This window comes from Mustelus asterias, chromosome 13 (assembly GCF_964213995.1).
Source record: "Mustelus asterias chromosome 13, sMusAst1.hap1.1, whole genome shotgun sequence".
Lineage (NCBI taxonomy): Eukaryota > Metazoa > Chordata > Chondrichthyes > Carcharhiniformes > Triakidae > Mustelus > Mustelus asterias.
In genome coordinates, this window is record NC_135813.1 from 64,496,649 (window position 1) to 64,567,679 (window position 71,031).

The 71,031-nt window shown below is 45.5% G+C and overlaps 2 protein-coding genes across 5 annotated transcripts; one reads left to right on the plus strand and one right to left on the minus strand.

The window, feature by feature from the left end:
- Positions 1–7,736: 7,736 nt before the first annotated feature.
- Positions 7,737–41,611, plus strand: rnf10 (ring finger protein 10). 4 transcript variants are annotated; one of them, XM_078226944.1, is made up of 17 exons: positions 7,737–8,185; positions 14,198–14,388; positions 17,662–17,870; positions 18,462–18,552; positions 19,784–19,968; positions 21,927–22,060; positions 24,928–25,091; positions 25,674–25,814; positions 26,412–26,646; positions 30,200–30,333; positions 32,686–32,803; positions 32,891–32,992; positions 33,093–33,263; positions 37,688–37,788; positions 39,343–39,400; positions 39,514–39,672; positions 40,746–41,611. In XM_078226944.1, the coding sequence occupies exons 1-17, from the start codon at positions 8,092–8,094 to the stop codon at positions 40,817–40,819; spliced, it is 2,361 nt and encodes a 786-aa protein (XP_078083070.1). In that variant the 5' UTR covers positions 7,737–8,091; the 3' UTR covers positions 40,820–41,611. The 4 variants fall into 4 exon arrangements, with proteins under 4 accessions (XP_078083070.1, XP_078083071.1, XP_078083072.1 ...); XM_078226945.1 differs by having other exon boundaries at positions 39,517–39,672; XM_078226946.1 differs by having other exon boundaries at positions 24,931–25,091.
- Positions 41,612–43,965: 2,354 nt separating this feature from the next.
- Positions 43,966–52,774, minus strand: pop5 (POP5 homolog, ribonuclease P/MRP subunit). The gene is made up of 5 exons (XM_078226948.1): positions 52,689–52,774; positions 48,908–49,050; positions 46,255–46,404; positions 45,967–46,050; positions 43,966–44,737 (listed from the first exon to the last, which is right to left on the minus strand). Exons 1-5 carry the CDS (start codon positions 52,706–52,708, stop codon positions 44,667–44,669), a joined length of 468 nt encoding a protein of 155 aa, XP_078083074.1. The 5' UTR covers positions 52,709–52,774; the 3' UTR covers positions 43,966–44,666.
- Between the last annotated feature and the right edge of the window lie 18,257 nt (positions 52,775–71,031).

The following is a 71,031-nucleotide window of genomic DNA, read 5'->3' on the forward strand; positions in this document are numbered from 1 at the left end:
TTGTCCCCATTGATGTAGACAGGGGCATGTTCTCCACTACGATTCCTGAAGTTGATGAAGAAGCTGTTCTTGAGTTGGTAAGTACATGACCTCAGAATTTTGTATCTTCTTCCGGATAGAAGAAGGTGGAAGAGAGAATATCCAGGGTGCGTGGATTCCTTGATTATGCTGGCTGCTTTTCCGAGACAGCGGGAAGTGTAGACAGCGTCAGTGGATGGGAGATTAGTGTGCGTGATGGACTGGGCTTTGTTCATGATCCTTTGTAGTTTCTTGCAGTTTTGGACAGAGCAGGAGCCATACCAAGCTGTGGTACAACTGGAAAGAATGCTTTCTGTGGTGCATCTGTAAAAGTAGGTGAGAGTTGTAGCGGACATGCCAAATTTCCTTAGCCTCCTGAGAAATTATATTTTTATTAGTGAGTGAAATACAGCAAAATGTATAACCCAGAGTGACTATGAGTGAACTCAAGAAGTCTTATTTACATTAGTTTGATGTTTCTTTTTTTCTGTTAGTTTCTGGCAGGCTAAAAGCAGAAAGTGCTATAAATACTTGCCAGGTCTGGCACAACAGTTTCTCCTGAGAGAAACAGAATTAATATTTCAGGTCAACAAAGCTTGAAAGGTGATAACCTATAATGTTAAATTTGTTTCTCCTATGACCCCAGACCTGCTGAGTGCATTTTCTGTTATCATTTCAGATTTAGCCATATTTAGCTCCCAGGCATTGGGTAGAGATGGTGTGGGAGTGTCAGGTTCTAACGTGTTGTTGCGCAGGTAACGGGCTACATACATTGCATGGTGCAGATTTCTGGGTCTGCTATTGGTGCCATATCAAAGCTCTGAAATGTTTCCACCAAAGACATCTGAGGTCATAGAAATCATAGAAACCCTACAGTGCAGAAGGAGGCCATTCGGCCCATCGAGTCTGCACCGACCACAATCCCACCCAGGCCCTACCCCCATATCCCGACATATTTTACCCGCTAATCCCTCTAATCTACACATCCCAGGACACTAAGGGGCAATTTTAGCATGGCCAATCAACCTAACCCGCACATCTTTGGACTGTGGGAGGAAACCGGAGCACCCGGAGGAAACGCACGCAGACACGAGGAGAATGTGCAAACTCCACACAGACAGCGACCCGAGCCGGGAATCGAACCCGGGACCCTGGAGCTGTGGAGCAGCAGAAGAATTTGATGGTAAGAGAAAATCACAGACAACATTATGCTGGGCTCAACTAGCATGGAGAGCACCTTCCAGAAATGTCAAATTTGATGGGCAGACCATATTAATTTGAGTTTGTTCATTTGGTTTGACCTTAAAAGAGGCCTGCATGGACTATGACAGAATCCTCAAGCAGATCTTTTATGGCACGGTGGCACAGTGGTTAGCACTGCTGCCTCACAGCGCCAGGGACCCAGGTTCGATTCCTGGCTTGGGTCACTGTCTGTGTGGAGTCCGCACATTCTCCCCATGTCTGCGTGGGTTTCCATCCTGGTGCTCCAGTTTCCTCCCACAGTCCAAAAGACGTGTTGGTTAGGTGCATTGGCCATGCTAAATTCTCCCTCAGTGTACCCAACAGGTGCTGGAGTGTGGCGACTAGGGGATTTTCACAGTAACTTCATTGCATTGTTGTGACTAATAAATTAACTTTAACTTTAACTTTTAAAGGTAACCGTCTAAGGGCAATTTTTTAAAAATTCATTTGTGGGACGTGGGTGTCGCTGGCTGACCAGCATTTATTGCCCATCCCTAGTTGCCCTTGATAAAGTGATGATGAGCTGCCTTCTTGAAACACTGCAGCCATGTGCTTTGGGTTGACCCACAATGCTGTTAGGGAGGGAATTCTTTGCAACTGCGAAGGAATGGCGACACGGTAGCACAGTGGTTAGCACTGCTGCTTCACAGCTCCAGGGTCCTGGGTTCGATTCCCAGCTTGGGTCACTGTGTGGAGTTTGCACATTCTCCTCGTCTCTGCGTGGGTTTCCTCCGGGTGCTCCGGTTTCCTCCCACAGTCCAAAGATGTGCGGGTTAGGTTGATTGGCCATGCTAAAATTGCCCCTTAGTGTCCTGGGATGTGTAGATTAAGGGATTAGCGGGTAAAATATGTCGGGATATGGGGGTAGGGCCTGGGTGGGATTGTGGTCGGTGCAGACTCGATGGGCCGAATGGCCTCTTTCTGTACTGTAGGGTTTCTATGATTCTATGATTTTAATATTTGCAAGTCAGGATAGTGAGTGGCTTGGAGGGGAACTTGCAGGGGAACTTCTCATGTATCTGCTGCCCTTGTCCTTCTAGATGGAAGTGGTCGTGGGTTTGGAAAGGTGCTGTCTAAGGATCTTTGGTGAATTGCTGCAGTGCATCTTGTGGATAGTACACACTGCTGCTACTGAGTGTCGGTGATGGAGGGAGTGGACTTTTGCAGATGTGATGCCAACCAAGCAGGCTGCTTTGTCTTGAATGGTGTCAAGCTTCTTGAGTGTTGTTGCAACTGCACCCATCCAGACAAGTGGGGAGTATTCCATCATACTCCTGACTTGTGCCTTGTAGATGGTGGATAGGCTTTGGGGAGTCAGGAGGTGAGTTACTTGCCTCAGTATTCCTAGCCTCTGACCTGCTTTGGTAGCCACTGTGTTTATGTGGCGAGTTCAGTTAAGTTTTTGAAATCAAGGCACTCTAAAAAAGAGTCTTACAAACTTCTGCATTGCAGACCACCTCCCGTGGGAAATCATTGCACCAACTAGCCCATATGGGGGCAAGCACTGAAACTTGTTTGTGCATGTTTCAAAGACCATCTATGCAAACTCATAACATCTGATGTGGATGGTCAGAGGTGGCGCACCTCTGAAGTTCCGTCAAGCACCAACAATGACAACACAAACTGCAAATTGTGGATGTCCATGCCGATCTTGCATCACACTGCCCCTGTCTACATCAATGGAGATGAAGTACAAATGGTTGAGAGCTTCAAGTTTTTAGGTGTCCAGGTCACCAACAACGTGTCCTGGTCCCTCCATGTGGACGCTGTAGTTAAGAAGGCCCACCAATGCCTCTACTTTCTCAGAAGGCTAAGGAAATTTGACATGTCCGCTACAACCCTCATCAACTTCTACAGATGCACCATAGAAAGCATTCTTTCCAATTGTGTCACAGGTTGATATGGCTCCTGCTCTGTCCAAGACCGCAAAAACTACAAAGGGTCGTGAACGAAGCCCAGTCCATTATTCAAACCATTGACACTGTCTACACTTCCCGCTGCCTCGGAAAAGCAGCCAGCATAATCAAGGACCTCACGTACCCTGGACATACTCTCTTCTACCTTCTTCCATTGGGAAAAAGATACAAAAATCTGAGGACACCTACCAACCAACTCAAGAACAACTTCTTCCCTGTTGCCATCAGACTTTTGACTGGACCGACCTCGCATTAAGTTGATCTTTCTCTACACCCTAGCTATGACTGTAACACTACATTCTTCATTCTATCCTTTCCTTCCCTATGATGTGGAGATGCCGGCATTGGACTGGGGTAGACACAGTAAGAAGTCTCACAACACCAGGTTAAAGTCCAACAGGTTAATTTGGAATCATGAGCTTTCGGAGCCCTGCTCCTTCACCTGATGAAGGAGCAGCGCTCTGACAGCTCGTGATTTCAAATAAACGTGTTGGGCTTTAACCTGGTGTTGTGAGACTTCTTACTGTTCCTTCCCAATGTGCGGTATGTTTTGTCTGTTTTGTGCACAGGAAACAATACTTTTCACTGTATACCAATACATGTGACAATAATAAATCAAATCAAATCACTCATTGGTTATGAGAGGACACACACAAGGCAGATAAATCACTTGCAGCCTGGACAAACTCAAACAACGAGGAGTCTACCACAACGGGACTACACCCCACACTTTCTGATGTAGATGTGAGAGTGCTACCAACTGGATTAATTTGGTAGAAAAATTGATCATCAAATCTAACAGTAGGAACTGAGTACTTGTTGGCCAGGGAACAAATTTCATAAAACGTTCCCAATTGGTTGGCTTTTATTGTTCAACATATCGGGATGAGCCAAATGGTAGGACTGAATGTTCTGTCCCTTGACCTTCTCTCTATCGTTTTTACAAACATAAAATGGGCCTTTGAGCACCCCATTCTGGAAGATTGTGTACCCGCGAGATAGAAGATCAGCTTTGTCTTTGCCAGTGGAAATCTGGAGATATTCAGGTGACCACTAAAATGTTGAGACTCATATTGGCAATGATGACCCACTTTTTCAGAGTCTTATGAACTACCAGTGGATCCAATGGTTCGATTTCTGCCTGTCATCTGATGGAGAAAGCAAACAATGGGCGGTGATGCCAGGAAGCTACTGTAGACTGCTACTAAACTAAATGTGTTAAGTAATTCTGCTTACCATTTATGCTGCAAAAAATCAGTAATGTGGCCTCATATTATTTCAATAAGTAAATCTAAAGACTTGCTCTTTTGAAGCCAAAGGGTTGCTATCCAAACTGAGATGAGAAGAATGATGCTGAGATACATTTTCTGGAGTAAATAGCTTTCAAACTAACTTTGATTTTTTGATATTGTGATCATTTAAGGATGTTATCAATAGATGATACATTAGAAAGAGAAAAAAAGACCTTCCACAGCACTTTACATCCAAAAGCATGACTTAATTTTAAAAACATTTGAAATTAAGTCATGGCTGTAATGAGAAATGCCGTAGATTATTTGTGCATAGTAATATGTGGCAAATTTATCAGATAAATGACCAGATAATTTGGTTTATTAAGGTCAGTTGAGGAATAATCTTTGGATAAACTCTAATGCAAAATCAAAATACTGCGGTTGTTGGAAATCTGAAATAAAAACAGACAATTTCTGAAATATTCAGCAGGTCAGACAGTACCTGTGAAGAGAGAAACAGAGTAAATGCGGTCAACAACCTATCATCAGGTTCTGAAGTCAGATTATTGACCTGAAACATTAGCTGTGTTTCTCTACTAAAACCTTCTCGATTTGTTTTCTTTAATTAGTGCCATGGGATCTTTTGCATCCACTGGTGAGGTCATATGGGGACTTGGTTTAATGTCTCATCTGAAAGATGGCCCCTCTGGCATTTTGACTCAGAGGTAACCAAGGCAGCATAGAAAAAAAAGTACCAGCTTTCTGGACAATTGGATTGCTAACATTGATAATATACTATTTCTTAAGGAAGGACTTGAGAACTATAAATGGCTTTGAAAGTTTTTTTTTGGAAACTCCTAAACGTAATAGTTTTAGCACCAGTGGGAATTCAGGGAAATTATGAATTAATTCCTGTGCATTATGCCCATGTTTTGGATAGGCGAGCTGAAAAGAAATTGATAAGGAGACTGCAGACTGTACTTTTAAAAATTACCTTATCAATGCCTGAAGGCTCCAATGCGTGGTAGATAACCACATGTGGAGCTGTTGATGGTGCATTACTGGGCTGAGACCATATGTTTACATGGAGATAGGAGTGTGCCAACATACAAAAGATGCAGAAAATATATGCTAGGTCATTCAGGGTGTGCAAAGAGAAAATACAAGCTAACTTTAAGGTCTTCAGAACTCCCGGACTTTTCACTTCGGCACAGTGGTTAGCACTGCTGCCTCACAGTGCCAGGGACCCAGGTTCGATTCCCGGCTTGGGTCACTGTCTGTGCGGGGTCTGCATGTTCTCCCTGTGTCTGGGTTAGCTATCAACAGGTCCAGGCAGCGGGCGATCGACGGGGTCATCCATCCTGGCTGTCTGCCCCTCTACCGCTGCTATATTCGCGGGCAGGTATCCCTGGAGAGGGAGCATGCAGTGTCCACGGGTGCAGTTGACGCCTTCCGCGCCCGCTGGGCACTGCAGGGGCTGGGGTGTATTATAAACCCCGAAAATCACATTATGATTTAATGTTTTAAGTTTCCTTTTGACTTTGTTTTTTGTTTGGGCTGTTCCCCCTCCTTTTGGGGAGCTGCCCCTTTTAATTTGTCCCCAAGTTAATTTTAGTTCGTTTTTTTGGTTGGTATTGAAAGATATCCCTGCGTCGGGGTTTCCTTTGGGTGCTCCGGTTTCCTCCCACAGTCCGAAAGAAGTGCTGGTTAGGTGCATTGGCTATGCTAAATTTTCCCTCAGTGTACCTGAACAGGCACCGGAGTGTGGTGACAAAGGGATTTTCACAGTAACTTCATTACAGTGTTAATGTAAACCTACTTGTGACAATAATAAATAAACTTTAAGGTGGCACAGTGGTTAGCACTGCTGCCTCACAGCGCCAGGGATCTGGGTTTGATTCCCGGCTTGGGTCACTATCTGTGGAGTCTGCACATTCTCCCCATGTCTGCGTGGGTTTCCTCCGGGTGCTCTGGTTTCCTCCCACAGTCCAAAGATGTGCAGGTTAGGTGGATTGGCTATGCTAAAGTGCTAAGTGTTAAGGGTACTAGCTAGGTTAAATGCATGGGATTATGAGGATAGGCCCTGGGTGGAGTAGTGGTTGGTGCAGACCCAGTGGGCCGATTGGCCTCCTTCTGCACTGTAGGGATTCTACGATTAGCTGACTGCTATGTAATTTGCTTATTATGATATATATATATCTATATTCCAATCCTTGGTATATTATTATTACTAAAAGTCACGGCACTGCATAGAGGCAACCCTCTGTGATATATCTATACATGATGTGGAGATGCCGGCGTTGGACTGGGGTGAACACAGTAAGAAGTCTCACAACACCAGGTTAAAGTCCAACAGGTTTATTTGGTAGCAAATACCATAAGCTTTCGGAGCGCTGCTCCTTCGTCAGATGGAGTGGAAATGTGCTCTCAAACAGTGCAGAGACACAAAATCAAGTTACAGAATACTGATTAGAATGCGAATCCCTACAACCAGCCAGGTCTTAAAGATACAGACAATGTGGGTGGAGGGAGCATTAAACACAGGTTAAAGAGATGTGTATTGTCTCCAGACAGAACAGCTAGTGAGATTCTGCAAGCCCAGGAGGCAAGCTGTGGGGGTTACTGATAATGTGACATAAATCCAACATCCCGGTTCAGGCCGTCCTCATGTGTGCGGAACTTGGCTATCAGTTTCTGCTCAGCGACTCTGCGCTGTCGTGTGTCGTGAAGGCCGCCTTGGAGAACGCTTACCTGGCTGGCTGTAGGGATTCGCATTCTAATCAGTATTCTGTAACTTGATTTTGTGTCTCTGCACTGTTTGAGAGCACATTTCCACTCCATCTGACGAAGGAGCAGTGCTCCGAAAGCTTATGGTATTTGCTACCAAATAAACCTGTTGGACTTTAACCTGGTGTTGTGAGACTTCTTACTATATATCTATACACCAGTCCTTGGTATATTGTTAATATTATGAAAAGTCACTGCAGTGCATCAAGGCAACCCTCTGTTATGTGTCTAATGGCATTTGCTACCAAATAAACCTGGTGTTGTTAAAACTCTTACTATGTGTCTATACTCCAGCCCTTGGTCCCACTCCCATAACTAGCAATGCTCTGTAAGGTTGATTCACCAGCGTAAGAGGGCTGGCTGTGACGGGTATCATCACGTGATCAGCGAAAGCGGCCTGCCCATTGGTTGCCTGGGGGAAGCTTCGCTTTGGGTTGCGGATGGGTGGAATAAAACTACATTTCCCGGCGTGCCGTGAGACAGGTGCGCATGCGCCGGCCCTATCGCCAGCGTCTATAAAAGCGGCTTCGATCCGGGTCTTGGGCTTACTCTCTGGCGACTCGTCGCCATTTCGGAGCGGCGTTAGGAACGGGCAGGCTCGGCCTTAACCAACCGTCAGGGGCGCGGCGCGGGGGTGGGGGCCAAGTGACAGAGCTGGACCCTCTCCAACTCCACCTCAACGGGCTTGTTTCAAGCCGGCTTCGTCCCCCACCCCTCCCCACACACACGCTCTCTCTCCCTCCTCCTCCTCCGTCTTCATTTTCGCCATCTTTAGATTGGTCACGATGCAGAGGTCGCCATGATGAAGATTAAAGTTAGGCCCAGTTACGCGATGCCCTGTGGAAAATCGGTTGGCCCAACCAGCCCCGTCGTTCCCATCGAGCCGCTGGAAGCTGATGCTGGAAGATCCAGACATGGAGAAGAAGTCTGCTCGCTCCGCTTCGGCCGGACCCGCCAAGGCGCCACCCTCCGACAGTAAAGCCAAGCAAGGTAAGGAAGGGCACTGTTTACATTGAGTGTTTGCATGGCGATTCAAAGATGCACCGAACTCTCTCCATTCCCCCCATGAACTGTCACTCTGGGTAGAACATTGGAGCTTTGTTGTACGCTGCCAGATGAATCACACGCTCATCTTGTTTCCGTAAGCTCTATTTTCAAAATATACCTACTTTGTTATGTCAACTCATTATAGTAGCAATTTGTCAGGGGCTGACAAATCGTTAAATTGTTATAATTTCACCAAGATTGAGCCAACCCAATCAGCTGTCTCTGCTTCTCTCTGCGTGTCCCCCTTCTACTAGCCCCCTTTACCAAATTTCCTTTAATGTTCCTCCCCTCCCTGCCCTAGCCCTGAACTTTCATCTTCCTCTTTTCTTTGTCCTCTTATCCGCTCAACTTGTCCAAGAGAGGGTGGCACACTGGTTAGCACTGCTGCCTCACAGCACCAGAGACCCGGGTTCGATTCCTGGCTTGGGTCACTGTGTGTGCGGAGTCTGCATGTTCTCCCCATGTCTGCATGGGTTTCCTCCCGGGTGCTCCGGTTTCCTCCCACAGTCCAAAAGACGGACTGGTTAGGTGCATTGGCCGGCCATACTAAATTCTCCCTCCGTGTACCCGAACAGGCATCAGAGTGTAGTGACTAAGGGATTTTCACAATAACTTCATTGCAGTGTTAATGTAAGCCTACTTGTGACTAATAAATAAACTTTACTTAAAACTTTAAAAAGCCACCTCTGCCCTTGGTCCTATTCCCACTGAACTGTTGATCATTTTTTCTTTGTCTAGTTTTGTAAATGATCTCTTCAGGTACTGTTGTAAAATCTGCCATTATTATCACTGTTGTCATCACTTACAGCCCCAACCCCCCCCCCCCCCCCCCCCAAAACCATGATTCCTCCATCTTTGCAAGCTACCGTCCCATCACCAACCTCCCTTTTGTCTCCAAAGTCCTTGAAAGTGTTGTTGCTTTCCAAATCTGTTCCAATCTTTATTGGAACTTGTGTCTGAATTCCTATGATCATGTTTCTACCTCTGCCAAAATGCAGAAGTGGAAAGTCACAAATGTCATCTTGTGTATTATAATTCGGGTCAGAAATTCCAAAGTGTATTTTGAAGTCCGCCTGGATAATAAATTTTGCAATTTGAATTTGGCTAGGATTAGCACGAGATGTTTCACTTCAGATATGATTCAAATGACCCACTTGGGAGCTTTAATCAAAGTTTATGTAAGAATACAGTTGACAGTTAGCAATGACTTTTATCAATTACAGACAAAAACCAACCATGATATTTTATAAACCTTAACAACTATTTGAAATGTTCCAAGCAAACCTCCTTAAAACATACTCCTGCCACAGGTTTAACACACAATCAGAATGCTCACGTGCTGCTGGAACTTAGTCCTTTGGTTGGAGAATTGAAACTCTGACATCCCAGCCTTGTAACTTCCAGCAGCCCGAGATAGAGATAATGCCGCTGCTGGCCCCTGGGTTTTAGCCAGCAAACCACTTCAAGAGACAGAATTCTTGCTCCAGGAAGGCAAGAAGACCTGCTTCCAGCTAGCCAACAGAATCTATAATACCAGGGAGAGCGAGAACCTGCCTGCAACTTGAAAGAAGTCTCACAACACCAGGTTAAAGTCCAACAGGTTTATTTGGTAGCAAATGCCATAAGCTTTCGGAGTGCTGCTCCTTCGTCCGATGGAGTGGAAATGTGCTCTCAAACAGGGCACAGACACACAATCAAGTTGCAGAATACTGATTAGCGAGCGAATCCCTAAAGCCAGCCAGGTCTTCAAGGTACAGACAATGTGGGGTGGAGGGAGCATTAAACACAGGTTAAAGAGATGTGTATTGTCTCCAGACAGAACAGCTAGTGAGATTCTGCAAGCCCAGGAGGCCAGCTGTGGGGGTTACTGTGGGGGTTCAGTAACCCCCACAGCTTGCCTCCTGGGCTTGCAGAATCTCACTAGCTGTTTTGTCTGGAGATAATACACATCTCTTTAACCTGTGTTTAATGTTCCCTCCACCCCACATTGTCTGTACCTTTAAGACCTGGCTGGTTTTAGGGATTCGCACTCTAATCAGTATTCTGCAACTTGATTTTGTGTCTCTGCACTGTTTGAGAGCACATTCCCACTCCATCTGACGAAGGAGCAGCGCTCCGAAAGTTTATGGTATTTGCTACCAAATAAACCCGTTGGACTTTAACCTGGTGTTGTGAGACTTCTTACTGTGTTCACCCCAGTCCAATGCCGGCATCTCCTCAACATTGCAACTTGAAAACCAGGCAGCTTCTGACTCTGAACCAAAACGGAAAGTGAATCCTTGGATTCTTTGACCTGTCAATCAATCTTCCCCCTAAAAAATCAAAAGGTTGTAAAACTCTGGACACTGCATGAAGCCCAGAGTAAGAAAAACAAAATCCCATTTAAACCATTTGAAGCAACAATAAAAGGACTGCTAAGTAGGCAGCTGGTGCCACAATGAAAAAGGCTTGCATTCTACAGAAAACATGGTTTTAAAAAACATTTCTTAAAGGCGCACTAGTGTCATGTGTGACAGTGATAAAGATAAACTTTCCCTTGTCCTTCTCAACCTGCCTGTAGCCTTCAACATGGCTGACCAGCATCCTTCACCAACATGGTGTCCACTGTTATCTAGCTGAGTAGGACTGCTCCCGTGTGATTGCAGTTTTATCTTAGCCAGAGAACCACTTGCAATTGCTTTTTTTTCCCAATCACCTGCACTGTTATCCTTGTCCCTCCAGGATCTATTCTCTGCCCTCTTTTTTTTTGTTTCTCTTTTACATGCTGACCCTTAGTGACATCAGTTGAAGGCAGTGTTAGTTTTCACATTTGTGCTGACCAACACACCCAGCTCTCTCTTGCCACCACTTCTCTCAACTTTATTGCTGCTAAATTATTAAGATGATTATTTAAAATAAGTAAATAATGAGCAGAAATGTCCTCCGATCAAATATTGGGAAGAGAGAAACCATTATTTTTGGCACCTGTTCCAAAGCCTGCTACCTAGCTACTGACAGTATCCCTCTCCCTGGCAGCAGTCTGAGATTAAGCCAATCTGTTCACTACCTTGGTGTCAAAATTAATCCTGCGTTGAACTTGTGATCTTTTATTTGTGCCATCGATAATACTTTTTCCTGTAAACTTGAGTATTCCAACACTCTTGGCTGATCTCTCAAATTCTGCCTCCATAAGCTTGTGATCACCAACTCTCTGCTCAAGACTTAGTTTGCAGCAAGCCATTCCCCCCTCGCCCCTGTGCTTGCTTAACCTGAATTGGCTCTGGGTGAAGAAGTATTTTGATTTTAAAGTTCTTCCCATTTTTGAATCCCTCATTAACCTTGTTGAATAATCCCCTACAATCCTCTGAGACATCTATCCTCTAATTCTGGTCTCTTGCGCATCCCAATTATAATTGCCCTTCCATCGGTGGCTGTGCCTTCAGTTGCCTTGGCCCCAAGCTCTGTAATTTCCCTCCCTGTACACCTCTGCCTCAACTTCAATTTCCTCCTTGAAACCTACCTCTTTGACCAAGATTTTGGTCATCTGACCTAATGTCTCCTGATGTGACTCAGTGTTTTGTTTATAATGCTGCTGCAAAGCATTTTGGGACATTGGATTACATTAATGGTGCTATGTAAATAAAGCTTTTTGTTTGAACTTGTTTGTGTGCTGCAGGTTGTGCATATAAATTTCTGCTTGCGTGTTCCAACACGCATTGAAATGATTTGAAAAGTGTTGGAGTGACGATAAGAATTAGTTACTTAAATGAGTGCTTTTGAGTGATCAGAGCAGGTGAATATCAATAATACATTGTCAGGTAGCTAAATATGTTGGTTAATGGCTTGTTTTCGAAATTTTCCTTGTTTGTTCTGTTCAGTTGGTTGAAGTTGGGTTTTGTTACCCTTGTTCATTTAGATTTATTTGTCAATACAAGGCTGTTATAGGTTTGTGAAACCTGCAGGGACTTCTCACTTGAGGAGACGCACCCTTCTTCAAGTGCAACACTGCAAAGGGGAAGGGAAAAAGCAGGTGGACTTGAATTTTTTTTAACCCAATCCTCAAATTTCAATACTACACCAACATTTTGCATGGACTCTTCTCCACTCTTTTCTGCTGGTGTTAAAATTAGCAACTTTTTGTTCAAGCTAACAGTTAAATTGCGTGATGCCGATTTCTTGTTCGCTTTTTATTCCCCACCCTGTTGCAACTCATTGATATTCATACTGATATTCTTGGGTTCGGGTGTGACCCACTTCTATTTCAGTACATGCTGTTGACCTGATAATTGGAGATGTAGGTGAAAGGATGTTGGATTAATCTGTCTGGTGCTTTCCAGATACTGGAAAAGAGTTGATGTGAGCTCCAGGTAATATTTTGACCAATTCTTTAGAGAGGTGAATATTTTTTAATTTTAAGCACTCAAATTACAAAGCAATCTGGTTCATGGAATCTTCAACACAGTAGCTGTCAGATCGTTGTCTACCAATACTGCTTCTCAATGCAGTACAAGGCATTGAATTTGTGAATATCATTGACACACACAACCTATTGATAACTTTTGGAGCCGTCCGTGTTAATGAGAATGACAGTAAGTGGAGTTTGAGAAGCTTATTTCTGAGTGCTGTAATCCTGGAGCTCCTCTTGGTGAAAATTTCATCTTGTGCTAAACTCATTTACATCTTTAATTCCATGACAATTTAAATGTATTCTATATTGCAACTGAAGGAGAGACTGGAGTATGCTATTTAAACCCCTTGAACTTGTTCTGCTATTCGATGAAATGATGGCTGATTTGCAACCCAACTCTACACTTGCATTTGCTCTATATCCCTTATACTTAGCCTACTGAAAGGCTGTCAATTTTTAAGATTAACAACTGATCTGTCATCATCTGCTAGTTGCCCTCGAGTTCTAAAAGCTTACTACCCTTTGTGTGTTGTGTTACAGAATTTCACTCAAGACATCTATCTCTAAATTTTGAATGTCTCCTAAACCTATACTCCCTAACTCGCACAAATAAGGTAGATTGGGACAGAATATCAGTTCTGCTAAATATCTTCAACTTCAATAAAATCACTGAAACGTCCAGTTTGCAGGGAATATAGCTCCACTTTGTGCAATCATTTGTTGTAGCTTGAGCATTGAGTCTAGGTATTATTCTACTAAATCTATGCTGTATGCCCGCTGAGGCCTACAGTTCAAAGTGTAGTGAACAACTACTTTCCTTTCTAATAAAGAACCTAAATTCATCATTAAAACCTTCAAATAGAATGATCTAATACTCCACTACTGTTCTGTAATTGTTTTAATGGTTACTTATTTCTAGTAGATGAGTCGAAAGAGGACAATGGCAAATGTCAAAACAAAAGCCAATGTGATGCATTACTGCTCCTTGTACTTTAATGGGCCATCTGCAAGCATTAATTAAAGAACATTTGCCCTTGATGTCTACCAGGTCACTGAAGGAATCTCTGCTTTACATTTGAATTTACACAGATACTGGAGTTGTTCTGGGTCAAATTTATTTTGATTATGGAAAGGAGTGTCTTGTTGAATCTAAATTGAGCATGATTAAAATGTAGAATTATTTGCAGATTGCGAAATTGCCTGCAAGAGCCCCCCCCGGGGCTAATCTATCCTAGACATCTTGGGACACTTTGGTGATAGTTTAGCATGTCCCGTCCACATAACCTGCACATCTCCAGACTGTGGGAGGAAACCGGAGCACTTGAGGGAACCCACGTAGATATGGGGAGAACATACAAACGCCACACAGTCACCCAAAGCCAGAATTGAACCCGGGTTCCTGGAGCTGAGGCAGCAGTGCTAACTACTCTGCTGTCTCTGGCAGTTGGTTGGCGACATTTGTTTGTTCTAATTCCTCTTGAGCAGCTTGCTTAGTATTATTCTTGGAAAGTTGAAGGTTCTGTTTGTGTGGACTAAAAATGAATATATTCTTAAACACATTTCTACAGATGGTAAAGGTGGAACTGGATCAAGACGCTACAACAGGAAAAGAGACCCAACTTTTCCCAAAAACGAAAATGTATCTAACCAGACCCGCCGCACCAATCCACAGAAAAGCAAAGCTTTTGACAAGAGACCCCCTGCACGTGGTGGCAACAAATCCTTTAGCACTTTTGGTAATGGTGGTAGACGGGAAGAGGTGAGATTGACTAGTTTTACAGTAATGTTTTAATGGATGTATGGTGCAGTTCTAGGACTTACTGATCGCTGATTTGAAGAGGAAAGATTAACGTGTGAAGTCTTAAATACATGGTGCAATTTGAGTTTGATTGGTGTCTTGGAATGTATACCATGCATGTTCAAACCTGAAGAGTTTGTCCCTCTTAACAGTTGAACTGACAGATGTCTGGCCATCAGTTGCTGTAGAGGTGGCACGGTTCTGGGCCTGATCTGTGTGCTGAAATAGCCATTTTCAATAAAAGTCTCATAATGCCTGAACTTGGGATCAGAAGAATTGATGCATTTATCTAGTGCTGTGACTTCAATTGTATGGTGGAAGGATGAAATTATTCAGGCTCTGCTGTGATAACCCAATGTCAAATAACCTGTTATACTGTGTATGAATAACTACTTTGTAGGCCACTTGGCCTACCTAGAATCTTCCACCATTCAATGAGATCATGGCTCATCTGAGACTCAACTCCATATACCTACCTATGCCCGATATATTACAATTGGTTTGGCCTCAGTTGCTGTTTGTGGAAGAGTGTTCTGTACTTATAATATTTTGGTGTGTGGAAGTATTTCCTTCCTGGAAGTATCTCCAAATGTTAGACTCCCCAGCCAGTGGATATAGGATAGATGGAGAAAAGCTATCTACCCTATCTGTTCCCATTAAATCGTGATAACATCTATCAAATCACCCCATTAAACCTCAATTCCAGCAAATACAGCCTGCGTTTGTGATTCTCATTGAATGGTACCTGGCCTCCAAGGGTTAAACTATCATTCTGGTAGGCTTTTGCTGCGTTCCCTCCAAGGCTGATTTATGCACCGTAAGATGTTATGCTCAGGACTGTTCTCAATACTCCAGGTATTTCTAGCTAAGACTTCTGCTCCTTGTGTTCTGGTCCCATAAAGACCAGCTTTCCATTAGCCTTGTTTGATTATTTTTTGTACCTGTATGTGACATTTATTTGCCACAGTTCTGTTAATTCAATTCGTCTAATGTAATTAGTCTGTCAATGTCTCCTTGATTTTATGCTTCTATCTGCACTGCTTACTGTGCCATATATAGTTGTCATTGGCAAATTTGAATATGCAGCTTTCTAAGCTATTAAAGAATATGGTGAATACTTAAGCTCCTAACATCAATTCTTGCAGGATACCACTAGTCACATTTCGCCAATTTCCCTGCCTTTTCCCCATATTTCTGCACATTGTTTCTATTCAAGTATTCATCTAATGCCCTCTTGATTTCTTTGATTTTAATCTGCCTCCTTCACATTTATAGGCAGCACATTCCAGATCTGAACCACTCATGTGAAAAAGTTTTTTCTCGTCACATTTTCTACTTTCGCAAATCACTTTAAATCTGTGCCCCCTCATTCTTGATCCTTTTACGAATGGGAACAGTTTCTCCCTATCTACTCTCTAGCCTCCATGATTTTGAACATCTCTTGATCAAAATTCATCTTAGCCACTTTCTGTCCGAGAAGAACAGTCCCAATCTCTTTCTTCTATCCTTTCAACTGAAGTTTCTCAACCCTGTCACCATTCTTGTAAACCTCTTCTGCATCCCCTTCAATGCATTCACACCCTTTCTATTGTGTGGTGCGCGAAACTGTGCACACTACTCCAGCTCAGCTGAGATCTAATTAGTGTCTTGTGTAAGTTCAGCATAACGTCCTTGTTTTGTACTCTATGCCCCTATTAATAAAGCCAGATATATATCATATGCTTAACTGCTCTTGTCACCTGTCCTGCCACCTTAAATGATCTATACACATGCACCCTGGCCTCAATATCCATGGACATTACCCTGTCTGCTACTTTTCAAAAAAGAATGCGATCACGTTTGTAAGCATGACTTATCCTTTACAGCAGGATATTTTGGTCTGCTGAACAATTTCTATTAAGTTATAGATTCTTATTAGATGTTAGATGTTATTTGAATTCCCTAAAAGTGACGTCACAGGTGGATAGGGTCGTAAAGAGTGCCTTTGGTACATTGGCCTTTATAAATCGGAGTATCGAGTATAAAAGTTGGAGTGTTATGGTAAGGTTATATAAGGCATTGGTGAGGCCGAATTTGGAGTATTGTGTACAGTTTTGGTCACCTAGTTACAGGAAGGATGTAAATAAGATTGAAAGAGTGCAGAGAAGGTTCACAAGGATGTTGCCGGGACTTGAGAAGCTGAGTTACAGAGAGAGATTGAATAGGTTGGGACTTTATTCCCTGGAGCGTAGAAGATTGAGGGGAGATTTGATAGAGGTGTATAAGATTTTGATGGGTATAGATAGAATGAATGCAAGCAGGCTTTTTCCGCTGAGGCTAGGGGAGAAAAAAACCAGAGGACATGGGTTAAGGGTGAAAGGAGAAAAGTTTAAAGGGAATATTAGGGGGGGCTTCTTCACGCAGAGAGTGGTGGTAGTGTGGAATGAGCTGCCGGATAAAGTGGTAAATGCGGGGTCACTTTTAACATTTAAGAAAAACTTGGACGGGTTCATGGATGAGAGGGGTGTGGAGGGATATGGTCCAAGTGCAGGTCAGTGGGACTAGGCATAAAATGGGTCCGCACAGACAAGAAGGGCCAAAAGGCCTGTTTCTGAGCTGTAATTTTCTATGGTTCTATGGTTAGTTGCAGCATAACTGGTCTATAATTCTCTGATGTAGAATTTTCCAATCCAAGAGAATGGTTGCAGAATTTGGAAAACCTTGACAGAATATGCATGTTCACACCTTCAAAACACAGATACAAGCTATCTGGCAATCCTGGGGTTTTGTTGCTCGAGTGTCGTAATTTTTTTCATTGTTACTTTGCTTACATTATTCTTTGAGCTTCTCTCATCAGTATTTGTTTCCTTGGCATTTTTGATGTGCTAAGCTCTTCCTCTACTGTAAATATTGATGCAAAGTAATTGTTCAACATGTGTACCATTTCCCTAGTTTGCATGGACCAGATTACAGTTATGTTAGCATTTCTCCTCATCAACTTTTTTCCTAATATATTTATAGAGCTTTTTAATATACTCAACAAATTTTTTTCTTGCACTTTTTCTGTAGCACTTACTATCTGTTTTGGTACTTTGAGATACTTGAAGGCGGTCTGTCATGCATGGAACTGATGTAGAAATGAGTCCGGATCTTTGTACGAAGGTGGGGAGGGAGATAGTGTGAAGACATTATACTGGGATGTCCTATTGAATAGTGAATTGCAACACAAAATAAGACTGTTTTGTCTGTTTACAGGTAGCAGAGGTGCAGAGGGCAGAGTTCAGTCCTGCCCAATTTGCTGGTCCTAAGAAGATAAGCCTAAACCACTTGTTAAACTTTACATTTGAACCTCGTGGACAGTCAGGCTCACATTATGATGGCAATTGCCATGGAGGCTGGGGAAGGAGAAACAAATGGGGACATAAACATAAACCTTTCAACAAGGAGCAGTTTTTGCAGGCCAAGTAAGTAAAAGAAACAACATGAATCCAATGACCTGGGTTCTTGTTGCTTAAGTGTCTGAATCACCCTAGGTCAAGTTTGGCAGGACATAATCAACAGTAAAACTCATTGCACTCTGCTAAATATCTGACACCAGTAAGATTTCTTTGCTGCACCAGCTGCTTTTCTTTTGAGTGAAAAGTGCTACTGAATATTATTCATTAGAAAGGTGCTTCCCACCTATTGAGGTGGGGGACGGAGGAGCGTCAAGTTCATATTTTCTAGATATAGTTTTCTCGAATTCCACTTCATGAGGGAGAATTTGAAATTGCTTAGTTTTTCCCCGATTTGCACAATGTGAAATTTGTTCCCAAGGGCCCAGCTGTTTGTTGCTTTCTGTAGATAGCTGCTGTAAAATGCATATGACTTATTTCACCGTCTTCTCAAAACAAATTTGTTACTGTATACTGCTAAAATTAGTGCTCCCGCACCTAATAGTTTTGAGGTGAGGACTAAAGTAATAGGAGTAGAATCAAAAACTCTTAAGGAGCTGTCTGTAAAGGCTGATTTAAGCTTCGAGTTTTAAGTGACTAATTTTACATGTTCTTTTCAAGCTGTCAATTTGTGGTCTCAGAAGAGCAAGACTACAGTGTTCACTTTGCTGACCCAGATACATTGGTGAACTGGGACTTTGTACAGCAGGTGGTGAGTATTGTATATGTGTAGTTAGGATGTAGTTTGGCTTCACTAGTGATAGTGAATTGGAGAGCAGAAAACACAACAGGCGTGGAAAAAAATAATTTTGCTATTAAATGGTTTCAGAGGGTTTAAGATACTTTTAGCAAGCTTTTCAATTTGCTGTTCTCTGCAGATATATTCCAGTGAACATGAGCCAGAAATTTCTGCCTCCATAAAGAACTTTAAGCCTTAGGATTCGGATCATATTTGCCATTGTAGCCAGCACTCTAGTTGCTGAAAATATCAATGCATCTTAGTTAATTAGATGCTTTTAATTGCGATTTGTATTAGTGGTTTAATCCTTAACCAACTGATACTTCACACTGCCTTGCATATCTGTTGCGCTCTCCCTTTACATTATCTGTCTCGTACTCCAATTTGAGTCAGTTGCTTGAGACTAGGTTAACACACAGGTTGTACACTGTTTCAAAGTGCATGTTTGAAGCTAGGAAATTGATTGAATTTCATGGACAACAGATTAGATTTATCAGATGGATTGGTTTCTCGCTTTGGAGGCAGTCAAGAGTTAATTGGATCTAGAACCTAACGTACAGAAGTTGAGCAGCCTTTGAGGTAGGTTAAGTAGCAACATCATTGATCTTAGGAAATAAACTGAATGGGGTAAATGAGCAAAGGGATTCTAGATAGTTAGAAACAATGAAAAATGATAACTGCTGATTATTTTTAGGGATTCAAAACAGTGAAATTATGTTAAACTTGTTGGAACCTGTGCAGAGTTCTAAACTCCATACTACAAAAAAAATCATAGCACTGAAGATGGTATAAACAGGATTAAGACAAAGGTACCAGAACTGAGCAAGCACAGCTATTGGAAAAGATTAAACAGGTTGGGGCTTTATAAACTGAAAATTCTGAATAGGTTAGACAGGGATAAATGCAAAGAGAATGTTTCCACTTGTGGAAGAATACAAGACCAGTGATCTTAAATAGTTAATAAACCAAATAGGGACGTGAGACATTTCTTTATTCGGTGGTTTGAATGTGATGTGGAACGTGCTACCACAGGAAGTGATTGAGGCAAATGGATGCTTCAAAGTAATATGTCAGAGAAAAGGGAGTAGAAGATGTACTGAAGAATACAAGATATGCTTTCTGATATTACCTGGTATTGTTTCTTTGTAGGGTCAAAATTGGTGTTTTCTGATTAAGATTACTAAAGTGTGTCTTTATTTTCTAGCGCATTTGTAGTCATGAAGTTCCTTCGTGTCCAATCTGCTTGTATCCTCCCTCTGCTGCAAAGATAACTCGCTGTGGACACATCTACTGTTGGGCTTGTATTCTCCACTATCTCTCTCTCAGTGAGAAAACATGGGGGAAATGCCCTATCTGTTATGAGGCTGTACATAAAAAAGACCTCAAGAGGTGAGAATGAGAACTGCTTTTAGACGATCTAATTGTCTTCTGTTTGCAAAAAGTAGTCTTGTATTTGGAAGATGAGTCTAGTGTAATCGTATTAATTTGTCAAAGTAATGTTTCTGTTAGAATTGTAATTTTTGTGTAATGTTAACGTGTAATTTTAAGTCTTGAGAATTTGCCTTTTCAGAATGGCTGTAGTTTAATATAATGTTAAATGAACTGTTCAACATACTTGGACGTGATGATTTTCTTCCCTCCAGCATTATGAAAAGGTAATATTGTGCTGAGATGCTAATTGAAAAATGTACTAAAGATCAGATGGGAATTTACTTTGTTAGAGCTATATAGATCTGAAATTTTAACTCCATTGCCCAATAGAATTGGTGGATAGTTTTAATAGTTTGCAGTAATCTTGTAAAATGTGGTGCAATTTGAAAAGGTTAATTGTATGCTTAGTGCGCATAAGTCATAGATCATTACAATGTGCTTTGATTAAACACCTTGAGCAAGCGAGGGCTTATTCATATCTGGAAATTGATATTGTTGGGTGGGGAAACAGTGAATAAGGACCATGCATGAAGCAATTTTTAGTGTAGCAGACTGCATTGAAACTGGTTGTAATCTCTAGTTCATCTCATGCTATTATGAATAACAATACTGAGTTGATGAATCATGCTGTTAGTAAGCACTGTGCTAATCTGTGGCCCATAGTGCCAGAGTCATACCATTGGATTGTAATCTCTCTTTACACCATGAGGTTGATTGTGTGGTGGTGGAAAGCTGCTTCTGTGCATCTTCCACATCTGCACTGTTAAAGTTGTGATTTTTCAATTATATTTTTATCATTGCCATACCTGTCCCAAGGGCCAGGTAGGTACAGCATTAATCACTGCAAGTTCGCAAACATTCAGAATGTAGTCTGTTTTGTTTGTTTCACCAAGTAGAATTTTAATTGATTTACTACTGCCTCTTGCTTTCAGTGTCCCAGTGGGGTTTTTTCTGTCTGTGATGGAGGATCTTGTATTCAGATTGTCTAATCCAAAAGTATGGGGTTGAGATGGATTTTATCTGCCACGGCAGTTTTGAAAGCATCCCTGTTTGGTGTCAAAGAAAGGACCAGTCTTCTGTGCTATTCAATACTTGTGTTACCTGACGAGCTGCTCAGATATTGTTTTTCTCTCAGTTGTCAGGATATGCAGGATGCCCTTCTTGTAGTTCCACTTCAGGACTTGGTCATGGAACATGTTCATAACATGGCCAAAAAGGTTGATTTATCAGCCTGTAAATCCTTCCAGTGTGCCCGATGGCAGGTGCTGAAAATGTTCCTGGTCAGCCAAATTGCAGAAGGGATGGAAAACCTACTGCAGTATTTTGCCCAGCATAATCATGGACCAATTCTGTTGAAGTTCATGGTCATCCTTATAGGACATGGAGTCTGAAGAGAGAGAATGTCTATACATAGAAGCTTTTAAGCAGCAGATGACCTTCTACCATACTGTTCATCTGAGATTCATTTGCTTTGCCTTTAACTTGTCTTTCCCAGTTTCACCAAAACATTGGTGTCTTATATATTTGTTATAAATTATTGGTCAGTGCTAGAATAAACAACAATTTCTTGAATATATTTTCCTTTTCAGAATTTCTTGTTCAGGGTGATTCTCATAATTAATTTTTACCCCCTTTGTCCTTTAGTTTTAGGTTTCATCACCAGTTCATTAAGGCAGTACTTGCAAATGTCTGGCTACCCAGTTAACCATGCAGCTGTAAAAGAGTGGCCAGAGCAGTTGTATTACTGAGGCCTGCCTTCTGCTCTGCATCTCATTTTGACGAGCTGACCTCAGTATGCTGTAATACTAAAATTGTGGATGTGAGCCTGTCTACTTGGTACTACAATAAGGTCCCTGTAAGTGGGAAAGTTGAAATCCTTCGTTAATCATGGAGTTTAACCAGTGTTGCTTTTTCAGTGTTGTTGCCATGGAAACCCATCAGTACAGCGTGGAGGATATGATCACCATGCAGTTGATGCGTAGGGAGAAGGGTGTCCTGATGGCTTTACCCAAATCCATGTGGACTAAAGTTGAACCAATTTACTTGGGAGGTGAGTGGAAACACTGCTTCACTTGGCTCATTGTTAAATCAGCACCCTCTTTGGAAAAGTGTATATATTGCACAGTAAGGTAGATAGTTCAGATTGCATACAGAATTGGTGTTTGGAAAGGAGCAAAAATGCTTTTAGTTTTGTGCATCCTTGACCTCAGACGTGTGACAAATACCATGTAGAGCTGTACAAATTACCATTTGACTAAATGTTGAAATAACTTTCATTCTAAAATATTACAATGCCTACATAATGATTTTGTAGTGTTTGGATGGTGATGAGGCAGAAATAAATGCCAGTATTTTTTTATTGCTGTTACCAGAACTGTTCTGTAGTTCCCAAGTGAATCCAAAGCGCAAAAACTTTGAAGTCTGGAGTATTTTCTGGGCAAGTTGGTCTATTTATGTACTAGAAAAGGATCTTTTAAATCAACGTTATACCATAGGTTTGTTTGTATGCTTTTGATGTACTTCATTAAGTATATCAGAAGCATACTAACTTGTTTGCGACCTACAGTGGAACCTCATTTATCTAGCATTTTGGTGATAGAGAGACTAGTGGAAGTTGTGACTGCTTTTGCAGGCTATTTCTATTCATGTGATTTGATGAGCTGGTTGCACTGTTGATATTAACCAACATTATTCCCGTAGAATTACAAAATGATATTGAATTCTCATGGCAACTTGGTTTTATAATAGAGGCCCTTTGGCCCATGTCTGCAGCAGCCATCAAACACCTATCCTAATCCCATTTTCCAGTGCTTGGTCTGTAACCTTGTATGATATGGCATTTCAAGTGCTTATCTTAAATGCTGCTTAAATGTTGAGGGTTCCTGCCTTGAGCAGCGTGTTCCAGATTTCTACCACCCTCTGCCATGTGATAATTTCAGTGCAGTAAGTCATGTGCACTTTAAAGTCTGATTCTTGCCTGTTTTGCCCTGTTGCCTTATGATGGGGAATGTCCTTTGCAGTTGAAAATAAATAGTGAAAAACGTTGCTGTCTTTACCAATGATCAAACCAATGGGCAGGCAGCTCCTAAGTTTCTACCATTTCTGAAACATGTTTGGATGCATTCATCCTCAATTTACTACTCTAAACTGAGGTGACTAACTTGATTGAATTGTTTAGGGAAGTAACAGGGAGGGAGGGTTGATGAGGCTGGTGCTTTTTTGTAGCCAGCAAGGATTTTAGCAAGGCTTTTGAGAGTCCCACATGGCAGGATTGTCAGACAACTAGAAGCTCATGAGATCCGAGGGAAGTGTCAAATTGGGTCCAGAATCCGCTTACTGGCAGGAAGCAAAAGGCTATCATTGATTGATTATGTATTTTTGACAGGCTGATCCTGGTGTGCTCTTGGCAGATCCCTTGCTATTTGTGGTATTACCAGTGATTTAGATTTCAATGCAGAAGGCATGATTAAGAAATTTGCCAAGCACTGACCATCTCCAGCAAGATCTAACAATTGCCCCATGGTATTCAATGGCATTACCACAACTGAATCCCCACTAACAACATTCTGGGGATTACAATTTACTTGAACTGGACCAGCCGTATAAATACTGCGGCTATCAGCGCAGGTCAAAGGCTAGGAATCCTGCAGCAAGTAACTCACTACCTGACTCTCCAAAGCCTGAGCACCATTTACATGGCACAAGTCAGGAGTACGATGGAATACTCTCTACTTGCCTGGATGAGTGCAGCTCCAACAACACTGAAGAAGCTCAACATCATCTAGGACAAAGCAACCTGCTTGATTGCTAACCCTTCCACAAACATTCACTCCCTCCACCACTGACGCAGTGGCAGTAGTGTATATCATTACAAGATTCACTGCAGAAACTCACTGTCACTCCTTTATAACACTTTCCAAACCCTTGACTGCACCATTTAGAAGGATAAGGGCAGCAGATTCATGGGAACACCACCTAGAAGTTCCCCTCCAAGCCCCACACCATTCTGATTAGGAAATGTATTGCCTTTCCTTCACTGTCACAATCAAAATCCAGGAATTCCCTAACAGCTGTGTGGGTGTACCATGTGAACGGCAGCAATTTAAGAAGGCAACTCACCCAAATGCTGGCCTAGCCAGCGATGCGCACATCCCAAAATAAACATTTTAAAAAACTATTTAGACTGAGGATATCTTATGGAGCACATTTCTACTCGCCACATTATTGAAAGGATGTGATTGCACAGGAGAGAGTACAGAGCAGTTTTAAGAGAATGTTGCCAAGAATGTGGAGAGTTTTAGCTAAGTGGTAAGATTGGGTAGACTGAGATTGCTTTCTTTTGAACAGGAGGATGAGGGGAAATTTAACTTGTGGTGAATTGAGGGGGGCTAGATAGTGAATAGGAAAAATCTATTTCTCTTAGTGGTGTCAATATCAGAATGGATGAAAGTTATTTTTTTCACCCAGCTGGTGGGGTGTGCAACACTATTTGAACGAGTGGTAGAGGCAGAAGCCCTCATTGTTTCGTTTTTAAATTTTGATGTATGCTTTAAGTGCTGTAACTAAAGGTCTGTGGATCAGGAGCTGGAATTTGGGATTAGACTAAATTTTAAATCTTTTTTGCTCAGTGTGTACAACTGTTGTGCAGTAAGTCTGTTTCTGTGCTTAAAACCCTGGAGGATGATTCCCATGACCCCATTAGGTGTGCAGGGACTTGCATGTTGCCTGTCCAAATGATCAAAGTGGAGGTTCTAATTTTAAGTTAACTAAATGAAGCTGACTTGAGTAAATCTAGTTTTCATCGACCACAGCTGAACTACATTACTGCAAATAGGATAACATTTCATTGTTCACTGAATTAACTTTTTTTTTACTACTTACTGCATGAACCTTAATGTTTAATTTGAATCTTTCCAGTAGATGAAGAACACAGCCGATACTCAAAGCTGCTTCTGGCTACAACGCAGCAAGTTTTGCAACATGTAATAGACAAAGAGCGAGCAGCTTTGTTGAGACAATATGAAGAGGAAAAAAATACACCTGAATCCTGCTTCATTGAAGCAGCAATGCAGGAGCTCAAGGTATGAAAAACTAGCCTTAACAGGCTGTACCTCTTGCATTTGTAGAATGTCTCTGAAGGTTATCTTTATGCAGCAATCAGAGCAGTGGCTCTGTCGATGTCCTGGATTTTTCCCACTGTAATATTCTTCTTTCTCTCTCTCTCTCTCTCTCTCTCTCTCTCCAAGGCAGAAATCATACTTGAAATGTAGCAACACAAATAATTCTGTGGTATTTTGTATTTGGCTATTTGTATGCTCTGAACAGTGCTGTTTATGGCCAAAACAACCTGTAACTTAGATACTTTTGATTTTAAACTCTGCTGTTTCTGGCCTTTGACAGGGACACAGGAGGTTAATCAAAGATCATTCTATTGCTTCAGCGTCTTTACGTTAGGAGTGAGGGAAGTTAGTAGTACCCCTCAGCCGGAGGCTTAATTACTACAGTGTAATGCAAAGATTAAATTTTTGACCGACTAAAACTCCACGTCTGTGTTAAGTTTGTTCTAATGATAGGAATGTGAATATTTAGTTTGACAAGCTTAGATCTGAAACCGAATTCTGTTCTAGGTTCAAGCTGAACTAATTAGATTTTTTAAATTGCAGAGTCGAGAGCAAGAGTTATTGGGCTCTGCTCCAGAGAAGGAAGTTATTGGTGCAATGTTTAAACTCGAGGAATTAACCATTGCTGATTCAACCATGGCTGCAGAGAATGAGAAAAATACCACTGTTTGCTGCAAAAACCAAGTTAGTACCAATATTGTGGGCTAATTTTAATTTTGTCCTTTTCTGTCATTCCCCCAAATGACATCCTGAGAAAGGGGTGAGGCAAAAAGAATTTGAAATAAATATAAGCTTGCCGCTGAGGTTGGTGAGTAGAGGGAGTCATGAACATGATTTGATGTAAGTTAGGACATAGTTAATAAAATTTTGGATGATTAATTTGCAAAAGATAGGATAGCCAGGCGTGTTAGAATATTCAAGATGTAACAGTCATGGATCACCAATTCATTATAGATAAGCTGGGGGTTGGGTAACTTATGGAAATAGTCTTGGTAATGGTTGTGGGATGCTTATCTCTGGGACAGCCATGACAATGTAGTTGTGAACAGTCCTGTTCAGTCTTGCGGTTGGCAAGGGCTCGGTGGTCACAATACTGCATTAGTGGCAGGGACTGAAGATGATGACTTTGGTTTTTTCCAGTATTAAAGGAAACCCTTGCTCATTCAGTACTGAATGGTGGGCAAGCGTTAAGACATGTTTTTGTGATTTTTAGTAGTGCTAAAAGGTTTAGGAGGATGTTGCAAACTCTAATCTGACTTTTATCTGCTTATCTCTGGGTAGCATGTGTTGGCATATTCGTCTGCATTTGATGAAATTATTGATGAATCTCCAGAGGATGCCATTGCTGCAGAATGCCCTGTTTTGGATGAATCAGTCAGTGCCCCTGGATCTGTCAGCAGTTGCAAAGTGGTAGAAGGAGCTTGTGGTGGAACTGGTTGTGGAGAAGTTGAAACTAGACCTTCAATAGAGGCTGCTAGACCAAGCTCAGAAACAAATTACTACTACTACTACCAAGGTGAGCCTTCTCTTTGGACAATATCAAGTGAATCTTGATGTTCATCCTCATTAAATAGCTAAATTAACTATCTTCTAACACAACTGAATCGTTAAACTAGTCTGAGATCTGTTGGCTTGTTTCTATAATGCTAGCATTTTTCAAACGACGGGATGAAACTGGTATTGAAATATAAATAGGGGCGTGGATTGGTACTTGGGACTACGATGTTGTGGCCATTACGGAGACGTGGGTAGAACAAGGACAGGAATGGTTGTTGGACGTTCTGGGGTATAGATGTTTCAGTAAGTGTAGGGAAGCTGGTAAAAGAGGTGGAGGAGTGGCATTGTTAATCAAGGAGAGTCTAACGGCTGTGGAAAGGCACTTCGAGGGGGATCTGCACACTGAGGTAATATGGGCTGAAGTTAGAAATAGGAAAGAGGCGGTCACGTTGTTAGGAGTTTACTATAGGCCCCCAAATACTAATAGAGATGTGGAGGAAGAAATTGCTAAGCAGATTATGGATAGGTGTGGGGGTCACAGGGTAGTTGTCATGGGGGACTTTAACTTTCCAAATATTGATTGGAACCTTTGTAGGTCAAATAGTTTGGATGGGGCAGTTTTTGTGCAGTGTGTGCAGGAGGGTTTCCTGACACAATATGTGGATAGGCCGACAAGAGGTGAGGCCACATTGGATTTGGTACTGGGAAATGAACCAGACCAAGTGTTAGATTTGGTTGTGGGAGAGCACTTTGGAGATAGTGACCACAATTCGGTGTCTTTTGTTATTGCAATGGAGAGGGATAGGGCTGTACGGCAGGGCAAGGTTTACAATTGGGGGAGAGGTAATTATGATGCGATTAGGCAAGAATTAGGGGGCATAAGATGGGAACAGAAACTGTCAGGGAAAGGCACTAATGAAAAGTGGAACTTTTTCGAGGAACAAATACTGGGTGTCCTTGATGGGTATGTCCTTGTCAGGCAGGGAGGAAATGGCCGAGTGAGGGAACCATGGTTCACGAAAGAGGTGGAATGTCTTGTGAAAAGGAAGAGGGAAGCTTATGTAGGGATGAGGAAACAAGGTTCAGATGGCTCGATTGAGGGTTACAAGTTAGCAAGGAATGAGCTGAAAAAGGGGCTTAGGAGAGCTAGGAGGGGACATGAGAAGTCCTTGGCGGGTCGGATCAAGGAAAACCCCAAGGCTTTTTACTTTTATGTGAGGAATAAAAGAATGACCAGGGTGAGGTTAGGGCCGGTCAAGGACAGTAGTGGGAACTTGTGTATGGAGTCAGTAGAGATAGGCGAGGTGATGAATGAATACTTTTCTTCAGTGTTCACCAAGGAGAGGGGCCATGTTTTTGAGGAAGAGAAGGTGTCACAGGCTAATAGGCTGGAGGATATAGATGTTCGGAGGGAGGATGTACTGGCAGTTTTGAATAAACTGAAGGTCGATAAGTCCCCTGGGCCTGATGAAATATATCCTAGGATTCTTTGGGAGGCAAGGGATGAGATTGCAGAGCCTTTGGCTTTGATCTTTGGGTCCTCACTGTCCACGGGGATGGTGCCAGAGGACTGGAGAATGGCGAATGTTGTTCCTCTGTTTAAGAAAGGGAATAGAAATGACCCTGGTAATTATAGACCGGTTAGTCTTTCTTTGGTGGTTGGTAAATTGATGGAAAAGGTCCTTGGGGATGGGATTTACGACCATTTAGAAAGATGCGGATTAATCCGGGATAGTCAGCATGGATTCGTGAAGGGCAAGTCGTGCCTCACAAATTTGATTGAATTTTTTGAGGAGGTAACTAAGTGTGTTGATGAAGGTAGGGCAGTTGATGTCATATACATGGATTTTAGTAAGGCGTTTGATAAGGTCCCCCATGGTCGGCTTATGATGAAAGTAAGGAGGTGTGGGATAGAGGGAAAGTTGGTCGATTGGATAGGTAACTGGCTGATCGAAGACCGAGGGTGGTGGTGGATGGAAAATTTTCGGACTGGAGGCAGGTTGCTAGCGGAGTGCCACAGGGATCAGTGCTTGGTCCTCTGCTCTTTGTGATTTTTATTAATGACTTAGAGGAGGGGGCAGATCAGTAAATTTGCTGATGACACCAAGATTGGTGGAGTAGTGGATGAGGTGGAGGGCTGTTGTAGGCTGCAAAGAGACATAGATAGGATGCAAAGCTGGGCTGAAAAATGGCAAATGGAGTTTAACCCTGATAAATGTGAGGTGATTCATTTTGGTCGGACTAATTTAAATGTGGATTACAGGGTCAAAGGTAGGGTTCTGAAGACTGTGGAGGAACAGAGGGATCTTGGGGTCCATATCCACAGATCTCTGAAGGTTGCCACTCAAGTGGATAGAGCTGTGAAGAAGGCCTATAGTGTGTTAGCTTTTATTAACAGGAAGTTGGAGTTTAAGAGCCACGGGGTTATGCTGCAACTGTACGGGACCTTGGTGAGACCACATTTGGAATATTGTGTGCAGTTCTGGTCACCTCGCTATAAGAAGGATGTGGAAGCGCTGGAAAGAGTGCAGAGGAGATTTACCAGGATGCTGCCTGGTTTGGAGGGTAGGTCTTATGAGGAAAGGTTGAGGGAACTAGGGCTGTTCTCTCTGGAGCGGAGGAGGCTGAGGGGAGACTTAATAGAGGTTTATAAAATGATGAAGGGGATAGATAGAGTGAACGTTCAAAGACTATTTCCTCGGGTGGAAGGAGCTATTACAAGGGGGCATAACTATAGGGTTCATGGTGGGAGATATAGGAAGGATATCAGAGGTAGGTTCTTTACGCAGAGAGTGGTTGGGGTGTGGAATGGACTGCCTGCAGTGATAGTGGAGTCAGACACTTTAGGAACATTTAAGCGGTTATTGGATAGGCACATGGAGCACACCAGGATGATAGGGAATGGAATAGCTTGATCTTGGTTTCAGATAAAGCTCGGCACAACATCGTGGGCCGAAGGGCCTGTTCTGTGCTGTACTGTTCTATGTTCTATAACAAGTTTCTGTGACACCTAACTCATGAAAAGGTGGCTATTCTATGAATTATTGGAAGGGGTTTGATTGCTATCAGTGAGGGATCCTTTCATCCGAATTTGTCCTTATGAAATGTGAAAATTTGTCCTTGATGTGTCCTTGCCATGTTTCGGAATAAACAAAATAGATACCCTGATGTAAATAAAACATTCTGGCTTTATTGTTTCTGCAAGACTGGGGAGGCGATGCCCAAGTGGTATTATCGCTAGACTATTAATCCAGAAACTCAGTTTTGGGGACCTGGGTTTGAATCTTGTCGTGGCAGATGGTGGAATTTGAATTCAATAAAAAATATCTGGAATTAAGAATCTACTGATGACCGTGAAACCATTGTCGATTGTCAGAAAAACCCATCTGGTTCACTAATGTCCTTTAGGGAAGGAAATCTGCTGTCTGGCCTACATGTGACTCCAGAGCCACAGCAATATGGTTGACACTCAACTGCCCTCTGGCAACTAGGGATGGGCAATAAACGCTGGCCAGCCAGTGACGCCCATGTCCCACGAATGAATAAAAAAAACTAATTTCATTGTTTTTCAGCGGAGGATGGACAATATATGTTTCTGAGCCCAGTTAACGTGCGATGTCTGGTGAAGGAATATGGGAATCTGGAGAACTGTCCAGAGAAGATCACAGCGGCAGTGGTAGAGATTGTTGGGCATTCAATGACTGAGGTATTTGAATTTATAAATTTGAACACTTTGTACTCCTGGTGAACATCACTAGAGCATTTCTGTCACTTTTTGGAATCTAGCGTTGGGATCCACTGTTATTGGGTCAGTAGAATACAGGCAGTAAGAGGATAGTCTTGTGCTTTCCCACTGCATACCTTAATTCCAATCTTGGTTTACATTGTGCACAACAGCAGCACACACCAACTGTCCCATGATTCCTTATTTGGCAGTTTGTGTTGAAATTATAACTTTTTTTGAACACCTTGAAGTTGTTTAAAATTCCACTTAGAAACTTAAGATTACCAATCCAGCTTGTGATAAAGTAACTAAGGCACCTGCTGCAGTGCTGAAAAGAGCTGGATTCTAGAGATGAGGTCAAAGTTGGCTTCCCTTGACATTAAGGTAACATGTGAGTGTGGCATTAAGGAGCCAGGGGGAAAGGGTAGGTGGGGAAGTCTCAAGCTGAAATCTTTCTAGGGTAAATTATGATTGGCTTTCTGCAGTGATGTCCTGGGGATTAAGAAGTTCCTTGGGGTAGTATCCGAGGCCCAAAGATCTGCTGCTTCATTAATGACTTTCCCTCCCAAGATCCAAAGCATCATCTGAAAGTCAGAAGTATGAACAAAGAAAATTACAGCACAGGAAAACAGGCTCTTGGCTCTTCAAGCCTGCACCAATTACTAGCATTTTTAGGACAAACTGCCTTTTAGGCTAGCTTGCTGAGAAAGTTGAAACGGAGTACACGTTTCACTGTCTACGACAGTAAGGCATTCCATTCCGTCTGAACTAAATGCTTGAATGCTTGTTGCATTTTTACCCTTTCATGGATATCAGTGGTGTTGGCTGGGCCAGCATTTATTGCCCCATTCTTAATTGCCCCTGAACTGGCATGTCAACCACATTGCCGGGGATCTGGAGTCACATGTAGGTCAGACCAGGTAAGGACAGCAGATTTCCTTCCCTAAAGGACATTAGTGAACCAGATGGATATTTACAACAATTGACTGGTTTCATGGTATTCCAGTTTTTTATCAAATTTCACCATTAGCTTGGTCTCATACCACTACACTACCACCTAGATTAATACAGCTCCAAGAACACTAGTTCGACACCACCAAGGATAAGCAATAATCTTGATTGACATCCCATACTACACCCATAATAACTTTAATAGCTTGGTCAAGGCTTCAGCAGTGCCTTAAAACCTGTGACTCCCATCACCCTGAAGTACAAGGGCAACAGGCATGTGGGAATACCACCATCTGCATGTTCCATTCCCAACCCCCACTATCCTGACTTGAAAATATATTACATTTCTTTCAATGTCACTGGGTCAAAATCCTGGAACTTCCTCCCTAACTACTGTTGGAGTACCTTCACCACATGGACTGCAGCAGTTCAAGAAAGTGGTTCATCAACCTGAAGGCAAATAGGAGTGGGCAATAAATGTTTGCGTTACTAGTGACATCCACTTCCTGTCAGTGACTGTTAAAACAAATCTTGGCGATTTCAGCTACTTAGTAGAAAATGAACATTAACTAAACCTGAGAAATTAGTTTTGTAATGCCTGTTGTGATACTTGGAGTGGCTATTATCTATGTATTCATATTAAAGTTTGATTTCTATTCTTTTCAATCACTTTGTTTAGCAGTATGATCTAAATATGTGATAAAACTCAAACCCTTCCACCAAAATAAACTTATTTTCAGATTTCTCCCTTTCAGGTATTAGATGATGTTGAACAAGGTTGGAATTAGTTGAGGTTCTACCTGTAATACACTTCATGAACTCGCCTGCTGTATTTGCAGGATTCAATGAATTTGAATTCAATAGATAAATGCATGGTGTGGCACTAAACCATCCAGATTAATGAAGTCTCAGATTTGAGGACTGACCTCATCCAGGCCCAAGTAGAAAGGGTAGTTGCTGTCATTTTTAGTGGAGCAGTAGTTATGAAATGGCTGTCTTCTCTCCATCTGTGTCAGAAGTTAATCGGAGCACACTCTAGCCATGAGGTAGTGAAGAGTAGTTGTCTTCAAGCTCCAAACGGTATTGCATGGATTAGTATTTTCCATCACACCACTGAGTTACAAACAAAATGCCTTGCTCTAATCTGCACCCTTGCAGCTCTTTTATCTTAATTCTTTATTCCAAAAGTCCAGGAATACCTTGCTGCCGTAGGAATTGACTGATCAGGGATTGAGCTTCCTTGTTTGTGGTGCATTTGCTGTCTAATCAGTACAAGGGGGCCTCATACTGGGTGTGTTTGCTATATGTAAATCTGTGAGTCTTTATTGTATGGAAGACTGTTGTATTGAATCTCATTCAATGACATTGTATCTTTGCCCACAGGATGTACGACACAGACACCGCTATTTGTGCCATCTACCTCTTACCTGTGAGTTTGGTATTTGCGAGTTGGCTCTGAAGCCACCTGTCATCTCTAAGGAAACTTTGGATGCGTTTTCAGGTTTGTTCCTGCTACTTGAATCATGAACTTGTACTGTGTGACCTGTGTTTGGTGTTTTGAAATTTGAGATCATATTTTCCCCAACAGATGATCTGAACAGAAGGAGATGTCTTCGCTTGAAAAAGGCTCGAGATGAACGCCGAAGAGAGCGTAGGATTGAAATGGAAGAAAACAAAAAGCAAGGCAGATGTGAGGCTCTGGTTTTACTCGAGTGACCTTCTCTTTGCTTCAATTCCAATGTGGATTGTGTGGAGTGGCTCTTTAATGCAGTTTCATTATTCTAATTTAGATCCAGAAGTTCACATTGCCCTGGAAAACTTCCAGCAGTTCCCAGCATGTGGCTCTTCTCCAGAAGCTGCACCGTTTATTGTTTCCCCACACAGTCCTGATGATGACCCTCTTCCTTCAAGTTGTCTTGCGGTCAACACTACCCTTAGCAGCAGCCCCAATTCTTTGGCAGGTAGAAGCTTTATACTTGCATACTCAGGAGAAAATATTGTTTTTGAAAATTTGTATAGTGCCTTATCAAATTCCTTAAACTGTTTTACATAATTATGTCCAGTGTCATGCAGGAAAATATGGTGCCAGTTTTGTTTATAACAAGGTTTCTCAGCAAGTAGAATGACCACTTGAAGTGTCTTGGTAATTGAGTGAGCAGTGTTGGCCAAGATGCACAACTTAAACCTCATCCATCCCCTACCCTGCTTTGTGTTATGAGACTCGCCTGAATAGACAGACATGGTGATCACTGATCAAGTTCTTGTTAGTACTTCTAACAATGTGGCACATTCCTAGTACTGCAGTAGAAGCTTGGGTTGTGCTTTTTTAATACTGCTCTGCATAAACTTTCCTCGAGCAACATTTTTTAATACAATTTGCAAGTGAGTTTTCATGGCTCATATTGTACATGTTTGACTTTGTGGTTATTTGGGTGAGCTGGAAATATTTAGGCCAGATAGCATCTGTGGAGAGAGATAAAGTTAATGTTTCATGTCAAAAAATTAAATGTAACAGGTTTTAAGCAAGTACAGAGGCACGAAGAGGGGAGAAAGCTGAAAAGGTCTGTAATAGAAAAGTAAAATACTGCGAGTACTGGAGATCTGAAATCATTAAAAAGACTGGAAATAGCCAGTCAGGCAACATCTGTTGGTTTGGTGGTGGTGGGTGGGTATGGGGGGGATGGAGGGGGGAGGGGGGGGGGGGGGGGGGGGGGAGGTGGTTGGAGAGACGGAACAGATACAGAATTAATTTTTTTATCAGAACTAGGAAAAATTGACGATGTAATAAGTAAGTGAAAGGGGGGAGAAAAAGCAAAAGGGCAGATAGAAAGGTCAGAATGATGAAATGATAGAGGAGGTGATGGTGCAAAGCAAAAGCGGGTGATAATTCAAGTGAAGAAACAAGAGATGGATCCAGAGGAAGTGTAAGCATGAATAGCAGAATCATAACTAATATCTGGTGTCCAGAAGATTGGGGAAGTGGTTAGAGTCAGTCACAGCACAGAAAAGGCCCTTCAGCCCATCGAGCCTGCACTGACAACTACCACTAAAGGTGCACTAATCCTGTTTTTCAGCACCTTTCCATATCCTTGAATGCTATGGTATTTCAAGTGTTCATCTAAATATTTACAGTTTGGATTCCCACTATCCTCTGTAAAAGTTTTTTTCTCAAATTTCCTACCACCCCTCACCCTAAAACTATGTCCCCCTTGTGATTGACCCCTCAACCAAGGGTAACCAACAGCTGCTCCCTACTCCCCCTGTCCATACTCCTCCATAATCTAGATGATCAGAATTATTTTTTTGTTCATGGGCTTTGGGCATCACTGGCTGGGCCAGCATTTATTGCCTACCTTAATTGCCCTTGAATTGAGTCCATTGCAGTGTGCATTTAAGTCAACCACATTGCTGTGGTTTTGGAGTCACATAGGCCAGACCAGGTAAGGATGGCAGATTTTACTTTCCTAAAGTACATTAGTGAACCAGATGGGTTTTAACAACAATCAACAATGGTTTCATTGTTATCATTAGACTTTTAATTCCAGATTTTTTTTTATTGAATTCAAGTTTCATCATCTACCATGATGAGATTCAAACCAAGGTCGCAGAGAATTACCCCGAGTCACTGGATTCCTTGTCTAGTGACAATATCACTACACTGCTTCCCTCCCAAATTGTTAAACCCTATATCGAAATGGAAGCCTCCACATTACCCAATCAAAAGATGAGTTGCTGTTTCAGCTTGTGTTTGGTTCCATTGGAACAATATGTTTCTCATGGGACTGAAGCCCAAACCACTCAGTCCCATTCCCCATGTTAGAAGCTGAAGATTGAGGTGAGGGTTGGGAGTGCGATGGAAAATTGAAATGACGGTTGACCAGAAGCTCAGGGTCACACCTGCGGACTAAACAGATATTCAGCAAAGTGATCATCCAATCTGCATTTAGTTTCCCCAATTAGAGGGAACTACATTGTGAGCAGCAAATTCACTCTGCTGAAAGGCAGCTTTTTTTACCTTTTTCCCTTTCGTTCCCACCATCCGGGACATCCAAATCTCCTTCCACGTGTAATGCCCATTTACGTGTACTATTTTCAATTTAGTGTATCTGTATTTGCTGCTCACTGCTGTCTCAGATAAACCAAATTTGGTGATTCCTTTGTGGCACATCTTTGTTCAGCCCACAGGTCTGACTATGAAGTTCTGGTTGCCAGTTATTTTAATTCCCTGCCACACTCCCACTATGACCTGTGCTTGGCCTCCTACACCATTCCAATAAAGTTCAATTCAAAATTGAAGAACAGCCTCATATCTTTCAGTTATGCACATTGCAGCCTTCTGGACTTGACTTCTGAATTTAACAATTCCAAATGATAACTGCTGCCCCTAATGTTTTTAGGTGGTTGGTCATGATTCTGTTTTACCCATTTACACTTCTTCTAGACCCATCTTTTTTTTTACTTTTCTGGGCACTATCTCCTTTTGCCTTGCGTCACTATGCCTTGCACCATCATCCTGTCGTCTTATCACAGACCTTCCCTTTTGTGCTGCTTGGGATTTGCTGCATTTGTAATTGTTTCCTGTTCTGATGTATTTTGTATTTAGCTTGGCTGTTCATCCTCTAAAACTGGGACGGTGGAGAAGCTGATTTGCAGCACTATGACTGTGCCTTTGTGAATGTTTTTGTACCTAGCTGCTGCAGCCTGACTGTTTAAGCTGTTCCTGGTACTGCTTGGAATAGCCTCCCCTTGAGGTCCAGAACTCCTGGGGTTTGTGTTTCTAGCTGAGTTTTGTATGAGTAATAGATTCCTCACTGCTTTTGATACCTGGATTTTTAATATTTTAGTATCATATTTTGAAAACTGATTATTCATCTCAAAGTTCCACTACAGGTGCCAGCACACCAGTGGTAAAGAGAAGTCCTTTTAGATGTGCTAGCTAGCATTTCAGTGGTGTCACCCCATTGCACTCATTTTCCCAGTAGACAAGGCTTGTCTGGCCTTTTTAAACAGAGTTTTTGACTGAGTTATGCAACTCCAGTACTTTCCCTGCACACTAGCCAACAAATTGTGTAATTGGGTATTTTTCCCACATTGAAATGAATGAGGATTTCACATCCAGTGTTGTACTTAGAGTCATAGTCATAGAGTCATAGTGGTTTACAGCATGGAAACAGGCCCTTCGGCCCAACTTGTCCATGCCACCCTTTTTTTAAACCCCTAAGCTAGTCCCAATTGCCCACATCTGGCCCATGTCCCTCTATACCCATCTTACCCATGTAACTGTCTAAATGCTTTTCAAAAGACAAAATTGTACCTGCCTCTACTACCTCTGGCAGCTTGTTCCAGACACTCACCACCCTCTGTGAAAAAGTTGCCCCTTTGGACACTTTTGTATCTCTTCCCCCCTCACCTTAAACCTATGCCTTCTAGTTTTAGACTCTCCTACCTTTGGGAAAAGATATTGGCTCTAGCTGATCTGTGCCCCTCATTATTTTATAGACTTCACTGAAATATTTTCTTGACTGCGCTACCTATTATGTCTGGCTGGGTGAGGTTGCTGAGCGAAGAACTTCTACCCTCAAAATGTGATTTTGCAGCATTTAGTTGATCCAAAATGCTCGTGGTTAGCACTGGTGCCTCTCAGCGCCGGGGACCCAGGTTCGATTCCCGTCTTGGGTTACTGTCTGTCCGGAGTCTGCATGTTCTCCCCGTCTGCATGGGTTTCCTCCCACAGTCCGAAAGACGTGCTGGTTAGGTGCATTGGCCATGCTAAATTCTCCCTCGGTGTACCGAACATGTGCCGGAGTTTGGCGACTGGGGGATTTTCACAGTAACTGCATTGCAGTGTTAATATAAGCCTACTTGTGACACTATTACTTTATAAACTAATCTCCTTTAATTAAAAAGGGGCATGTTGGGACTTGAGGAAAGATAAGATGCTGCTTGAAAAGCCTTAATTGAATTGCAAATTCACAACTGAATTGCATAGTTTAATCCTTGCACAGTGTTTGCTTCACAGTAAGTGTTTGAATTTCCATGTCTTCAGTGTGTGAACTGAGATCAGTCAGGGGATAGAATGGACGTTCATTGCTTTCTGTCCCTAGGATCGGGATTTGGTTGGGCTGATAAATAGCCAGCTGCTGTGAATCTTACTCCTTGTTGTGGATGAAATGTAAAATAAGCCAAGAACTGAGACATGGCACTCAGCACAAATCCTTGAACGCCTTCTAATCTGTCCTTGTGTGAATCATGCAGGCACTGGGAAGAGGTACCGGTGAAGCGTCCTATCTGTAATTGATTTATTTTTGTAATGTTTTCACCTAGCTGGAAATGTTAGAACTTAGCGAAGTAAATACTTCTGAATCACTTCTTAATGTTCCTGTAGAATCAACGTTGAATCAATCCACCCTTGCTTTTAGTCCAGGGAGTCCTTCCCCATGTGTTGGCAGCTTGGAAGATGACACACACTTTCCTTCATTTGCTCAGGTAATTTCAATTCTGAAGTCTAACTGTAATACTCTACTGCATAAAGATGCATTTCTAACGATTGTGTTGATATTCCCGGTTGGGGGCGAACGATAGAATTTGGTACAGTGTTTGGTTTCAAGTGGTGTACCTTTTCTGACTTCAAGAAATAGGAGTGATCCAAATTTGAGATGAGAATGAAAACACTCCAACTCTTGACCACTTAGTCCCTTGATTTTATATTGTATTTATTTTTTGTGGAACTTGGTGAAGTTGTAAATCGCCTTTTATTGAAATTGAATGTTCTGGGAGAAAGCTCTATTCCAGTTAAAATGGGTCTACAGCACAAATTGAATTTGAAAAATTAGCAGACTATTGCTTATAAAAAGCAGGGGTTTGTGCTGGAAATGCTTCAGCGAGAGAATTGGTGCAGAAGGAGGCCATTTGACCCATTAAGTCTGCACTGACACTCTGAAAGAGCCCCCCCCCCCCACCCCCCACAAATCCCCATAACTTCACTCATATTTACAATGGCTAATCCACTTATCCTATACGTCTTTGGACACTAAAGGGGCAATTTAGCATGACCAACCCACCTAATTTGCATACCTTTGTATTCCTGAACAGATTCATATATTTTTGGTGGTATCTGTTCAGACCTCGACAGTTAGGAGGAGGGGTTGATTTTATAATGTAGAAATATTAAGTGTGGAATGATTTAGCAATTCATCTTACTCAGATATATCTTAGTCATAATTAATTGGGTATGTGCTGGAGCACTTAAGGAAACCTGTGCTTTGCACCTGACCCATATTGGGCCACACTTGAGCTGTTTCGTTCCTAAATTAAACCTATTTTATTATTAAACGAACCTATAAGTAATCAAACTGGCATTAAATCAAACCCTTCCCATGTCCCTGCCAGTTTTCAAATGCATGGACCTCTTGGTCAGTAAGTTTAAGACCCTTTCAACTCTCGGCTTCTCCCCCTCCCCTTTCCCTTCTGACTTTGTGCCATCTACAAGCTGCCCTTGCCTATAAGAACCATCCACTTACTCCCTAGCTGACCTTGTAACTTGTTTCCTCAGGTACTGAATCCCCCTCTCAAAGCTGCCATCATCAACCCCCTCTCCCAAAAATCACCCACTTCCTAACCCACAAACAATGAGGATAGGCAACACCGCCTCTGTTTATCCCTAACATCGGTGCCCCACAAAGCTATGTCCTCAGCCCCTTACTATACTCCTTATACACATTTTGTATGGCCAAATTCCACTCCAACTCCATTTTCAAGTTTGTAATTTTGCCTTATTGAATTCTTGTTTCTGGTCCCATATGTTGTATCTGAGTACCTGCTTCACCAGCTACTATCCATTCAGCTACCATTTCAACCTTCTGATGCTGAGCCTGTTTTCCATGTCATTGTCACTGCCCTCCTTTAAACACCACCTTGATCCAGCCTTTTCCCTCCTATCTTCTGATCTCTCCTTTTGTGTATATTTCTTTAGTCCTCCAACACCATTGTCTTTCTACACTGAGGCTTTAATCACCATAGTTAGTATATTCTTTCTTACAGATGCTGAAAGATGGGAAGGCTAAAGCAGAAGTCTGGCCCAAAGTAACTCCAAGAAAAGGTGATTTTTTTTTTTCTTAAACCTAGAAACATTGAACAAGACTTCCAGTAATTGTGGTGATGTATTTCATCAGTGTGAAGGATGGAATACTGACTGAAAAATTGTTTTGATAGCAGAAACCAGTTTGATGCCCCCACCTGCAGCAGATAGCGATGGAGAGAGTGATATCTCGGACCGTGTACCTGTACCCAGCTTTCAAAATTCCTTTAGTCAGGCCATGGAGGCAGCATTCCTCAAGCTTGATAAAGTCGCAGTTCCTGAGCTCTGTGCAGGTAAGAGTTAGGGTGGTTTGCTGTCTTTCAGTAGAGGAGGATGGTGCCTGATTTAAGGGCACAAATAAATGTTGATACAGTAAACTTTGTTATCGGCAATCTACTAATCAGAATTTCTGATGTACCCCCAAATAAGAATTGCCACTTTACCAACTGGAAGCAATTGCCAAGTTATCTGGAACCTGTACCTGCATTATCTTACACTTTTTCATTTTTGGGGTTTCTTGGTACTTCAACTGTTTACATGTCTCCTTTATGTTCTATTCCAGAAAGCCAGTTGAATGATGAACTTGGGAGCCCTTTTTACACATTTGTATATTTTGTTACACTTAAAAACATACACCTAACTCCAACCACCACATTTTCTGCCTATCCAAGTGATCCTCAGTTAATCCCCACCACAATAAAATGCAATGAATATACAATTAACACCTTGCAGAATTGTACTGTCTCCTTGTTTTCCCCAATACTACTTGTGGTTTTAACAAGTAGGAAGTTTATCATTTTCTTACCTCGGGTTCTAGAATATCCGGTTATGGTTCCATTGTATTTGGGACCGTAACAGAAATTGGCACTCAATTGAGTCTCCATGTATTTCAGCAGTGGGCAACACAGATTTTTTTCTTAATATTCAAGACTTAAAATGGAAGTTGTTCTCCCTACTAAGTTTCAGTGTGCAATTCAGGGTATTTGACAGCATTTTATTTTTGTGGTTTAGATAATTTAATTAATGCAGATGAAAAAGTAATTCCCAGTTATCTGGTATTGACAGCATTATCTAACCCATCTGTGACACGGTTGATTTTTTTTTGTTTGCTAGCATGTAGTCAGAAACTTATTCCTACAGAATTCTTCTGAATGTGCTGAGGAGCTGTAAACAGTACAGATTTTTATTTTAAAATCCACTCGATGTACATATCGTCAGTCTTTGGCTTCTGTGTTTCATTTGTATGTAGTCGGTGTGTAAGTATGCTGGTGAATAATGTTCCTAGTGTATTAAGTAGACTAAACCAGTTTAAAAGTAGGATGTGTATTTAATTGTTTCTCTAATTTTGGGTCCTTTATTCTTGCAGAAGAGAGGAATGGGAAAAAGAAGAAAAAAAAGCAGAAGCTTCTCTTCAGTACTTCAGTAGTCCACACAAAGTAACTTAGGCAGTCATTGCCTGTCTTACTTATTTCAGCACCATAGGCAACCACTGCCTATATTTGCATTCACTGCTGTCTGTGCAAAAATGATTTTGTTTTTTTTTTGCTGCTATAGTTTTAAGAATTTTTGGTTGCATTTCAAACCCATAACACATTACAGTGAAGGCAATTGTTTGAGTGGTTTGTAAATGAAAGTTTGCCTCCTGTTTATGATGTATACAAATTTATTACAGCTTTGTGGTTGAACACCTTAACCAATTCATACAGCTTGTGACTTGAGGTTCTTTTCAAATGAGGGAAATTCCAGTAAAAACCTAAGCTTAACTTCTGCCACTATATGTAGAGGTTCACCAGGAATACTATTTTTTTGTACCCTCTATACCATGGAGGCAGCTATCTTGTAAATAATTGGCAGGCGATTTTCTTTTTAGCTAAATCACCAAGTTAGTCAAAAGGTGTTTTGTCCTTTCTCCAATATGACCGAAGTTTTGCAAAATATTCTTCCCCACACCACACGGGTTCATTAATGTTGAACATATTGAATCGGCCTGTAATTATCACACATTGTCCTCTGCACCCCAACCATATTGTCAGGTGTTATGTTAGTGTCAAAATATGAATTCACAATGGCTGGAGTTTCCCTTTTTTGAAGATTATAATTTGAGAAGTATCTTTTTAAGAAAGTGAATGTAAAGAATCTAATGAAGTGTTGAGTTTGGCTTTGTTACTTCTACTCATCACTTTTCTTTAATGCAACAGCAGAGAAATAGATGCAATAAAAAAATCTTGTGCAGTGTGTTGTTGATTTTCTGGCTTAAACCATAAAAGGAAGGTCTTGGTCACTGACTACATGATAAACCACAGCCCTCGGAGAAATCACTTGGAATGACCAGTTTTTTTTTCACTGTTAGTGCTTTTAGTTTTTGAGGGAACATTTAAATTAATTATTTAATTCATCCTGACACATCGGGCCAGGGAAACCTCCTTGCCCTAGTGAAATTTTAATTCGCACAAGGGGAAAAAAAAAACACTTTTCTGTCTGTTTTCCCCTGGGCCCCAGCACCCACAATCTCCTGAAATGAAATACTTTGCAGGATACGCCCAGCTACTGGCCCAGAAGATAAGTTCATCCAATGAACTGTGTATCTGGATACGTTGCAGCACTTAGTAAATGTTATTGAAAGAATGTTCAGCACTGGTATTTCTCTGGCCCATAACCACAACATGCAGTAGTTTTAATGCTCGTTATGCTGTAAATCAAATTGTGGTGAGACCTGGGTTTCAAGGAGTTTATATGTTGACACTGAGCATATTCTCAAATGGAAGTTCTTAAAACATGGAGCTGAGACACTTTCATACTTCTGTGCATATTTAATTTCATGTTCCTGTAGGTTTGTACACATATCTGCAACACTACTTTGGAAAATGCCCTTTTGTGGTTTCAAGGACAACATAATTAAAGGAAATATTTTCTTCCGATTTCCTTTGAGACAGTATTCTAATTCATTTTAAGGATTGCTCTGAAATCCTCAGCAGTTAAGCCCTGGATTGACAACCTAACCTGTTTGAGCTGGAGGGAGCTTAATCCATCAACCTTCTGACGGAGTCTTACTAACGGCCAAGTATGCAACCTTGGTTATATCTCACAAGCTACAACTTAAAGCTGCATGCAATAAAACTTAATTAATGGAATGCACATTCAGATAGTTAATGATTATTTGGTTATATAATTGAAATGGATAGCTTTAGTCTATTATTTAATTTAGATTTGTCAACTCTGGGATGGAATTTGAACTCGTTTCCAGGTCACTGCTCTGGATGACTTGTCTGATTAAAATAGCCACTGTGTTCTGTTATACATTCATAGAAATGTGATAAAATCAGACAATAGTTGCTGAATCATGAGGAGCCCAAATGATTGGTATGGGGTGGGGAAGTTTAGGGAGAAAATTGCCAAAGTGCCATTCACTCAAAGGAGAGATGCATTGGAGGGTTGTAGTGTGGGGCTCATCGTGGAGAGAAACAGAAGAGTGCTGCCGGAAAGGATGCAACTCCATGGATGAGGATTGGGCTGGGATCTGGTCCAGCAGCCAATGTAGGTCAAGAACAGGATGTAGTGCTAGGTAAGCAGTAGGCAGTTTTCTTTGTACAAGGTAGTCAAGCTTCAATGAATTCCAGCAGAGCCTTTCAATAGGGAAGTTCAGACATGACAAAAGGCATGAATAGGAATATCACTGGCTGGTCAGCTGAATTTGCAGAGCTGGGTGTTATGAAGGTGGCACAGTGGTTAGCACTGCTGCCTCAGCACCAGGGATCCAGGTTCAATTCCAGTCTTGAATCACTATATGGAGTTTGCACATTCTCCCTGTGTCTGTGTGGGTTTCTTCCCACAGTCCAAAGATGTGCGGATTAGGTTGATTGGCTATACTAAACCCTAGTGTCAGGGGGATTCGCAGGGTAAATATGTGGGGTTACAGGAATAGGGCATGGGTAGGATTGTGGTTGGTGTATAGAATCCCTACAGTGCAGGAAGCCATTCAGCCTACGATTAGGTGGTCTTTGGCACAAGAGGATGGGGGTTAGTTGATCAGTTTGAGATCAAACAGGCTGGTTCATAGTGAGAATTAACACTAGATACCAGTTAGATTTTTTGCCTGCTGAAAATTAAATGTTTCCTTTTTTGGATCATTCTGTAGTTTGTTTAAATTTACACTTGTAATTCAATATCTGTATGCAGTAGCTAAATTAGTAAAGCTATAAAGTCCTAACTGAATTCAAGATGGCTAGGGAAGTTGTGGTAATCCAGGCTAATCTGGGGCTATGGGTTTAAATTCCACCTCGGTGGAATATGAATTCTATGAAAACATGAATTCAAAGCTTGTCTTAATGGTAACCATGGAATTGTCAGAAACCAATTAATTCACTAATGCCCTTTTAAGGAAGGAAATCTGCCACCTTTACCCAGTCTGGCTACTGGGACTCCAGAAGTTGACTATCTACCCACTGAAATGGCTTACCAAACTATAACAGAATAGACTGCAGTAGCTCAATGTTAATGGGCAACAATTTGCCAGCAACACCCCTATCCCATGAAAGAATTTTTAAACTTGCTGTGATGGAAGGAAATAAATAGCCAAGAAAAAGCAGAAGTGTGCAGATTATTGATTTGTAATCGATCCTTAACACTGGCAGTATTTTTAATCTTGGGTTTCATAAAATTTACAAATGTAATAGGCCAAGTCAAATTAAAATATCTAATTTTGTAGCTGTTTAAATCCAATAGTTTGTACACAAGGCAAGATTTGCAAAAATGCAGTATGCTGTAGATAATCACTTGCACACATACCAGTAGCATTTACATATATAAACCAGTGATTTAAAAAAAACATTGTTTCCTATCATGGCTGATGTTCTGTCTACTGAAGATGGAGTGCTTAGGTGTCTCAATTTTTGTAAAGGTCAAAGGCCAGCAAAACACACATTTTAATAAAAAAATGGTTGCAGACCAGTGATTCCACATTCCTGGATGGGACTGTGCCCACAAGGATCAGCATCCAATAGTAATGGTGTGCTGCACTCGTATTGATGTCCCTTATTGGCAAGGATTGTTGGAATGTTTCATATTTCAATATTGTAGCAACAAGACAGCCTTGTAATGAAAATGGGAATTGTGCAATAGTGCAGTTGGAGATGTTGCCCTTTGTGCCTGTTCATGGATGTGAGCTCTATAAATCAGCTGTAAATTACACATCTTACAAGCAGTTTGTATTGCAGCCAAACACCTTGAAATTGTACAAGGGAGGAAGTAGTTCTTCACAGTTACCCAGTGATTTGTTTTCAAAAGATATTTAATCATCTGATTCCTCCAGTTCCTTTACTGAACAACTCAAGATAGATCTTTGAACAGATTCCCTCTCCCCTGAAAGGAAGGAACAAAAAGGTTAAGGACACTCGACACCTGTTTGGATGGGTGAAAAAATACAAAAAAGTTATTTTATCTCAGTCATCCACTTTAGAGCTCTTTTTCCTGTCTATATTTTTCTCCACCTCCGAAGCGGTTGCTGCATTGTTGGACAGTTTCTCTTGCAGCCAGCCCAAGTGCTAATTCTCCTTGTAAGCACAGAGTGCGTGGCAGTAGCTGATTTAACCAGTGGTTTTATCATAGCCAAGACACAATCATATTCAATTCTTAAGGAACTCTGGCTGATTTATTTCCTTAACATTGCTTCTCACAAACAGCCAAGTTATTGGGAGGTCAGCAGAGATCATAGGGCAGGGAGAGGGGGATGCTGTTCTATCCCCGTAACCACTCATATTGACCCTGCTAATCCTCAAAACTACACATGTTGGGACACTAAGGGGCAATTTAGCACAGCCAATCCACCTAACCTACACATCTTTGGACTGTGAGAGGAAGCACCCGGAGGAAACCCACGCAGACACGGGGAGAATGTGCAAACTCCACACAGTTACCCAAGGCCAGAATTGAACCTGGGTCCCTGGTGTTATGAGGCAGCAGTGCTAGCCACTGTGCAACCATGCTGCCTATAATCATTTAGCTTCCTTTAGCTCTCTGTCAATGTGATATAATTTGCGCCAGAGGTACCCTGTAAACAGGACCCAGACACATCACAGCATTTAAAACAACCAAGCTGATTTTGAACCCAAAGACAAAATGCTGGCAAATCTCAGCAGGTCTGGCAGCATCTGTAAGGAGAGAAAAGAGCTGACGTTTTGAGTCCACATGACCCTTAGTCAAAGTTAAAAGGCATAGAAAGTTGGAGATATTTATACTGTAGGGTGAGGGAATGAAAGATGAATCATAGCCACAAAAACAATAGCAACCTTTCCTCTTGTTTTTGTGGCTATGACATCTTTCATCCCCTCACCCTACAGTATAAATACCTCCCACTTTCTATGCCTTTTAGCTTTGACAAAGGGCCATCTGGACTTGAAACGTCAGCTCTTTTCTCTCCTTACAGATGCTGCCAGACCTGCTGAGATTTTCCAACATTTTCTCTTTTGGTTTCAGATTCCAGCATCCGCAGTAATTTGCATTTAAGCTGATTTTGAAGTTGTTTTGAAAGCGACAGGCAGTGGGGACGGGCGGCCTCTGAAAATACCAACTCAAAAGTAAAATTTCCTCACCTTTAGTTTTACAATCTTTTAGGAGAAGCAGTAACTGCTTGCGGTTATACTGGATGAGGAACTTCTGGCAGGTTCGGATAGTACCTTAAAAGGACCAAAACTCATTATGATTAACAGTGCTCTCTTAAAAAGGACAGATAACTTTACAAATATTAGGAATATAGGGATTTAAGACAAAAAGGTGGAGAAGAAGCAGCACTAGATATACCTAGTGGACGAGGCAATAACTGGGACAAGTGCAATGGTTCAATGGCAAATTCTGGATCAAAAAAGTGCCAGCATTCTTACCTCCAACATACAATGTGTTAAAAAAGCATGGGAATCTTTGGTTCTTGTTCTCCAAGAAGGTGATAAATGGCAGGGCTGACCACAGCAGTCGGTAGAAGTCTTTTCGACATCTTATTAAGATGATCCCTGTGTAGGCATTTAGGTACTTGACTGAGAGAGGGAGACAAAGAAAACACAGTCAGTATCATCTGGTGTATTTTAACGGTGGTTTTTTTTTTAGGATTCAAAGCAGGCTGACTGAAAGAAAGTTCCAAACTGAATCTGTGCACTGTTAATCTTTACTCTCATCTCAAGGAAAGTGAAAACTGGCTGGGACAAGACTAGTTGGCTTTTGTACGTAAAAAATAAGAGACAAGCCCACTTATATAATTTAATGTTAAATTCCAGAGCATTTTCTTAGTTACATTGTGTGTATGAATATATATATTACAATTGAATCTATTTCTGCCACTCTTTCAGACAGCGTATTCCAGAAAGCAGCAATTTTCCATGTCAAAAAGTTCACCTCTGGAATGCAGCGATAAATCTTAAATTCATTCCCTCTGGTTACTACTAGAACCAGAGGCACAACCTCAGGCTAAAGGGACGATCCTTTAAAACAGAGATGAGGAGGAATTTCTTCAGCCAGAGAGTGGTGAATCTGTGGAACTCTTTGCCGCAGAAAGCTATGGAGGCCAGGTCACTGACTGTCTTTAAGACAGAGATAGATAGGTTCTTGATTAATAAGGGGATCAGGGCTTATGGGGAAAAGGCAGGAGAATGGGAATGAGAAAAATATCAGCCATGATTGAATGGCGGAGCAGACTCGATGGGCCGAGTGGCCTAATTCTGCTCCTATGTCTTATGGTCTTACTGAGCCTCCTCCGGTGGAAACAGTTTCTCCTCATTTACAAAAGGTTAAATTACCAGCAGTCAGCTCTCCCCCTCAAAAGCGGGAGATTCAATATTCGAGGTTCTCCTCCAGGCTTTAGGCAACACTCGGGTTACAGACCCCGGCGAGGCGCATTCCTGGAGGCTCTCCATAATTTGTGTAAGAAGTGAAAGAGGTCGAAGGAAAAAAAAAGGTTGCATCAAAAGCCAGTAGATTCATCCTTAATTCCTGAAGATTCCAGGACAATCAAAAGGAGGAAAATCCTAAACGGCACCTGCACACAACCATTAATAGATGCAGAATGGCGAGGAGTATTGCTGTGGTACCATGGAGGTGATCTTTCTGACTTGTCACATTGGTTGATGAATGTGACGGTAAGATTGGGTGCAAAAAATTTTTAAAATCGGGCTCGCACCTGGTTTCTTGCCTCTTGCGATCTTGCCGTTCTGCCGGTGAAATCAGGCACAAAGCTGATTTGAATATTCATTTGTCAATTTAAATGTGATTAGTGAGGCCTGGGCCCAATGGTTCGGGCTCACTTGTACTTACCCCCTCACTGGTGGAGGTCTTCACCGGCGAGGATCACACAAGTTCCCCACCAATGGGGACCTGACGTGATGACCTCACCAGTGGGACCAGAGGCCATGGAAGGCCCACGGGTGGTCGGGACAGGGCCCGGCAGGGCCTAAGGGGGTGAACCGGGGGGCGGGGGGGGGGGGGGGGGGGGGCGGTGGTGAGTGGGGCTAGTGACAGGTCTCCCAATGTACTGTGTACAAACTGTACACAATGCAATGGGAGATCGGGGCACCCGTGTTTGGCGCCCCTGCAGCTCAGCAGCTGGCTTCCTGGCATGAATAGGCTCCGCACACTCCTACTACTGGCGCAAATCGGGAATGTAGTTCAGTGACAGAGCGCATGCTTTGCATGTATGAGGCCCCGGGTTCAATCCCTGGCATCTCCACTTTGGGGTGGCACAGTGGTTAGTACCATTGTCTCACAGCACCAGGGACCTGGATTCGATTCCCGGCTTGGGTCACTGTCTGTGTGGAGTTTGCACATTCTCCCCGTGTCTGCGTGGGTTTCCTCCGGGAGCTTCGGTTTCCTCCCACAATCCAAAGATGTGTGGGTTAGGTGGATTGGCCATGCTAAATGTGTAGGGTTACAGAGATAGGGCAGGGTGTGGGCCTGGGTAAGATAAAGATTTGCGGGTTAGGTGGACTGGCCATGATAAATTGCCCCTAGTGCTCCAAGGTGTGTAGCTTATGGAGATTAGCAGGGTAAATGTGTGTGGTTACAGGTATAGGGCCTGGGTACAATGATCCGTTAGGGAGTTGGTGCAGACTTGATGGGCTGAATAGCCTCTTTACGCACTGTAGGGATTCTCCTTCCCTCCATTTTCTCCAGGAAGAAAGAGGAGTGTCCGAGTCAAGAGTCATTCATGGCATTTACATCATGCAGTTTCTAAGAGCCTTCGGTGCTCAGGAAAAAGAACTCTAACCGAATCTCTCTCATTCTCACCCACAGGCACTGTGGCAAACTGGAACACTGGCTGCAGCTCTGCAGGAGAACAGATAACTCAGTGCAAACTGGGGATCGCAGCACAGGTCAAACACAAGATACAAAAAAAATCCCACACTAATGTCTGGTCTAGGGGAAATGAAAATTACTGAACAGGGATGCAACTTCTTCAGTGAATTTTACAGAACATACCAGCTTAATGCAACGCTCCAAACTAATACATTCAGCTTTTAGTTTAATTCTTGTGGAGCTTCCATTACAAACCTGCCAGAGATAAGGAGCAACAGCCAAAGCCAAAGTCACCGTGCGCTCGGACGACTGCATCTTTAACTGTTTTATAGATGTTCCTCTCCTCAATACACTGGCGGGACTGTGGGTTCTCGAACACTATCTCACATAGGAGGTACCTGCATGTGCAGAAATGTCACAAGTTTGCTCAGACATTTTAGATATTTACTGTTTCACACAATTTTACATAGCAGCTGTTCTTAGCAACCAACCAATGGGGAAAAGGTGGCGTCGTGGTAATGTCACTGGAAGGCAAGTTCAACGTTCGCATTCATGTTGAGAGGGCTAGAATACAAAAGCAGGGATGTACTTCTGAGGCTGTATAAGGCTCTGGTCAGACCCCATTTGGAGTATTGAGAGCAGTTTTGGGCCCCATACCTAAGGAAGGATGTGCTGGCCTTGGAGAGCGTCCAGTGGAGGTTCACAAGAATGATCCCAGGAATGAAGGGTTTGTCATATGAGGAGTCGGAGTCTATACTCGATGGAGTTTAGAAGGATGAGGGGGGATTTAATTGAAACATACAGAATACTGAGAGGCCTAGATAGAATGGACATGGAGAGGATGTTTCCACTAGTGGGAAAGATTAGAACTCGTGAGCCCATCTCAGAGTGAAGGGACGCTCCTTTAAAACTGAGATGAGGAATTTCTTCAGGCAGAGAGTGGTGAATCTGTGGAACTCATTGCCACAGAGGGCTCTGGAGGCCAAGTCATTGAGTGTCTTTAAGACAGAGATGGATAGGTTCCTGATCAATAAGGAGAGAAGGCAGGAGAATGGGGATGAGAATCATATCAGCCATGATTGAATGGCGGAGCAGACTCGATGGGCCGAGTGGCCTAATTCGGCCCCTATATCTTATGGACTAGTAATTCAGAACCCAGGGTAATTCACTGGGTTCAAATCCCACCATGGCAGATGGTTCAATAAAAATCTGGAATTAAAAACCTAATGATCACCATTGTTGGTTGTCATCAAAACCCATCTGGGTCCACTGTGGGCAGCACGGTGACTAGCACTGCTGCCTCACAGCGCCAGGGACGCGGGTTCGATTCTTGGCTTGGGTCACTGTCTGAGTGGCGTCTGCATGTTCTCCCTGTGTCTGCATGGGTTTCCTCCGTAAGAAGTCTCACAACACCAGGTTAAAGTCCAACAGGTTTATTTGGTAGCAAATACCATATTTGCTACCAAATAAACCTGTTGGACTTTAACCTGGTGTTGTGAGACTTCTTACTGTGCTTACCCCAGTCCAACGCTGGCATCTCCACATCATGGGTTTCCTCCCACAGTCTGAAAGATGTGCTGGTTAGATACATTGGCCAGGCTAAATTCTCCCTCAGTGTACCCGAACAGGCGCTGGAGTGTGGCGACTAGGGGATTTTCACAGTAACTTCATTGCAGTGTTAATGTAAGCTTACTTGTGTCGCTAATAAATAAACTTAAAATTAATGTCCTTTAGAGAAGGAAATCTGCCAGTGACATCCACAGCCAATTAATGAATGTTTTTAAAAATAGCGTCAACACCCTGCCCAACGCCCTGGTTCATCTCACTGCTGTTAGTCAGCATTGGGATTTGTGGCAAGAAGACAAGGAAGACCAAAGTGACCTTCATCCCTTCACATTCCCAACCAGACAAGTTGGCACCTTGGTAACAGACACCAGTAGGAAGGTGGTTACTTGTACACAAAGCAACATAATCACAAAGGATCACCTCGGGACACAAGGAGGTGATTGTTACCTTGTGATCTGTTCAGGGTAACTTTGCAATACAGCAGCGCCTTTTTCAACTTTTCCAATTCTGCCTACGACTTTTAGTCCTTCTTGAGTTTGGTACCTTTTGAGCTCAGAAACAAAATAATTAGATATTCATGGAGTTTTAAAAATTATTTCATGGGATGTGGGTGTCGCCGGTTGGGCCAACGTTTGTTGCCCATCCCTAATTTCCCCCAAGCCGAGTGTCTTGCTCGGCCATTTCAGAGGGTAGTTAAGAGTCAACCACATTGTTGTGGACTTGGGAGTCACATGTAAACCAGACCAGGTAAGGACAGCAGATTTACAACACCCAATGGTAGTTTAATAGTCACTAACGCTGAGGCTAGTTTTATATTCCAGATCATATTAACCAAATTCAAATTCCACCAGCAGCCACGGTGGGATTTGAACTCAAGTCCCTAGGTTACTAGTTCAGTGACCTCACCATTGTGAGCAGATTATACAGACATTGGAGGCAGTCAAGGGTAGGTTCACCAGGTCAATCCCGGGTATGGAGGGATTTTCTTATGAGGAGAGGTTGAGTAGGTTGGGCCTGTACTCATTGGAGTTTAGAAGAATGAGAGGCGACCTTACTGAGACATGTAGGATTCTCAGGGGGCTTGACAGAGTAGATGCTGAGAGTTGGTTCCCTTGCAGTAGAATCTAGGACCAGAGGGCATAATCTCAGAGTATGGGGCCACCCATTTAAGACAGTCAGGAAGAATTTCTTCTTTCAGAGGGTAGCGAATTCATGGAATTCTTTACTGCAGAGGGCTGTAGAGGCTGGGTCGTTATGTATTTTCAAGGCTGAGATAGAATCAAGGATATGGGGATAAGGTGGGAAAGTGGAGTTGAGAATTATCAGATCAGTCATGATCTCATCAAATGGCAGAACAGACTCACTGGGCCGAATGGCCTACCTCTGTTCCTACATCCTGTGGTTTAGTCCATCATCTTCCCCACTGCAACAGATACATTCTAGAATATCACTGAGGTCTAAAATAGTTGGTGCTTGGACATTTGAGAGAAAGGATGAGATGGTAAAACAACCCTGACATTCCAGTTCTGATGAAAAGTCCCAGATCTGAATGTTAACCCCTCCGGCCGCCAGGCCATTCAGCCCATTGAGCCTGCACTGACAACAATCCCACCCAGGTCCTATCCCCGTAACCACATGTATTTACCCCACTGATCCCCCTGACACTAAGGGGCATGGCCAATCCACCTAACCTGCACATAGAAATCATAGAAACCCTACAGTGCAGAAGGAGGCCATTCGGCCCATCGAGTCTGCACTGACCACAATCCCAGGACACTAACGGCAAACATCTTTGACCTATTGAACATTTTTTGTTCTTATGCCCAACACAATTTGTTTCATCCATTCAGAGGGTTCATGGTGGGAGATATAGGAAGGATATCAGAGGTAGGTTCCTTACGCAGAGAGTGGTTGGGGTGTGGAAGGGACTGCCTGCAGTGATAGTGGAGTCAGACACTTTAGGAACATTTAAGCGGTTATTGGATAGGCACATGGAGCACACCAGGATGATAGGGAGTGGGATAGCTTGATCTTGGTTTCAGATAAAGCTCGGCACAACATCGTGGGCCAAAGGGCCTGTTCTGTGCTGTACTGTTCTATGTTCTATGTATTTTAACAGAATGTGGGCTGAGATTTAAAACTACCTAATCAAGATGTAGAGGTCTGAAACTCCAGAAATTTGGATTTGTTGAATCAATTTCCACTTGGTAATTTAAATAAAATATCTTTAATGAATGTTCCCTGGGCAGATCAAATGAAATTTCTTTGACTTTAATTTAGCAGCTGCAACACTTGAACACTTTAGATATTCTGAGTCCTACCTGCTTGAGGGAGGTTACAGCTTTAACAGTGAAAGCATGCCTTAGGAAACTAATCACAGCTTGTTATTAAGAAGCTCCTTAACTCTCTATATTCCATCAGGATCACTACCCCACAAGTTACAGAGTACATTAACCATGTTCACAATTACCTGGACTTGAAGCGGACCATGTTGCTTTCAGTGACTGAAATCCACTTAGCTCCACACTGCTATACAGGAAATGTAGCCATTTCACTGATTGACAAGGCAGCTGACCACTCACAACAGCGATAGTCACCTCCCTCGGGAGCCCTGTTCCAATGGGCGCAGAGTAGAGGCGGGGATTCTGATTTGCTTCCGGGTCTGGGCGGGGCCTGCTGATCCAATATTTAAGAGGGTACAATGAGCACTGAAATCTACGTTATTCTTTGTTGGCTAATCCTATCCCACTTCTAACACAGAGTAGTTTATGTAGGTGCTTGGCTCAGTGAAGAGTTCCCCCAGTGCCCAAGCCAACATTACTCTAACCATTTCACCAGAAAACTGTCTGGGATATTGCTGAAAGATTGCTGCCTTGTTTGAGAGTCATTGAATCCCTACAGTGCAGCAGGAGACCATTCGGCCCATCAAGTCTGCACCAACTCTCGGACAGAGTATCTTACCCGGAGTATCTCTCCCACCTTATCCCCGTAACCCCACACATTCACCATGGCTAATCCATTTGACCTACACATCTTTTGATTTGATTTATTATTGTCACATGTATTAACATACAGTGAAAAGTATTGTTTCTTGCGTGCTATACAGACAAAACATACCATTCATAGAGAAGGAAAGGAGAGAGTGCAGAATGTAGTATTACAGTCATAGCTAGGGTGTAGAGAAAGATCAACTTAATGCAAGGTAGGTCCATTCAAAAGTCTGACAGCAGCAGGGAAGAAGCTGTTCTTGAGTCGGCTGGTACATGACCTCAGACTTTTGTACCTTTTTCCCGAAAGAAGAAGGTGGAAGAAAGAATGTCCGGGGTGTGTGGGATCCTTAATTCTGCTGGCTGCTTTGCCGAGGCAGCGGGAAGTGTAGACAGAGTCAATGCATGGGAGGCTGGTTTGCGTGATGGCTTGGGCTACATTCACAACCTTTTGTAGTTCCTTGCGGTCTTGGGACACTAAGGGCATAGCCAATCCACCAAACCTGCACACCTTTGGACTATGGGAAGAAACCAGAGCACCCAGAGCAAACCCATGCAGACATGGAGAGAATGTGCAGACTCTGCGCAGACACCCAAGACCGGAATCGAACCCGGGTTTCTGACACCGTGAGGCAGCAGTGCTAACCACCGTGCCACCCCGTAGTGAGTGAGTGTTCTCTAAAAAGGTAATCTGATGTGTCAGGTCTTGAATATTAGAAAGAAGAGGGGTATTCTAGTGAAGGTACTTTATTTAGAGGAGATTTGAGTGTCTTTTTCTCCTTCTGGATAACAGTAGCACAACTCTACCACAAGGTGTCATCAACAAGGCACCATTTCAGTATTTTTTAACGGTATAATTTTCCTGCCTGAATGTCTGGCAGAGCATTTTATGCTTGATGAGGCATTGCTAAAATTGTGTTGGAACAAATTGTATGGGAAGAAATTGATTGTGTTGCTTGTGGGAGCCTGCCTCACAGCGCCAGGGACCCAGATTTGATTCCCGGCTTGGGCCACTGTCTGTGTGGAGTTTGCACGTTCTCCCCGTGTCTGCATGGGTTTGCTCCCACAGTCCGAAAGATGTGCTGGTTAGGTGCATTGGCCATGCTAAATTCTCCCTCAGTGTACCCGAACAGGCACCAGAGTGTGGCGACTAGGGGATTTTCACAGTAACTTCATTGCAGTGTTAATGTAAGCCAACTGGTGACTAATAAATAAACTTTAAATGTCTTAAGTCATCCTGACCTTTCCATTGATGTTGCCAGATGGAAAGGAGACTCCTTTATTCCAGCAGGAGAGGGTGGCATCCACCAGATGGCAGCACAGCACAGTGTAAAACAGTGATGGGCAATCTCAGCCAGTGAGTGGTCCCTCCTTCATCTCTGTGGGCAACAAGATTGAAATCAGGCTTGTTCACTAACCATGACCCTATGAGTAAGATTAAATACATTTAATACAGGCTGAATATTTCATAAAGAGTTCTAGAAAATGCTTAATCATTCATGTATTTATAAGTTTTTCAAAAGTTTATTTATTAGTGTCACAAGTAGACTTACGTTAACACTGCACTGAAGTTACTGTGAAAATCCCCTAGTCGCCACACTCTGGCGCCTGTTCGGGGACACTGAGGGAGAATTTAGCATGGACAATGCACCTAACCAGCACGTCTTTCGGACTTTATATATTTTGTCTTTATAAAATTGTCATCAAATTCAAATGGTAAAAGCAAAAGAAATAATTACTAATTGGACACAGAGGGAGTGTACGGCTCTCACAGTCAGTGTTGTGAGCAATCCGCACCCACCTCACTACACTCACCCTTTCTTTACGTGGGTATCACTTCAGTCACACCGGTGGGAAAAAAACTACATGGATGGAAATCAGAATGCGGCAACTCTGCACGTGGGCAACGGTTAACAAAATGTCTGGTGTGCCATGGCCCCTAAACTGCCCAGCACTGGCATAAATATTATGCAGGTCTCAGATGCAGCACATACACAGCCACAGCTATACAGACACACAATCAAACACATTAACATACAAACTCCGAGGGACTTGTGTCCTTTTCTTCAAAAATTCTTTCCTGGGTTGTGGGGGTCACTGGTAATGTCGACATTTATTGCCCAAAGCTCATTGCCCTTGAGAAGTTGGTAGTGAGCTGCCTTCTTGAACCGCTGCAGTCCGTGTGATGTAGGTACACCCACAGTGCTGTTAGGGAGGGAGTTCCAGGATGATCCGGCGACAGTGAAGGAACAAAGTCAGGATGGTGAGTGACTTGGAAGGGAACTTGCAAGTGGCGTCGTTCCCATGTATCTGCTGTCTTGTCCTTCTTGGTGGCAGAGAGCATACGTTTGTCAAAGGAGCCTTGGTGAGTTGCTACAGTGCATCTTGTAGATGGTCCACACTGCTGTCATGGTGTGTCAGTGGTGGAGGGAGTGAATGCTCAAGGTGGTGCAATCAAGCGGGCTGCTTTGTCCTGGATGCTGTTAAGCTTCATGGGTGTTGGAGTTGTACCCATCCAGGCAAGGGTAGACAATTCCATCACACCCCTGACTTGTGCCTTGTAGATGGTGGACAGGCGTTGGAGAGTCAGGGGGTGAGTTACTCGCTGCAGGATTCCCAGCCTCTGACCTGCTCTTGCAGCCACAGTGTTTATATAGCTAGTCTAGTTCAATTTCTGGTCAATGGTAAGGCCCTGGATATTGATGATGGGGGGATTCAGTGATGGTAATTACATTGAATGTTAAAGGGCAGTGGTTAGATCCTCTCTTCTTGGAGATGGTCCCCTTGTGCAGCGTGAAAATTACTGGACATTTGTCAACCTGAGCTTGGATATTGTCCAGGTCTTGCTGCATTTGAACATGGTCTGCTTCAGTATCTGGGGAGTTGTGAATGGTGCTGAACATTGGGCACTCATCAGTGAACATCCCCACTTCTGACCTTATGATGAAAGGAAGGTCATTGATGAAGCAGTTGAAGATGGTAGGGCCTGGGACACTACCCTGAGGGACTCCTGCAGAGATGTCCTGGGATTGAGATGTTTGACTCCCAATAGCCACAACCTTTGTGTCGGGTATGACTCCAATCCGTAGAGACTTTTCCCCCGATTCCCATTGACTTCAGTTTTGCCAGGTATTCAATTCACCGCTATTCTCGATGCCAAATGCTGCCTGGATGTCAAGGGCAGTCATTCTCACCTCTCCTCTTGAGTTCGGCTCATTTGCCCCTATTTAGACCGAGTGTAATGTGGTGAGGAGTCGGGTGGCCCTGGTGGAACCCAAACAGAGTGTCACTTTGCAGGTTATTGCTGAGTAAGTGCTGGATTCCTCCCTCAACAATGTTGCTGATGCTGAGGAAGAGTTTCACTTGGGAGGGAATGTGACTCCTGGAGGATTCTCCTCTCCCCCATTTCACTGCTAACGTCCGTGAAGAACTCTACAGAGGCCTGTCGGCCTACGAGGCTGCAGCTTCTGTCACCCTTTGGGATCCTTCTCCCCATTTTAACACCGCTACTTGCCCCTGCATCCAGGCACAGATTAACCGGTTTGTGGGCCTGACGGGGTTTTGTACCTTGCTGCCGGAGTGCCTGGAACTGAACTCCAGGCCTGACACATTTGTCAATGCCAGGAAAGGTCATGGCCACCTTGTACCTTCAAATTCTCTCCAGCGCCCAATGGGGGACATCCGCACAGGAATTGCACGATGTTGCTTTAAGGGAAGTCTCTTGGTAACTGTCAGCAGCTAGAGTCAGATGTTTATTGATTGACAGAGAATTGTTGCACCATATTTACCCCTTTATAAGAACAGAAGAAGATCAGAGATATAGCTTATGTTATATATATATATTCTTTTAAGTTACGCCTTCAATCATAGAATTAAAGAATCCCTACAGTGCAAAAGGAGGCCATTTGGCCCATTGAGCCTGCACTGACAACAATCCCACCCAGGCCCTATCCCTGTAACCCCATGTATATACCCCGCCAATCCCCCTGACAAATTACTGTGCCAGCCTGGGATATCCTGCAATTTATCCCAGGGAAGGTTTCCTGGCCTACCATTGCATGCTGCATATTACACAACTGGGAACGAAACATTAAAACCTACCTTTCCTCTTTTCACAAGTAATGAAGATTCTATATCCAAAATATTAACTTTTAAAAAACTTTATTAACTTTCTGACGAAGGGGCATCGAGACTCAAAACGTTGGGTGGAATTTTACCGGCATGTCCGCCCGAGCTTTGTACCATTCCCCCTGAGGCCAGTGGAGAATTCCCGTCTCCGAGCCTCACCCGCCTCCGGAACCGGGATGGGTGTGTCAGTAAAATTCCGGCTGTTGTCTCTATTCTCTTCCCACAGAGGCTGTCAGACCTGCTGAGATTTTCCAGCAGTTTCTGTTTTTGTTTCAGATCCCAGCATCTGCAGTATTTTGCTTTGAACTTGTTTTAAACCTGCTGCATAGTCCCAGTGTGAGGCTTTTAATTTGGATATGCAAATTAACCTAATTTTAAAGATTATACCCTGGCTCCAAATATTTGTATCAGTGAGGGTAAGATTCAGCACTTACAGGATCAGTTAATTTCATAGATCATAGAATTTATCACAGAATCCCTACAGTGCTGAAGGAGGCCATTCAGCCCATCGGGTCTGCACCGACCACAATCTCACCCAGGCCCTATCCCCATAACCCCACGCATTTACCCTAGCTAGTCCCCCTGACACTATGGAGCAATTTAGCGTGGCCAATCCACCTAACCTGGATATATTTGACTGTGGGAGGAAACCGGAGCACCCGGAGGAAACCCACGCAGACACAGTGAAGTTTATTTATTAGTCACAAGTAAGGCTTAAATTAACACTGCAATGAAGTTACTGTGAAATTCCCCTAGTCGCCACACTCCGGCACTTGTTCGGGTCAATGCACCAAACCAGCACGTCTTTCAGACTGGGAGGAAATCGGAGCACCCGGAGGAAACCCACGCAGACACGGGGAGAACATACAAACTCTGCACAGACAGTGACCCAAGCCAGGAATGGAACCCGGGTCCCTGGCGCTGTGAGGCAGCAGCGCTAGCCACTGTGCCACCATACTGCCCCTTTGTTGTACATTTTCTTCTATTTAATGTTTTTCTTCCTCCAGTATTTTAATATGTTTTACAATTCTTGGTCCTATCTGTGTATTCTCATCTAAATGCAGAACGATTGCCCACATAGTTACCCTGGTTATAGCTGAAGACTTTAATAATGTTCCAGATGAAGCATTGGATTTAGTTAGAGTTGTATCATTAACAGTAACTGCATTTTTCCTTCAATTTCAGTTCAGTTCAAGCCATACATACCACACAAAATGACAGCTCTGAAACCTGTCGAAAGGAGTTGGTAAAGACACAAAGATGAACAAGGGACCATTCACCCACCGCTTAGATTATATTCTCTGTCTCCATTGTTCTGTCCAGTGAGATTTCCGCTGGCTCAATTTTGAGTACCATTTCTTCTTGTTACTGGAGCCTCCGGCCTGTGTTGATGTAGCCTCCGGCCTGTGTTACTGTACCCTCCGGCCTGTGTTACTGGAGCCTCCGGCCTGTGTTACTGTACCCTCCGGCCTGTGTTACTGGAGCCTCCGGCCTGTGTTACTGTAGCCTCTGGCCTCTGTTACTGTACCCTCCGGCCTGCGTTGCTGTAGCCTCCGGCCTGTGTTACTGTAGCCTCCGGCTTGTATTACTGTAGCCTCCGGCCTGTGTTACGTAGCCTCCGGCCTGTGTTACTGGAGTCTCCGGCCTGTGTTACTGTAGCATCCGGCCTGTGTTACTGGAGCCTCCGGTCTGTGTTACTGCAGCCTCCGGCCTGTGTTACTGCAGCCTCCGGCCTGTGTTACTGCAGCCTCCGGCCTGTGTTACTGCAGCCTCCGGACTGTGTTACTGTAGCCTCCGGCCTGTGTTACTGGAGCCTCCGGCCTGTGTTGATGTAGCCTCCGGCCTGTGTTACTGTACCCTCCGGCCTGTGTTACTGGAGCCTCCGGCCTGTGTTACTGTACCCTCCGGACTGTGTTACTGGAGCCTCCGGCCTGTGTTACTGTAGCCTCTGGCCTCTGTTACTGTACCCTCCGGCCTGCGTTGCTGTAGCCTCCGGCCTGTGTTACTGTAGCCTCCGGCTTGTATTACTGTAGCCTCCGGCCTGTGTTACGTAGCCTCCGGCCTGTGTTACTGGAGTCTCCGGCCTGTGTTACTGCAGCCTCCGGCCTGTGTTACTGCAGCCTCCGGCCTGTGTTACTGCAGCCTCCGGACTGTGTTACTGTAGCCTCCGGCCTGTGTTACTGTAGCCTCCGGCCTGTGTTCCTGGAGCCTCCGGCCTGTGTTGATGTAGCCTCCGGCCTGTGTTACTGTACCCTCCGGCCTGTGTTACTGGAGCCTCCGGCCTGTGTTGATGTAGCCTCCGGCCTGTGTTACTGTAGCCTCCGGCCTGTGTTACTGTACCCTCCGGCCTGTGTTACTGGAGCCTCCGGCCTGTGTTACTGTAGCCTCTGGCCTCTGTTACTGTACCCTCGGCCTGCGTTGCTGTAGCCTCCGGCCTGTGTTACTGTAGCCTCCGGCTTGTATTACTGTAGCCTCCGGCCTGTGTTACGTAGCCTCCGGCCTGTGTTACTGCAGCCTCCGGCCTGTGTTACTGCAGCCTCCGGCCTGTGTTACTGCAGCCTCCGGCCTGTGTTACTGCAGCCTCCGGACTGTGTTACTGTAGCCTCTGGCCTGAGTTACTGGAACCTCCGGCCTGTGTTACTGTAGCCTCCAGCCTGTGTTACTGCAGCCTCCGGCCTGTGTTACTGGAGCCTCCGGCCTGTGTTACTGGAGCCTCCGGCCTGTGTTACTGGAGCCTCCGGCCTGTGTTACTGCAGCCTCCGGACTGTGTTACTGTAGCCTCTGGCCTGAGTTACTGGAACCTCCGGCCTGTGTTACTGTAGCCTCCAGCCTGTGTTACTGCAGCCTCCGGCCTGTGTTACTGGAGCCTCCGGCCTGTGTTACTGCAGCCTCCGGCCTGTGTTACTGGAGCCTCCGGCCTGTGTTACTGGAGCCTCCGGCCTGTGTTACTGCAGCCCCCGGCCTGTGTTACTGTAGCTGCCAGTCTGTGTTACTGCAGTCTCCGGCCTGTGTTACTGTAGCCTCCAGCCAGTGTTACTGTAGCTGCTAGTCTGTGTTACTGCAGCCTCCGGCCTGTATTACTGTACCCTCCGGCCTGTGTAACCATACTCTCCGGCCTGTGTTACTGTAGCCTCCGGCCTGTGTAACCATACTCTCCGGCCTGTGTTACTGTAGCCTCCACCCTGTGTTGCTGTAGCCTCCAGCCTGTGTTACTGTACCCCCCGGGCCTGTGTTACTGTAGCCTCCGGCCTGTGTTACTGTACCCTCCGGGCCTGTGTTACTGGAGCCTCGGGCCTGTGTTACAGTAGCCTCCAGCCTGTGTTACTGTACCCTCCGGGCCTGTGTTACTGTAGCCTCCACCCTGTGTTGCTGTAGCCTCCAGCCTGTGTTACTGTAGCCTCCGGCCTGTGTTACTGGAGCCTCCGGCCTGTGTTACTGGAGCCGCCGGCCTGTGTAACCATACTCTCCGGCCTGTGTTACTGTAGCCTCCGGCCTGTGTTACTGTAGCCTCCGGCCTGTGTTACTGTAGCCTCCGGCCTGTGTTACTGCAGTCTCTGGCCTGTGTTGCTGTACCCTCCGGCCTGTGTTGCTGTACTCTCCGGCCTGTGTTACTGTAGCCTCTGGCTTGTGTTACTGTAGCCTCCGGCCTGTGTTACTGTAGCCCCCACCCTGTGTTACTGGAGCCTCCGGCCTGTGCTCCTGTAGCCGCCGGCCTGTGTTACTGTAGCCTCCGGCCTGTGTTACTGTAGCCGCCGGCCTGTGTTACTGTAGCCTCCGGCCTGTGTTACTGGAGCCTCCGGACTGTGTTACTGTAGCTGCCGGCCTGTGTTACTGTAGCCGCCAGCCCGTGTTACTGTAGCCTCCGGCCTGTGTTACTGGAGCCTCCGGCCTGTGTTACTGTAGCCTCCGGCCTGTGTTACTGGAGCCTCCGGCCTGTGTTACTGTAGCCGCTGGCCTGTGTTACCGTAGCCTCCGGCCTGTGTTACTGTCATCTCCGTCTTGTGTTACTGTAGTCTCCGGCCTGTGTTACTATAGCCTAAGGCCTGTGTTAGTGTAGCCACCAGTCTGTGTTACTGCAGTCTCTGGCCTGTGTTGCTGTACCCTCTGGCCTGTGTTGCTGTATCCTCCGGTCTGTATTACTGTAGCCGCCGGCCTGTGTTACTGTAGCCTCCGGCCTGTGTTACTGTAGCCTACAGCCTGTGTTACTATAGCCTAAGGCCTGTGTTAGTGTAGCCTCCGGCCAGTGTTACTGTAGCCTCCGTCTTGTGTTATTGTAGTCTCCGGCTGTGTTACTATAGCCTAAGGCCTGTGTTACTGTAGCCTCCGGCCTGTGTTACTGTAGCCTCCGGCCTGCGTTACTGTAGCTTCCGGCCTGTGTTTCTGTAGCCTCCGGTCTGTGTTACTGTAGCCTCCGGCCTGTGTTACTGCAGTCTCTGGCCTGTGTTGCTGTACCCTCCGGCCTGTGTTGCTGTACCCTCCGGCCTGTGTTACTGTAGCCTCCGGCCTGTGTTACTGTAGCCTCCACCCTGTGTTACTGTAGCCGCCGGCCTGTGTTACTGTAGCCCCCACCCTGTGTTACTGGAGCCTCCGGCCTGTGTTGATGTAGCCGCCGGCCTGTGTTACTGTAGCCTCCGGCCTGTGTTACTGTAGCCGCCGGCCTGTGTTACTGTAGCCGCTGGCCTGTGTTACTGGAGCCTCCGGCCTGTGTTACTGGAGCCTCCGGCCTGTGTTACTGGAGCCTCCGGCCTGTGTTGCTGTACCCTCCGGCCTGTGTTACTGTAGCCTCCGGCCTGTGTTACTGTAGCCTCCACCCTGTGTTACTGTAGCCGCTGGCCTGTGTTACTGTAGCCTCCGGCCTGTGTTACTGTAGCCTACAGCCTGTGTTACTGTACCCTCCGGCCTGTGTTACTGTAGCCTCCGGTCTATGTTACTGTAGCCTCCGGCCTGTGTTGCTGTACCCTCCGGTCTGTATTACTGTAGCCGCCGGCCTGTGTTACTGTAGCCTCCGGCCTGTGTTACTGTAGCCTACGGCCTGTATTACTGTAGCCGCCGGCCTGTGTTACTGTAGAGTCCGGCCTGTGTTACTGTAGCCTCCGGCCTGTGTTACTGTAGCCTCCGGCCTGTGTTACTGGAGCCTCCGGCCTGTGTTGATGTAGCCTCCGGCCTGTGTTACTGTAGCCTCCGGCCTGTGTTACTGTACCCTCCGGCCTGTGTTACTGGAGCCTCCGGCCTGTGTTACTGTAGCCTCTGGCCTCTGTTACTGTACCCTCCGGCCTGCGTTGCTGTAGCCTCCGGCCTGTGTTACTGTAGCCTCCGGCTTGTATTACTGTAGCCTCCGCCCTGTGTTACGTAGCCTCCGGCCTGTGTTACTGGAGCCTCCGGCCTGTGTTACTGTAGCCTCCGGCCTGTGTTACTGGAGCCTCCGGTCTGTGTTACTGCAGCCTCCGGCCTGTGTTACTGGAGCCTACAGCCTGTGTTACTGTACCCTCCGGCCTGTGTTACTGTAGCCTCCGGTCTATGTTACTGTAGCCTCCGGCCTGTGTTGCTGTAGCCTCCGGGCTGTGTTACTGGAGCCTCCGGTCTGTGTTACTGGAGCCTCCGGCCTGTGCTCCTGTAGCCGCCGGCCTGTGTTACTGTAGCCTCCGGCCTGTGTTAGTGTAGCCTCCGGCCACTGTTACTGTAGCCTCCGGCCTGTGTTACTGGAGCCTCCGGCCTGTGTTACTGTAGCCTCCGGCCTGTGTTACTGGAGCCTCCGGACTGTGTTACTGTAGCTGCCGGCCTGTGTTACTGTAGCCGCCAGCCCGTGTTACTGTAGCCTCCGGCCTGTGTTACTGGAGCCTCCGGCCTGTGTTACTGTAGCCTCCGGCCTGCGTTACTGGAGCCTCCGGCCTGTGTTACTGTAGCCGCTGGCCTGTGTTACCGTAGCCTCCGGCCTGTGTTACTGTCATCTCTGTCTTGTGTTACTGTAGCCTCTGGCCTGTGTTACTGTAGCCTACGGCCTGTGTTACTGTACCCTCCGGCCTGTGTTACTGTAGCCTCCGGCCTGTATTACTGTAGCCGCCGGCCTGTGTTACTGTAGCCTCCGGCCTGTGTTACTGTAGCCTACAGCCTGTGTTACTGTACCCTCCGGCCTGTGTTACTGTAGCCTCCGGTCTATGTTACTGTAGCCTCCGGCCTGTGTTACTGTAGCCTCCGGCCTGTGTTACTGTAGCCTACAGCCTGTGTTACTGTACCCTCCGGCCTGTGTTGCTGTACCCTCCGGTCTGTATTACTGTAGCCTACGGCCTGTGTTACTGTAGCCTACGGCCTGTGTTTCTATAGCCTAAGGCCTGTGTTACTATAGCCTCCGGCCTGTGTTACTGTAGCCTCCGGCCTGCGTTACTGTAGCCTACGGCCTGTGTTACTATAGCCTAAGGCCTGAGTTAGTGTAGCCTCCGGCCAGTGTTACTGCAGCCTCCGGACTGTGTTACTGTAGCCTCTGGCCTGAGTTACTGGAACCTCCGGCCTGTGTTACTGTAGCCTCCAGCCTGTGTTACTGCAGCCTCCGGCCTGTGTTACTGGAGCCTCCGGCCTGTGTTACTGCAGCCTCCGGCCTGTGTTACTGGAGCCTCCGGCCTGTGTTACTGGAGCCTCCGGCCTGTGTTACTGCAGCCCCCGGCCTGTGTTACTGTAGCTGCCAGTCTGTGTTACTGCAGCCTCCGGCCTGTGTTACTGTAGCCTCCAGCCAGTGTTACTGTAGCTGCCAGTCTGTGTTACTGCAGCCTCCGGCCTGTATTACTGTACCCTCCGGCCTGTGTAACCATACTCTCCGGCCTGTGTTACTGTAGCCTCCGGCCTGTGTAACCATACTCTCCGGCCTGTGTTACTGTAGCCTCCACCCTGTGTTGCTGTAGCCTCCAGCCTGTGTTACTGTACCCCCCGGGCCTGTGTTACTGTAGCCTCCGGCCTGTGTTACTGTACCCTCCGGGCCTGTGTCACTGGAGCCTCGGGCCTGTGTTACAGTAGCCTCCAGCCTGTGTTACTGTACCCTCCGGGCCTGTGTTACTGTAGCCTCCACCCTGTGTTGCTGTAGCCTCCAGCCTGTGTTACTGTAGCCTCCGGCCTGTGTTACTGGAGCCTCCGGCCTGTGTTACTGGAGCCGCCGGCCTGTGTAACCATACTCTCCGGCCTGTGTTACTGTAGCCTCCGGCCTGTGTTACTGTAGCCTCCGGCCTGTGTTACTGTAGCCTCCGGCCTGTGTTACTGCAGTCTCTGGCCTGTGTTGCTGTACCCTCCGGCCTGTGTTGCTGTACTCTCCGGCCTGTGTTACTGTAGCCTCCGGTCTATGTTACTGTAGCCTCCGGCCTGTGTTGCTGTACCCTCCGGTCTGTATTACTGTAGCCGCCGGCCTGTGTTACTGTAGCCTCCGGCCTGTGTTACTGTAGCCTACGGCCTGTATTACTGTAGCCGCCGGCCTGTGTTACTGTAGAGTCCGGCCTGTGTTACTGTAGCCTCCGGCCTGTGTTACTGTAGCCTCCGGCCTGTGTTACTGGAGCCTCCGGCCTGTGTTGATGTAGCCTCCGGCCTGTGTTACTGTAGCCTCCGGCCTGTGTTACTGTACCCTCCGGCCTGTGTTACTGGAGCCTCCGGCCTGTGTTACTGTAGCCTCTGGCCTCTGTTACTGTACCCTCCGGCCTGCGTTGCTGTAGCCTCCGGCCTGTGTTACTGTAGCCTCCGGCTTGTATTACTGTAGCCTCCGCCCTGTGTTACGTAGCCTCCGGCCTGTGTTACTGGAGCCTCCGGCCTGTGTTACTGTAGCCTCCGGCCTGTGTTACTGGAGCCTCCGGTCTGTGTTACTGCAGCCTCCGGCCTGTGTTACTGGAGCCTACAGCCTGTGTTACTGTACCCTCCGGCCTGTGTTACTGTAGCCTCCGGTCTATGTTACTGTAGCCTCCGGCCTGTGTTGCTGTAGCCTCCGGGCTGTGTTACTGGAGCCTCCGGTCTGTGTTACTGGAGCCTCCGGCCTGTGCTCCTGTAGCCGCCGGCCTGTGTTACTGTAGCCTCCGGCCTGTGTTAGTGTAGCCTCCGGCCACTGTTACTGTAGCCTCCGGCCTGTGTTACTGGAGCCTCCGGCCTGTGTTACTGTAGCCTCCGGCCTGTGTTACTGGAGCCTCCGGACTGTGTTACTGTAGCTGCCGGCCTGTGTTACTGTAGCCGCCAGCCCGTGTTACTGTAGCCTCCGGCCTGTGTTACTGGAGCCTCCGGCCTGTGTTACTGTAGCCTCCGGCCTGCGTTACTGGAGCCTCCGGCCTGTGTTACTGTAGCCGCTGGCCTGTGTTACCGTAGCCTCCGGCCTGTGTTACTGTCATCTCTGTCTTGTGTTACTGTAGCCTCCGGCCTGTATTACTGTAGCCGCCGGCCTGTGTTACTGTAGCCTCCGGCCTGTGTTACTGTAGCCTACAGCCTGTGTTACTGTACCCTCCGGCCTGTGTTACTGTAGCCTCCGGTCTATGTTACTGTAGCCTCCGGCCTGTGTTGCTGTACCCTCCGGTCTGTATTACTGTAGCCGCCGGCCTGTGTTACTGTAGCCTCCGGCCTGTGTTACTGTAGCCTACGGCCTGTGTTACTGTAGCCTACGGCCTGTGTTACTATAGCCTAAGGCCTGTGTTACTATAGCCTCCGGCCTGTGTTACTGTAGCCTCCGGCCTGCGTTACTGTAGCCTACGGCCTGTGTTACTATAGCCTAAGGCCTGAGTTAGTGTAGCCTCCGGCCAGTGTTACTGTAGCCTCCGTCTTGTGTTATTGTAGTCTCCGGCCTGTGTTACTATAGCCTAAGGCCTGTGTTACTGCAGTCTCTGGCCTGTGTTGCTGTACCCTCTGGCCTGTGTTGCTGTATCCTCCGGTCTGTATTACTGTAGCCGCCGGCCTGTGTTACTGTAGCCTCCGGCCTGTGTTACTGTAGCCTACAGCCTGTGTTACTATAGCCTAAGGCCTGTGTTAGTGTAGCCTCCGGCCAGTGTTACTGTAGCCTCCGTCTTGTGTTATTGTAGTCTCCGGCCTGTGTTACTATAGCCTAAGGCCTGTGTTACTGTAGCCTCCGGCCTGTGTTACTGTAGCCTCCGGCCTGCGTTACTGTAGCTTCCGGCCTGTGTTTCTGTAGCCTCCGGTCTGTGTTACTGTAGCCTCCGGCCTGTGTTACTGCAGTCTCTGGCCTGTGTTGCTGTACCCTCCGGCCTGTGTTGCTGTACCCTCCGGCCTGTGTTACTGTAGCCTCCGGCCTGTGTTACTGTAGCCTCCACCCTGTGTTACTGTAGCCGCCGGCCTGTGTTACTGTAGCCCCCACCCTGTGTTACTGGAGCCTCCGGCCTGTGTTGATGTAGCCGCCGGCCTGTGTTACTGTAGCCTCCGGCCTGTGTTACTGTAGCCGCCGGCCTGTGTTACTGTAGCCGCTGGCCTGTGTTACTGGAGCCTCCGGCCTGTGTTACTGGAGCCTCCGGCCTGTGTTACTGGAGCCTCCGGCCTGTGTTGCTGTACCCTCCGGCCTGTGTTACTGTAGCCTCCGGCCTGTGTTACTGTAGCCTCCACCCTGTGTTACTGTAGCCGCTGGCCTGTGTTACTGTAGCCTCCGGCCTGTGTTACTGTAGCCTACAGCCTGTGTTACTGTACCCTCCGGCCTGTGTTACTGTAGCCTCCGGTCTATGTTACTGTAGCCTCCGGCCTGTGTTGCTGTACCCTCCGGTCTGTATTACTGTAGCCGCCGGCCTGTGTTACTGTAGCCTCCGGCCTGTGTTACTGTAGCCTACGGCCTGTATTACTGTAGCCGCCGGCCTGTGTTACTGTAGAGTCCGGCCTGTGTTACTGTAGCCTCCGGCCTGTGTTACTGTAGCCTCCGGCCTGTGTTACTGGAGCCTCCGGCCTGTGTTGATGTAGCCTCCGGCCTGTGTTACTGTAGCCTCCGGCCTGTGTTACTGTACCCTCCGGCCTGTGTTACTGGAGCCTCCGGCCTGTGTTACTGTAGCCTCTGGCCTCTGTTACTGTACCCTCCGGCCTGCGTTGCTGTAGCCTCCGGCCTGTGTTACTGTAGCCTCCGGCTTGTATTACTGTAGCCTCCGCCCTGTGTTACGTAGCCTCCGGCCTGTGTTACTGGAGCCTCCGGCCTGTGTTACTGTAGCCTCCGGCCTGTGTTACTGGAGCCTCCGGTCTGTGTTACTGCAGCCTCCGGCCTGTGTTACTGGAGCCTACAGCCTGTGTTACTGTACCCTCCGGCCTGTGTTACTGTAGCCTCCGGTCTATGTTACTGTAGCCTCCGGCCTGTGTTGCTGTAGCCTCCGGGCTGTGTTACTGGAGCCTCCGGTCTGTGTTACTGGAGCCTCCGGCCTGTGCTCCTGTAGCCGCCGGCCTGTGTTACTGTAGCCTCCGGCCTGTGTTAGTGTAGCCTCCGGCCACTGTTACTGTAGCCTCCGGCCTGTGTTACTGGAGCCTCCGGCCTGTGTTACTGTAGCCTCCGGCCTGTGTTACTGGAGCCTCCGGACTGTGTTACTGTAGCTGCCGGCCTGTGTTACTGTAGCCGCCAGCCCGTGTTACTGTAGCCTCCGGCCTGTGTTACTGGAGCCTCCGGCCTGTGTTACTGTAGCCTCCGGCCTGCGTTACTGGAGCCTCCGGCCTGTGTTACTGTAGCCGCTGGCCTGTGTTACCGTAGCCTCCGGCCTGTGTTACTGTCATCTCTGTCTTGTGTTACTGTAGCCTCTGGCCTGTGTTACTGTAGCCTACGGCCTGTGTTACTGTACCCTCCGGCCTGTGTTACTGTAGCCTCCGGCCTGTATTACTGTAGCCGCCGGCCTGTGTTACTGTAGCCTCCGGCCTGTGTTACTGTAGCCTACAGCCTGTGTTACTGTACCCTCCGGCCTGTGTTACTGTAGCCTCCGGTCTATGTTACTGTAGCCTCCGGCCTGTGTTACTGTAGCCTCCGGCCTGTGTTACTGTAGCCTACAGCCTGTGTTACTGTACCCTCCGGCCTGTGTTGCTGTACCCTCCGGTCTGTATTACTGTAGCCTACGGCCTGTGTTACTGTAGCCTACGGCCTGTGTTTCTATAGCCTAAGGCCTGTGTTACTATAGCCTCCGGCCTGTGTTACTGTAGCCTCCGGCCTGCGTTACTGTAGCCTACGGCCTGTGTTACTATAGCCTAAGGCCTGAGTTAGTGTAGCCTCCGGCCAGTGTTACTGCAGCCTCCGGACTGTGTTACTGTAGCCTCTGGCCTGAGTTACTGGAACCTCCGGCCTGTGTTACTGTAGCCTCCAGCCTGTGTTACTGCAGCCTCCGGCCTGTGTTACTGGAGCCTCCGGCCTGTGTTACTGCAGCCTCCGGCCTGTGTTACTGGAGCCTCCGGCCTGTGTTACTGGAGCCTCCGGCCTGTGTTACTGCAGCCCCCGGCCTGTGTTACTGTAGCTGCCAGTCTGTGTTACTGCAGCCTCCGGCCTGTGTTACTGTAGCCTCCAGCCAGTGTTACTGTAGCTGCCAGTCTGTGTTACTGCAGCCTCCGGCCTGTATTACTGTACCCTCCGGCCTGTGTAACCATACTCTCCGGCCTGTGTTACTGTAGCCTCCGGCCTGTGTAACCATACTCTCCGGCCTGTGTTACTGTAGCCTCCACCCTGTGTTGCTGTAGCCTCCAGCCTGTGTTACTGTACCCCCCGGGCCTGTGTTACTGTAGCCTCCGGCCTGTGTTACTGTACCCTCCGGGCCTGTGTTACTGGAGCCTCGGGCCTGTGTTACAGTAGCCTCCAGCCTGTGTTACTGTACCCTCCGGGCCTGTGTTACTGTAGCCTCCACCCTGTGTTGCTGTAGCCTCCAGCCTGTGTTACTGTAGCCTCCGGCCTGTGTTACTGGAGCCTCCGGCCTGTGTTACTGGAGCCGCCGGCCTGTGTAACCATACTCTCCGGCCTGTGTTACTGTAGCCTCCGGCCTGTGTTACTGTAGCCTCCGGCCTGTGTTACTGTAGCCTCCGGCCTGTGTTACTGCAGACTCTGGCCTGTGTTGCTGTACCCTCCGGCCTGTGTTGCTGTACTCTCCGGCCTGTGTTACTGTAGCCTCCGGTCTATGTTACTGTAGCCTCCGGCCTGTGTTGCTGTACCCTCCGGTCTGTATTACTGTAGCCGCCGGCCTGTGTTACTGTAGCCTCCGGCCTGTGTTACTGTAGCCTACGGCCTGTATTACTGTAGCCGCCGGCCTGTGTTACTGTAGAGTCCGGCCTGTGTTACTGTAGCCTCCGGCCTGTGTTACTGTAGCCTCCGGCCTGTGTTACTGGAGCCTCCGGCCTGTGTTGATGTAGCCTCCGGCCTGTGTTACTGTAGCCTCCGGCCTGTGTTACTGTACCCTCCGGCCTGTGTTACTGGAGCCTCCGGCCTGTGTTACTGTAGCCTCTGGCCTCTGTTACTGTACCCTCCGGCCTGCGTTGCTGTAGCCTCCGGCCTGTGTTACTGTAGCCTCCGGCTTGTATTACTGTAGCCTCCGCCCTGTGTTACGTAGCCTCCGGCCTGTGTTACTGGAGCCTCCGGCCTGTGTTACTGTAGCCTCCGGCCTGTGTTACTGGAGCCTCCGGTCTGTGTTACTGCAGCCTCCGGCCTGTGTTACTGGAGCCTACAGCCTGTGTTACTGTACCCTCCGGCCTGTGTTACTGTAGCCTCCGGTCTATGTTACTGTAGCCTCCGGCCTGTGTTGCTGTAGCCTCCGGGCTGTGTTACTGGAGCCTCCGGTCTGTGTTACTGGAGCCTCCGGCCTGTGTTACTGTAGCCGCCGGCCTGTGTTACTGTAGCCTCCGGCCTGTGTTAGTGTAGCCTCCGGCCTGTGTTACTGCAGCCTCCGGCCTGTGTTACTGGAGCCTCCGGCCTGTGTTACTGGAGCCTCCGGCCTGTGTTACTGCAGCCCCCGGCCTGTGTTACTGTAGCTGCCAGTCTGTGTTACTGCAGCCTCCGGCCTGTGTTACTGTAGCCTCCAGCCAGTGTTACTGTAGCTGCCAGTCTGTGTTACTGCAGCCTCCGGCCTGTATTACTGTACCCTCCGGCCTGTGTAACCATACTCTCCGGCCTGTGTTACTGTAGCCTCCGGCCTGTGTAACCATACTCTCCGGCCTGTGTTACTGTAGCCTCCACCCTGTGTTGCTGTAGCCTCCAGCCTGTGTTACTGTACCCCCCGGGCCTGTGTTACTGTAGCCTCCGGCCTGTGTTACTGTACCCTCCGGGCCTGTGTCACTGGAGCCTCGGGCCTGTGTTACAGTAGCCTCCAGCCTGTGTTACTGTACCCTCCGGGCCTGTGTTACTGTAGCCTCCACCCTGTGTTGCTGTAGCCTCCAGCCTGTGTTACTGTAGCCTCCGGCCTGTGTTACTGGAGCCTCCGGCCTGTGTTACTGGAGCCGCCGGCCTGTGTAACCATACTCTCCGGCCTGTGTTACTGTAGCCTCCGGCCTGTGTTACTGTAGCCTCCGGCCTGTGTTACTGTAGCCTCCGGCCTGTGTTACTGCAGTCTCTGGCCTGTGTTGCTGTACCCTCCGGCCTGTGTTGCTGTACTCTCCGGCCTGTGTTACTGTAGCCTCCGGTCTATGTTACTGTAGCCTCCGGCCTGTGTTGCTGTACCCTCCGGTCTGTATTACTGTAGCCGCCGGCCTGTGTTACTGTAGCCTCCGGCCTGTGTTACTGTAGCCTACGGCCTGTATTACTGTAGC

Excerpts from the sequence above, each read along its gene's own strand:
- pop5 (XM_078226948.1), bottom strand. The coding sequence starts at position 52,708 with ATGGTCCGCTTCAAGTCCAG. Across the intron at positions 46,405-48,907 it reads TTGCTCCTTATCTCTGGCAG|TCAAGTACCTAAATGCCTAC; the intron begins GTTTGTAATGGA and ends TCCCTCTCTCAG. Across the intron at positions 46,051-46,254 it reads TAACACATTGTATGTTGGAG|GTACTATCCGAACCTGCCAG; the intron begins GTAAGAATGCTG and ends GGTCCTTTTAAG.
- rnf10 (XM_078226944.1), top strand. The coding sequence starts at position 8,092 with ATGCTGGAAGATCCAGACATGGAGAAGAAGTCTGCTCGCTCCGCTTCG. Across the intron at positions 8,186-14,197 it reads CGACAGTAAAGCCAAGCAAG|ATGGTAAAGGTGGAACTGGA; the intron begins GTAAGGAAGGGC and ends ACATTTCTACAG. Across the intron at positions 19,969-21,926 it reads CATAAAAAAGACCTCAAGAG|TGTTGTTGCCATGGAAACCC; the intron begins GTGAGAATGAGA and ends TTGCTTTTTCAG.